Source organism: Diadema setosum, chromosome 9 (assembly GCF_964275005.1).
Source record: "Diadema setosum chromosome 9, eeDiaSeto1, whole genome shotgun sequence".
Lineage (NCBI taxonomy): Eukaryota > Metazoa > Echinodermata > Echinoidea > Diadematoida > Diadematidae > Diadema > Diadema setosum.
In genome coordinates, this window is record NC_092693.1 from 27,125,415 (window position 1) to 27,197,503 (window position 72,089).

Here is a 72,089-nt window from a genome sequence, read left to right on the forward strand (position 1 = left end):
AGTAAATACTACTCAAGTTATCGTGTAAACGAAAGCGGACGTACGTACGTACGTACGGACGTACGTACGGACAACCCGAAAACATAATGCCTCCGGCACCACTTCGTGGCGGAGGCATAATAAAAGCATATATATGCATCTCTGCACTACTATTTAAATTGGCTAAAATTTTGTATTTTTTTATAGCCTATCGACAAGTACCCTGACAAAGGCTTGTCAATAGCAACCAAAAATTTGCTAATTTACCAAAAGTTTATTCCAACCAAGAATCATCCACTACATGACATGAAGTATCAGTAGCCTATCCTGATCCTGACCATCAATTTAGTTTTGTGTGAAGGGGATTGTACAAGACACTTACAAAGAGTACTCATCAATCTTTGACACATTCATGAACAAACACATGAAGTGGCACACAACACATTTTTTTTTTTCCAAACACTCACACACATACTACATGTACAGACACAGTTCCAATACATGTATACACACACACGGTAGATCATCTAGAAACTGATGTAATAAACCTACGGAATCCACAAGCTTAATCTCATGAATCGTCTTCATACAGAAATCCTTAATTGTAAAACTGTATCCCAAACATATTTACGCACACATACACACACACACACACACACACACATACATACACACACACACAAAAACAAAACAACAGGGACACACATACACACAAAATGATGAATATATTTGCTCTATATCATTTGTTTATTCAAAAAACATATTCTTCAGGGTGAATGGACTTAAAAAGCGTGATGCATCTGTTAAGTTTTGTTCTAAAGACCTGCCAATTTCCTTTGCAAATAATGAACTAAAGTGCAGCAAGTGAACAAGAACCAAAACATTGGAACTCACAATTAATTATATATATCTGGAGAAATTTCTACATTGTACTGTATAGCAATGTTCTTGGGTTACTGCTTTTTTAAGAAGTTCTTTGTGTTGATCTATACACAAGATTTAATCCATTAAATTGCCCTCATTTTTACAGTACATTGTACTGCTATTAAATTGTATCAAAATGTATGTCACATTCTCTCTTGAAAGACCTGGATTTGCCAGCAACATGCATACTGTACCATGAAATGTAGATTACTAGTAGTCAATGGGAGGAGAGTTACTCTAAATCAAGGAACAGTTGAACTAGCATAGTACACTTTTCAAATCAAGTTGAATTGCCAAGAATCTTAAAGCCAAAAGACAGTTCTCAGAAGGGCTCAAAATTCATCTTTTACCATTTGGAATTTGCTTGCAATACATCAAAAAGGTCTACACACCATGAAACTTACCTGGCTGACATGATTTGCCAGGACGATAAGTTGTTTTGCAGTATTTTGATAAAAAAAATGTAGAAATTTGATTGTAGTAGAAACTTTTATTCCGGAAGAACCCTTACCGTTCAGCATTGTGTACAGGTACAGTGTTACGTGATGACCGATTGTGTCTTATTTTCTAACAAGCTGCATGCAAGTCATTCTAGCATAGAAGATGGATGGATATTGCTGTGGTCCGACTGTACATTATTGATAATCGATTATGAAAAATTATGTAGAAAAATAGCAACCACAATCAGGTAAGCTCTGAGATTGTGGACTACAGGTGAACCTTTTTGGTTTATATTTTGCATTTTCATTGTTACCAAACTGAAATTGTGTATTACAGCATTATTCCACACATTTCTTATGTACAGGTACATTTTAAAGCAATGATCGACAGTCCTGCAGGCATCTGAGAACTTTTGGCTTTAAGTTTAAACATCAATGACAAAAATGTCTGTTACGATGAGAAATATCAGAGGTTATAATATTAGTTTGCAGAATTTTACTAAATAATTCTTTCATAATGTGATTTCTAACTGGCACTCACTGCACCTCAACCGAACAGTCTGGCAAAGTGGGAAGGTTGATAAAATGACTCTCAATACTGTGCACATCCAGATTGAGATAAACATTAGTCAGTAAGTCTACTATTCCACACCTCCCCTCAAATTACACGATGTTCAGCTAATTTGAACAGTTTACATTTACTCACAGTCAATACAACATGTATAATGTAGTCCTGTCTCTGTGGTAACCCATGCTGTTAAGTTCAGGGACAGCATTGCTTCCAGTACTAATAAACCCCTTTAAATCAAACACTCATAAAACAGGATTACAATGTCGCACAATTTTTTTTTTCTTTTTTCTTTTCAGTACAGCTTCTTTTAATACAAGCTAATTTCGGAAACACCCAACCAGATTTCTTCTTTGTCCATTACAATGAAATAACAAAACAAACGAAAAAAACAAAACAAACGGGGGAGGGATGCTCAACTTCCAAATACACTCTTCGAGGATTCACAACCAGGTGCTTATCTAGTACAAACTAGAACTATCACTCATTGTGATTAATATACCCCCACCCACAACTGAGGGAATTAGCTCAACCAGGATTATTTTTTTTTTCTTCACATTACCATGGCAATGCACTGTTCAACAGTGAATAGATGTATTGCTCACTGTTAGTCAAATGTCCCACATTCCAAGTCAAGTACTCAAAAACTGAGTGAGCAAGATAAATAAACTGACAATTTCTTTCGTTAAGAATTATGTTACCATGGCAACACAATGTTGGACATTAAGAAAAAATGAAGTTTGCGTAACTATATATATATCATAGCCGTCACATGTGCCAAATTTCAAGCCAAATGCTAAAAGGCTGAGGGGCTTAGTTGAATTCACAATATAAGTGTATCATTTTCATTCAAAATATACTGTTACCATGGCAACACATTTTCAACACTGACAAAAGATTTTTTGCACATCTAGGTAATGTACAAAGAGGCAACACGTGCCAAATTTGAAGCCAAAATGCTCTAAAACAGAGTTAGGAGAATCGAAATGTTTGTATGATTTTTATTCGAAATGCACTGTTACCATGCCAACACATTGTTCAACAATGATGAAATATGAAGTTTGCATATCTCTGTACTACAGTGGCTGCATGTGCCAAATTTCAAGCTAAATGCTCAAAGACTGAGGGAGTTACTTGAATCCACAACATTTGTGTATGATTTTCATTCAAAATATGCTGTTACCATGGAAACGCATTGATCAACAAAAACAAAAGGTTAAGTTTGCACATCTGCGTACCACAGTGGTCAGGAGTGCCAAATTTCAAGCTAATTGCTCAAAGACTGAGGGAGCTAGCTGAATCCACAATATCTCTACATGCTTTTTGGTGAAAAAATGCTGTTACCATGGCAACGAATTGTTCAACACTAATGACAGATTAAGTTTGCACATCTATAAGCTATAGTGGTCACATGTGCCAAATTTCAAGCCAAATGCTCAAAGGCTGAGTGAGTTAACTGAATCCACAATATTTTTGCATGATTTTCATTCAAAATATGCTGTTACCATGGCAACACATTGATCAACAATGGAGAAAGATTACGTATGCACATCTACGTACTATAGAGGTCACATGTGCCAAATTTCAAGCTAAATGCTCAAAAACTGAGGTAGTTACCTGAATTCACAATATTTTTGTATGCATTTTAGTGAAAAGATGCTGTTACCATCTTTACGCTATAGTGGTCACATGTGCCAAATTTCAAGCCAAATGCTCAAAGGCTGAGGGAGTTAACTGAATCCACAATATTTTTGTATGATTTTCATTTAAAATATGCCATTACCATGGCAACACATTGATCACCACTATTGAAAGATTACGTTTACACATCTACATACCATAGTGGTCATGTGTGCCAAATTTCAAGTCAAATGCTCTAAGACTGAGGGAGTTAACTGAATCCGCAATATTTCCGTATGATTTTCATTCAAACTATGCTGTTACCATGGCAACGCATTGATCAACAATGAGTAAGTATGTACATCTATGTACCAAAGTGGTCACATGTGCCAATTTTCAAGTCAAATGCTTAAAAACTGAAGGAGTTAGGTTAATCCACACATTTTTGTATGATTGGTAAAAAAAAAAACTGCTGTTGCCATGGCAACAGATTTATTAACACACACATCAAATGTATTTTGCACAACTATACATTACATTGACGCATATCCCAAATTCAGATTGAATTGCTACAAAACTGAGAGTAGTTTGATCCACAACAATTTGTAGGAATTTTATGAAAATCTGCCATTGCCATGGCAACTCATTATGAAATACTCGTGAAAAAGGTGTCTTGCACATCTACCTTTGATAGCGGTCACACATGCTAAATTTGGGGTTAATTGCTCAAAAAATGAAAGAGCAGCTAGATCCACAAGTTTTTATGAAAATATGTCGTTGCCATGGCAACGCATTACGGCGATACTAACGAAAAAGGTGTCTTGCACATCTACCTTTGATAGCGGTCACACATGCCAAATTTGGGGTCAATTGCTCAAAAAATGAGAGAGGAGTTCAATCCACAAGATTTTGCAACAGACCGACCGCCCGACCGCCCACTCGACGGACCGGCCACCCGACCTCAGAGTGATTCCTATATACCCCCCCCCCCCCACTATGTGTGGGTGGGGGTATAAATACATGGCAGACACAAACATGCATGTTGCACACATGAAGCAGTGAGGCAACAATCACTTTCCAGTGAATGAAAGTTACACATCTGCAGCATCCAGACCAGTCAAGCGTACTACCAACCAATTTATGCATGTTGTTGTAAGAAAGGTGCAACTGATTCTTTGGCTGATATTGACTGGCACTTTGATTCCCATATGTATGGTAGGAATCAATAGGAATTTTATTATTGTAATCTAGTGGAATGTTCTTCTATTCCCCCCTCCCCCTTTTCTATTTCTACACAAAATGTGTACATTTGCACACCCACAGAAAAACTGAATATTATATAGATGATGACTGGCGGGGAAGGGAACATACCGAATGTTCCACCCGAAGGGTTTGAAATGCTATTGAGGGAGGTTATAAGTCCCTCGACTTCGTCTCGGGACTTATAGCCTCCCGAAATAGCATTTCAAACCCTGAGGGTCCAACGTTTGGTATGTTCCCGACAACAAAAGTCATCATCTATTATATTATATGGGTTAGTCAAATACTACAGTACCATCATTATCAATTGATTTCACGCTCTGAAAGTGGCGCATCAAACCATACACTGTACCTTATTGATGATATCATGGTACGCTTAGCGTAAAGGTCCAACACGCGCACAACACACTTGATCGCGCTAGCTCGCGCAGAGCCAAATTCACTGTGTGTGCGGGTATTTGTTACGTGAAAATGTTTTCCCATGGGAGAACATAACGAATGTACCTCCATCACGTGACTGTGTTTAGCCAATCACTAACCGGTATTTGACTAACCCATTTAATATAATGTTATGTACTACAGTTGTAAATAGTTTGATCGGTTCATTACTAGCTTAGAAATACATATTTTGTTCACTTTAACTGAATTTCGTTGAGTCAAGAAAATTCTTGCATTCCTGACTACCTCGCCTTTAATGGGCCTAAAAGTACAGGATGATACTCGGGAATTGGTCTTATGCTTCAATATTATTGCCTCTACCTATCACATAGGCGCGTGGAAACTGAGGGATGCATGTACATGTATACAATTTCCAAAGTCGGCAATATGACCATGCAACAGCACAGTTCAAGTTCATCCTGGCAATGAGGCTACAATTCTTTGATATGCTTTATAACAAGCTTCTGGGCACATAAAAGCTGCACAGAGTACAAGACTTACTGCCAGGAAAATCAAAGTCTGTGTGTCTCACAGGTAATAACCATGTAGGAAATGCACAAGCAGAAGTTTTTTACTCTTTCCCTTTGAAAGCATTTCACTCCTTGGGAAGGAATTTGTTGAGGTATTGCAGTGGTTTTTTGTGCGGCCATTTCACCTGCGGTGCCTTATACTGCTTTGGGTGATCATATTCAAAGACTGGTTCCCTCATATCTGTACAGAACAGAAACATAAAATCGGTGATTACATTTCAGGTCAATGAAAGCATTTTGCAATTCAGGTAACAAAATAATAAACAAAATGACATCACACAAAGTTAAATGAAGAAAAAATACTGAGGGAAAATAGCACTTATCTACAATATAAGAATAAGAAAAAAAAACAAATATTGTTATGGCAATTAATATAAAAAACCTTGAATGTGCACTCACTAATCTATCTACTCTTGAGTATTTCCAGTTTTTAACAATTAATTTTTATTATCATTTAATTTTTTGTTTTAATTAAAAGGTTCTGGGATCCTTGTATTCATTATATAAATTGTCACCCTTGTGACAACCTGCTGGGTTTGGTGACAATCTTGACCATGTGTTTTCAAGAAGGAGAAGAATATAATGTGTTGCTCCCAATCCCTCCCTACTTTGTCATAGTATTAACGTAGCTCTATCACTTCTGGTTCTAGAAGAAGATTTTTAAAGATTCTTAATGTGGAGGGGTTTGGGCCCCTCTTGGGGACCCAAGGGAAGGTATGGTGCCCATTTGAATAATTTGAAATCCTATCCTCTGGGAATGCCACCCACCAAGTTTGGTGAAAATCCGTCCTGGGGTTTTCAAGAATAAGATGAAAATGTACAATTTACGTCCAAGGGGTGGGTACCCCTGGATTTGCCATGAACAAACTTGAAACTACAGTCATCACTGTACCAAATCATGGTATTAACTTAACTATATCACTCCTGATTCTAGAGAAAAAGATTTTTAAAGATTCCATAGATTTGGGGGTTGAGGCTCCCCTAGGGCCCCCAGGACAGCATGGTGCAACAAATTGAAATCCTATCCTCATCGGGATGCTAACTGCCAAGTTTGGTGAAAATCCGTCATGAGGTTTTCAAGAAGAAGATAAAAATGCAAAAAGTTTACGGACGACAGACAACACATGACAGATGAAGAGTGATGAGTGATCGCAATAGCTCACTTGAGCTTTCGGTTTAGGTAAGCTAAAAATTTGACAAGGTCTTACAGCCACCCTACCCAGAGTCTGATGGAAGGTCTGTTGAACAGATGGATCCCATCGGCTCTGAAAGAAGCCCAGACCGGTTGGGGTGATGCGATCCTGATGCAAGCGGTAGAACTCCAGTGTGCTGAACGTTCTTTCTTGTAGATTGTGACTGTACAATGACATCAAAAAATAGTTTGAATCAAGCAAAAGGTCACAGAGATCTGATGTGCACTGAATGGACTCCTTCAACTGTCCAGCAAACATATCCAATAATAATAGTAGTAGTAATAATAATAACAATAATAATAATAATAATAATAATAATAATAACAATAATGAGGTGTACCCCTCAGCTGGTTCAGGGATTATCTTACAGATCGTAAACAGTTCACATGTATTAATGGCACAAACTCTAGTACTTTCCCTTTAACGTGTGGGGTGCCTCAAGGCAGTATTTTGGGCCCTCTTCTTTCCTTGGTATACGTTAATGATATTATAAATGCATCAAAATTTTTATGATTCATTCTGTATACATGCATTATATATTGTTTTAACATAGAGATGTAAATACTTTGTATAGTACTGTTAACACTGAAATGATATACGTTTGTGACTGGCTCAGAGCCAATAAGCTACAGATAAATGTTGATAAGACAAAATATATGATATACAGCTCTAACAGAGGTTTTCGACAAGATGTTTCATTGATTTCGTATTCAGAAATTAAGATAGATGATCAAATTATTGATCAAGTCAATAGTATTAATTACTTAGGAGTTATTATTGATGATAAATTGACTTGGACTAAACATGTGAATAGTATTTATGGAAGATTAATATCTCTATCAGTATAATGCATAAGCTCCGTTCAATACTGCCGTTATATACTCTTTTTATGTTGTATAATGCCTTTATCTTGCCTCATTTTGATTATTGTAGTCTTGTATGGTCTGGAACCAGCTTAACTAATTTGTGTCGTTTATTTGTTCTAAAGAAAAAAGCAATTCGAATCTGTTCAAATGCCAACCCTCTTGACCACACCGCTTCACTTTTAAAAAAATTGAATACTCTCACACTGTCTGACAGTGTTTCAGTCAAACTTGGTCTTTTTATGTATAAATATTCGAATGGAATTTTACCTGATATTTTTGATGGTTGTTTTACACTGAATTGTACATTACACAACATGTCGCTTGAGCATAAAACAAAAAAATTCTATTTATATAAAGGTGCTAAGTTCTGGAATGATTTAGATTCAAATTTTAAGAATGTATCCACTTAAAGTGCTTTTAAGTCTAGATATAAAAAATATCTTTTAAATGCCTATTGAATTGTATCAGTCGCATCTTTGTTAGTTTTGTTCTGTCTGTTTGTTTTATTTGTGTAATGTAGTAGCATATGTCTTTTATTTCATTTTATTTGTCTATGTAACCTGTAGCTGTCATTAAGTACTCTGAATGTAACTCTGAATCTGCATTTGTATGTATATTCTTATGTATCCAACTCTGCTACAAAGGGGATCACTTGTCTCAAGCCTTTGGCTTTCTTTGTGAACTCTCCGATACATTTTACACTGTATATATGTCTATTTTTATGATTATCAATAAAGTGAATTAAATTGAATTGAATAATAATAATAATAATAATAATAATAATAATAATAATCTTATTCAGGGTAGCCTCTTTACTGTTGCCACTGTTCTACCAGAGGGCCCTGCCATTATTATTACCCTAGCATTATACACCTGGGTCGAGAGGGACATTGTGGGTAAAAGTTTCTTGTCCAAGGACCTTAACACACTGGGAGGGAATCGAATTCAGGTTCTCTGTTTGGGATCTGGGAGTCTTATCCACTTTGCCATAGCGCTCCCCCATCCCTCACCCTCCACTCATTGGCATTAAATGAAATGCAATCATTTAAACTTTACCATCTTCATACTTTAGTGTTTCCATTCTTTTCTCTGTCTCTCCATCTTAGCTACATATGCCATGTGAAACACATGGACACTAAGACCCCATTTACACATACGACTGACGCCGTTGTGAGGCCGGCCCCACGCCGCCTCGAACGTAAGTGCAAACACACAAGTGGACTGATGGTGGCTTAAGGCCGCCAAAGTTTCGGTCCACCTCTGGAGGTGGTTTGAGGTCGGCTTCAAGGGGGTCTCACGCCGCCTTCATGTATGTGTAAACACAAAGCGGACTGACGCTGGTTTTCCAGAGTCACATGATCATCATACCACGGGGTTGTGCAATAGTGCGGATACGTCATCGTTCGTGAATTTGTTGACCTTGGTATTGCTCGTCAGAAACCTGAACGCCGAATGACCAACTGCTCGTACAAATAATCAAATAAGTGTTTTTGTTTTGTGATTAATTTTGCTTCACTGGAGTCCTGAACTACGCTGTTGAGTTTTCTGCTTATTCAGTCATTCTGTATCTTTTTTTTTTTTTGCGTTTGTGTAGAGTCTAACTTGTAAGGTTTGTATTGTTTACTTTGTATGAACTTCATAGCTATGAAGACAACGCGTCCGTAAAAGGAGAACAGATAAGTGAAAAGCGCTGAAGTACTATATTAGTGGCAAAATCGCATAATGAAAATCACAGGATTTGAGATCGTACATGATGTCTGCGCGAAAAGAAATAAGATAAAGAGACTCATGAAAGCCTTGCCACGCAGACCGGCCAAGCCGCTGTATGTGTAAACAGGGGGTAGTCAAGCCGACTTCAAGGCGGCGTCCAGCCGACCTTTCTGCTATGTGTAAACACACCTTCGACATTTTTTGGAGGCGGCTAGACGCCGGCGTGAGGCCGACTCGATAAAGCCGGCCCATGTGTAAATGGGGTCTAAGTGTAACAAAAATGATGCTTGTTTCTGAACAAGAGTCACGCTCAGAATCTAAGAATATTTGCTAGTCTTAAAATGAACCAGCCAAATCACAGTACCCTACTTGTTCAGATTACAGTGCAGAACTGGGACTTTAAACAAATTATGTAATTTGCCAATGTGTATGACACAACATCACTTTAATACAACTACATGAGTTGACTACAATCTATCTGACACACTAAACTCCCGGAATAGGTTCCAGAAACTGTTGAAAGTTAGCATGATACACAAAAACACAAGTTACATTACTTTGATTTGCTTAGTACACATCCTGAAGTATAACTACTTTTTTCTATCTACTTTTCAAATAGATTTTGTTCTTGTTTGCATGTGTGTGTGTGTGTGTCTGTCTGTCTGTTAAGCCCTGAGAGTATTTTCAGAAGGCATACTTCCTGCTAAAGAGTCACTACATACCCCATCCCAAACCACAGCATCCCAAGCATGGTGACAATGTGGCAAAAATCACCTTTAGATCACACTCTAGTATGTCTCAGACAAAGTTAAGACCCGACCTTTCCCTTAATTTTGTCTTGAAACAGTCTGTGGAAAATCTGCCACATACAATGTTTGTCAAGTCTCATGGACAGCTTTCATTGAGATAGAAGCATCAGTTAATGTGAGTCTCTCACCATGGCAACCGTCTCCTCTCACTGCTGTAATCTATCCTGTCCTCCTGCTTGAAGAGGATGAAGACATAGCGGTGATAGCCTGTGCCCCTGGCTGGGAAGGGAGGAAGGTAGTCCACCAGTGTGTCCCCCTCTGCTATCTCATTGCCAGGTATGTTACCTCTGATCATATAGAAAGGGGAAGGAGTGTGACTGGACCGTTCCATTACACAAGTTAGCATGGGAGAACTGCACATCTCTTTTCAGGTAAGTTACCTTAGATTTAAAAAAAAGAAGAAGAAATGTCGCCATGGCAACTGGTATGCCTCCACCACAATGCATGCTTTTCCTAATAAGTTTACAGTAAATCTTGACAATGTGTAATGACAATTTCACATAACTGGCAAAATACCAAAATGACATGTTTGTCACAAATGTGTTGAGCATTCACTTTCCTGGCAACACAAAGTTTGACATTAAAGGGTGGGTACAGTTCTGGTTGAGGTGAGAATTTAGCTTTTAACGTTTTGCAAGATATTCAGACACCACTCTATGAGATGTCAAAGAGCATGCAATTCTAATGGGTATCAAAAGTTTATTTGATGAAAATCGGTTTTAAAGTGGCCGAGATATCCAAAAACAAGGTGAAACAGAAAGATCCCAATAAAGTTGTGGCCTGTAGTCTTTTATCATTATCACTTTTTTGGATATCTCAGCCATTTGAAAACCAATTTTCATCAAATAAAAGTTGAATCCTTCTTAAAATTACATGCTCTTTCATATTTCATAAGAGATTTCTCATTATCTCACTTGGGAATGTAAAAAACATGAATCCCCACCTCAACCAGTACTGTACAGCCCCTTTAATGGCTATATCGTCTAAAAAACAGCAGGCATTTGAGGATATAAGGATTTAAAAACCTTCCCAGAGAATCTCTACATGTAATACATGTATACACTATGGTTCAAGAAAAATCCTTCAGGCATTGAGAGATGTGAAGGAAATAGTGAAATTTTGAGAAGTTGACCTCGACCCTTGACCTTTGACCCCATGGCCCCCTAAATTCCCAAGATAATCACTGCTAGTCAGTACATGCATATGTACTTAGTTTCATGACTAAACCTTGAACCATTACAGAGATTTGGAGGAGAAAAGTGAAATTTTAACATTTTCACCTGACCTTTGACCTCATGGATTTAAACTTTATACAGAGAATACACCAAGTTTCAAGAAAATACCTTTGGGCATTGCATAGATATTGGGGAAATAGGGAAATTTTGAGAATTGACCTTGACCTTTGACCTTGAGCAGGTGCACCCAAAAGTTGATAGGCACAACTTTGCCCACTCATATATATATACATGCCAAGTTTCATTGGGATACCTCAAATGGTTTTCAGTTACGCTGTCCACAAAATTGAATACGGACGGACAGAAGGACAGACAGCCCGAAAACAATGCCTCCAGCTCCACTTCATGGCAGAGGCATAAAAAAAAAAAAAAAAAATAGAGTGTTTGCACGCCATGCCAAAGTCATGTTACCACAATAAAATCTGCAGCATGTGAACTGCATATCACATCACACATGATGCATGTATGCTGGCACAGGTAAATTCCTGGACAAACACCTGGATTTTTAAAAAAATAACTGAGACAGTCTAGGACCCCGTTTACAGTGTGAGGCTCGGCTGTCATCTCTATTAAAAGAAAAACTAGAAATGTCGCTTTGGCGACTGGTATGCCTCCGCCATAATGCATGATTTTCCCAATAGGTCTAGATAGTACATGTGGACACTGTGTGATTACATTTTCACAAAATTGGTAAAATATTGGAATGACAAGTTTGTCACAAATGTGTTGAATGTTCACCTTCCTTGATGTAGGTTTAATTGGATGAATAGGAGAGCATGTATCTAGGGATTTAAGGACTTTAACTTGACTTTGACCCATTCATACATTTAGGCATTGAGTAATTTTCAAGGTACAGGTGTGGAGAAAAAGTGCAATTTCTGAATTGAATAGTAAATTGTTACCATTTTCATCTGGCCCTTGACCCTAAAATTCATAAGATAATTACTTTCAGGTAGAACATGCATAATATGTACTAAGTTTCAAGGTAACTTGAGCCACTTCCGAGATATGGAGGAAAAAGTTAGTTCAGCACTTTCACTTGATCTTTGACCTTTTGACCTTTGAGGCAAAAAGAGAAAAAAAAAAACTTTCCAGAGAATTTCTATTAGGTTACACACGCATACACCAAGTGTAAAAAAATAACCCTGCTGGCATTGCATAAATATGAGGGTAATAGTAAAATTTTGAAGTCTTGCACTTGACCTTTGACCCCTGACCTTTGACCCCATGAACCCTACATTCTCTAGATAATCACTTCCAGTCAGTACATGTATATACTATGTTCCATGAAGATACCTTGAACAATTTTCCAAGGTACGGAGAAAAAAAAAGAAGTTTTAATATTTTTACTTTACCTTTTGACCTTTGACCTCATGACTCAAACTTTCACCTGAGAATCTTAATTGGGTAATACATGTATACACTAAGTTTCAAGAAAATCTCTTCAGGCATTCAATAGATAAATGGTGGAAACAGTGACATTTTACGTATTTGACCCTGACCTTTTGACCTTTGACCTCATGACCCAAACTTTCACCAGAGAATCTTAATTGGGTAATACATGTATACACTAAGTTTCAAGAAAATCTCTTCAGGCATTCAATAGATATGGTGGAAATAGTAAAATTTTATGTATTTAACCCTGACCTTTTGACCTTTGACCTTTGACCTCATGACCCAAACTTTCACCAGAGAATCTTAATTGGGTAATACATGTATACACTAAGTTTCAAGAAAATGTCTTCAGGCATTCACTAGATATGGTGGAAATAGTGAAATTTTATATATTTGACCTTGACTTTTTGACCTTTGACCTTGAGCATGTGCACCCAAAAGTTGATAGGCACAACTTCACCCCCTAATACACATACATGCCAAGTTTCATTAGGATACCTCAACAGGTTTCGATAGTTACCTTGTCCACAAAATTCATTACGGACGGACGGACGGACGGACAACCCGAAAACATAATGCCTCCGGCACCACTTCGTGGCGGAGGCATAAAAAAACACCTAGAAATGTTGTTATAGTGACTGGCATGCCTCCGCCATATCACATAGTTCTCCCAATAGGTATACAGTATGTCTTGATGATGTGAGAAGACAGTTTCACATTTAAGCCAGTTTGGAGTTAGCTCATGTGCACATGGGTACAAATGACCTTTTCTCAGTTGGTTAGGCACTTCACTTGGTTACAAAGTGACATGATGCATAGGTTTGCCTGACGTAACAGTTGATGGAATTCATCAATCAAGTTCAACCACACATCCACAATATTTTGTATGATTTTCATTAACCTGTTAAGGACGGGCTGATTTTGCTACAACACGCATTTCCCATAGACCCCTGCCCTAGTATACTCCGGGCTCGTCATCAACAGGTTAAAAACACGTAGACCCGGAAGTTGCGGGGGTGCTGTTGGCTGATAGTGCCAATCATGTTAGCTTTGATATGAAGATTGCTGAAGTTGAGCTGTCATCAAGAGTAAAGCGCGTAGGTGTTGCTAGGTAACGTTGCCTTCTGGGCATCACGCAGTCTGTAGTGATGCCAGGGTGTGTGCTTCATAGTAAGATGTCACAGAAGAAGTTTGCTAAAGCTGTCACAATCAGCCGAATCATGATCCGAACTGTGATCGGACCACTGACTACAGTGGATCAGACTTCTTCGGACTCATGGAAATGGGTCTAAGTGGAAGCGCTAGAGGAGTCGATAGCATAGGTCTCTGTAGGAAACTTGCGCCATCTGCGCGCGTATGCATACGACTAAACCACTATGGGTCTATGTGTCTTTAACCCTAAGACCGACATTTTTTCGCCACTTTTCCGCTGCGCGATTTTGACCGCACCATTCGCTGACTTTTTCCTTTCAAGTCTCGTGCAACTATTGACACAATTTTTGCGAAAATCGCGCATACCTTTACGACGCTGCACGTCCTTTTATACATACCTGTCATACCGAAAATGGCTCAAAAACGTGATTTTGTGTATAAAGTCTATGCAAATGGAGTTTTCTCATCTTATTTGTATTCGTAAAGATATTATTTTCACTTTCATAGGCTGAAATCAATTAATTTCAGCTTGATTATGCTTGAAATAGGTTGTCATAAATTTTGCACAAAAAATATAACAAAGGTTGAAAAACAAAGAAATACATAAGAAATTCATAATACAATAAAATACATAAGAAATTGATTTTGATACCAGATTGTTAGGAATGCTACAAACAATGTAGCCAAAAATTAGAATTCTAGGAGCTTTACTTTCTGATTTAGAGCAAAATGTATGATTTTATGCATATATTAGCATAATTAATTAATATAATGAAAATGTCCATTTCTTTTTATATAGTTTGGTAGATTATGCCACAGGTAATGCATGTGCCAATTTTCATGGCGATTGCGTGATCGACAGCCGAGATGTCGGGGGGGGGGGGGGGGTTGAATCAACCCTCCCCCAGCCACAGAACACCCCAAAAAGCCTGGCCTGGTTAGGGTTAAGAAATGCTGCTACCATGGCAACTAATTGTTCAACAATGATGAAAGATAAAGTTCACACATCTACATATTATTCCAGTTACATGTGCCAAATTTCAAGTCAAATGCTCAAAAACTGAGGGAGTTTGCTCAATTCGAAATATTTATGCATGCTTTATACTGAAAAAATGCTGTTACCACGGCAACACATTATTAAGCATTGTTGAAAGTCGTATTATGCTCAGCTGGAATCTACATCGGTCAAATATGCCAAAACCTCAAATCAAATGCTATATCCACTGGTAATTTGCATAATGGCAGATGGTGCCAAATTCTCAATATCTTTGCATGATTTACCTTAACCCTAAAAGGGCCGGGGGGGGGGGGGGGGGCGGAATCCGCCCCCCCTCGACGTTTCGCGCTATAATTCTGTAACGCGAGAAGGCCTCATCGCGAGGCTTCTTGACTTTCTTCGTTCAAGTCTCGCGCAACTTTTGAGACCAAATTTGCAACGTTCGCGCATACTTTTGCGAAGCCACGCCCATTTTTGTAACGGAATGTCGCTCCAAAACGGGCACAATTTTGTGATTTTGTGTACATTTCCTATGGAAAACAGTGCTCTGTCATGAAAGGCATAAAAACCTGATTATTTTTACAATTAATCACTTTCATTGATTAATTTTGTGCTAATTATGGTAGAAAAGTGGTCAGTGACAATTTCCAATGAAAAAACAAAGAAAAAACAAAAGTTGAAAAACAAAGAAATACATAAGAAATTCTGAAAACAATAAAATACATAAGAATTGAAATGAGTTTTGGAAGTTTTTGTGATGTACAATTGTTGAATATGCTAAAACAGATTTACAGATCAAAAATTAGACTCTCAATGCTTTTAATTAAGCTAAAATATCACCTTGAGCTTAATTTGCATAATTAATTAATTAAAATTGATTGTTTCAAAAAATCTTATAACACAATCTTGTAGATTATGACGCGGGTCTCACGCATGCAAAATTTCATCGCGATCGCACCACCGATGGCTGAGATCTCGGGGGGGGGGGGGGGGGGGGGGGGGGGGCGGAATCCGCCCCCCCCCCCCCCCTGGTCTGAGCATAACCAAAAAAAGCCCGGCCCCTTTAGGGTTAAAGGGACTGTACAGTACTGGTTGAGGTGGGGATTCATGTTTTGAACATTCCTAAGTGAGATAATGAAAAGCCTCTTATGGATTAGAAGTTGGGGATGTACATACAGTACCACTCGTATCTACAATCTATATTTTTTTTACAAAAGAAATTAGTGCGCGCAATCTGTTTCAAAGGACCTAGGGAGCATACTGGCCCTTTATTTCATTGTTTACAAATGCTAGATGTTTACAGACTATACCAATTTGTAATTGGAACTGTAATGTTTGACCTAATCCATCATACTTTACCACACGATATCTCCGATTATTGTTTTGAAATTGACCATAATCATGATACAAGGTTTAAAAATAATACGAATTATAAATCAATAAGAATCAGATCTGAAACAGGTAAACGCGCCTTGTCATATGCAGGCAGTATAATTTGGAGAGGATTTCCTCATTATGTCAAAAAGATAAACACCTGTAATGCTTTTCGGATATCATTGCGAAAGTATCTGTTATCAATATACGTAATAATGATCCCTTATGAAAACATGTAAATACTTATGTACATATAACAATTCCTCAGTAAATATTGTAAATACGTTATATTATAATCTATATCATTGAAAGGACTGGCCTCGACTAGCCTGCATGCTATTGCCAGTTTTTTTTGGCCAAACTATATCTTAACTATTCATTGTTGTGACTTCGTTGACAATGTTTGTTTGTTTGTTTGGTAAATAAATCTCATTTCAAATCTCATTTCAAATATGAAATGTGAAAGAGCATGTAATTTGAAGAAGGATTCAACGTTTATTTGATGAAAATTGGTTTTCAAATGGCCGAGATATCCAAAAAAGTGCTAATAATAAAAGGCGACATGCCACAACTTTATAAGGATCTCTTTGTTTCACCTTGTTTTTGGATATCTCAGCCATTTCAAAACGAATTTTCATCGAATAAACTTTTGATACCCCTAAGAACTGCATGCTCTTTGACATCTCATTGAGTGGTTTCTGAATATCTTGCAAAACGTTAAAAGCTAAATCCTCACCTCGACCAGAACTGTACACACCCTTTAAAAATTGTTGTTACCATGGCAACACATCATTTAACAATGACAAAAGATGAAGTATGCACATACATACAACATAGCAGTCACATGTGCCAAATTTCAGGTCAGAGTTAGGTTAAGCCAAATATTTTGTATGATTTGTATAAAAACTGCTGTTGCCATGGCAAGTGATGAAAGAGTCTTGCACAACTACACATTACATTGATGGCATATCAATGTGCAAAATTTCAGCTGAATTGCTGTAAAACTGAGAGTAGTTCGATCCACAACATTTTGTGTGACTTTTATTTAAAAATTTGCCATTGCCATGGCAACGCATCACAGGATACTAACATAACGAGATATGAAACTCGTCACACTGACGACGAGTTAGGTGATCTGGGGGTCATCAGATGTCGGTCATCCGTGATCGACAAAGAAAAGAAAGTGAGAATAGTGCCTTGAAGTTATATTGAGATACGAAGTTGATTTTTTTTGTACCTAAGTACATAATTCAGATCACATTTTTTTTTTCTGTCTCACAAATTTATTGGAAATTCCGTGCGTGTGCAACTAAGTCAATTTACAGGCTTTTTGAGTACGTACAGTGCATTTACCTAGTGGCCTCAACACGAATAAATTGAAATATGACAATGAAGTGTTTTAATTATCATCTTGACTTTAACATTGGCCTTTTAAAATATGACCTTTGACCCTTATTTGCATAACCAATATGAATATTTCTAATCTTTTTGTCATTATATAATATGATCAGTTTGGAGAGCTCTTACAGCTACAAGCCTGTGAGATTTCTTCTTCTTCTTCTTCTGATTAAGTCTGCCTCCTTCAATAGACTGAAGATTCTTGCAGACTGGTGCTATTTACATTATAATACAATTTATTTACAGATATTTACAAGCACATAGAAAATTTGACGAAAAAACTAGCCAATGTGATCAACCGTTAGACGGTTTCGAAATGATCCCACAGATGGCGCTGAAACAATTTCTGACGACAGGGAATTCCAGTTCCTTACAGTTCTTGGGAAGAACGAATGGCGATGCGATTCAGTTCTCGAATATGGTACCTGATAGGAGTGTGGTTGCGAGGCTCTCGTTAACTGAGTAGCCTGTTTGATAATATAGTCCTGTGCTGAAAGAGGAGTGAGATTATTGTGTATTTTGTACATTTACGAGCAGTAAAAGCAATGAAGCCTCCAATACAAAACAAAGGGATATAGAGCGAGTGTGTCTGTTTACATGAGAATGTGATTTATACCTGGACGAAAGTACCTCAACTAAAGAAAAACTATTTTTGCTTTGCATCCTATGAGGTTATTATTTGCAACTTCATGGGCCCAAACGTACGGCTCCGGCGAAAGAGACAGCACCTTTAACCACGTAACTATAAGCCTCTTCGAACCAAGAGTATGGAACGTAAGCTTATACGTGAATGATAATTTATGACAATCACCCATGATCGACACATAATCAAAGGGAACAGTTAGAAGTCGAAGGAGTAAAGTATATTCTCTCATTAATTCTAAATCAATGATGCCCATACATATAGGCATACATGTACCATAATTTTGCCTCTGAAATCAATGGTAGGACTCAAGCACCATTACTTGTATATAGTGCATAAACTTTGCTTTATAAGTGAATCGTGTCATAACATAATTCTGTAATTCTATCATCAGTGATTGACATATGATAAAGAAGAAAGATATATCAAATTGAACGCTTAGCACTTAACTCGGGGGGATTATAGCATGATACAGTATTCATCGCATAATCGGGACAGGTTGGGAGTAGCAAACACGGCCCCTTTACGCGGGGTGCCCGATTTCGCGATGAGCACTTACCATACACTAACGGCATACGACATGTACATGTAGTGCACACACACACACAGACACACACACACAACTACGCTACCCCTCGGCGCGACCCTCTAGCTCTCACTGCATTCTCGCAATGATGTACTGTAGAGTAATCGCAACCGGGTTCTTCTTCTGTCAACTCTCTGAGTAGAAATTGCAAGCGAGCACATGGTTTTGCTTATGTAGGGGAGAAGAATGTTCGCGAAAGCATGTTTCGCAATGGCATGGATACTTATACACGGCGCTTTCATGGCTATGTACAATGTATGTACGTGTACTGGATGGACGGAGGTCAAAACACACCAGTCCGAAGCTTGCTTTGTAAGTTCGATGAAAACGACAACTGATAGGGAATCTTTGAAATATTGTTGTGGTATTTTGGTAGATTTTTTGTGTAAAATATCAACAAAATCAAAGATTGCTTGAAGCAAAATTGTCCCGTTTATCAGAGGTCCCCGCCCGATTATCCAGTGAAAATAACATGCATTGGAAATGTTTCTGGGAAGCATATGTCATTTAAGCGAGGTTCCCGATTATCAGATGCCCGATTATGCGATGAATACTGTACTTGGTTCTTTACTGCCCAGATGCCAACAACACCCATCACCCATGGCTACGCATAGAGAAACAGCCATGGCGAAAATAAAATGTTTGCTTTTTCATAGGCAGAATGACACAGAACCCCTTCAAACACACTATACTTGGCAGGGTGTGGCATGAATGAGCTCTTTACTAATACTAAACAGTGTATACCTTCCACTCATGTGGCACGAGATACCTCTATAGCAACTTAGACCCCGTTTACAGTGCAGGGCTGGGCCGCGCTTTTAATTCAAACCTTTCAATATTTTGTCGTAGTGGCGCTCTGCTTGTAAACAAATGCAATTTGGTATAGTCTGGTTTTCAGACCCTTTGCCAACTGGATTCCGTGGCGAGGTTATAAATTGCAGTTCGGGCAACAGTCTTTGCCGAAGGATAAATCCTTTGCATGACAAAACCACCTTAAACTATACTAGTTTCCAACGTTGAGGGGGTTAATATCATGAATAGCAAAATAGTACGGCCAGAGGGTCTGGAAGCTAGACTAAAATTGGCTGCGCATTTGGCCCAGTTTGCGTTTACACTGAGAAAAGGCCGCGCTCGGCCGTGGCCGAGACCACCTCCAGAGTGTGGCCAAATGCGCGGCCAATTTTGGCCCCGCATTTGGCCTTTTGCGCGTTTACACTGAAATGAAGGCGGGCTCGGCCGTGGCCGAGCTGCGGCCCAGCCCTGCACTGTAAATGGGGTCATAAAGCCTGTCTACAGCTCTGATGGTCGAACAATAACAACCTGAAATTTCAAAGAGATGAGCGAGACGCTATACACCTGGCCTAGAGTTAATTAATTCAGTTCTCATTCCAAATACTCAAGTTGGGTTATGTTAATGGAAACATTCACATCTCCAGTATAACAAAAAGAAACGTAGCGAAAAGGGAAGAGAAAACAAGAGGTGGCAAGAGGAAAACTGCACAACTGCAATTTATAACCTTGCGTGTTACAAGTGAAGGAAATGTATTAGATGTTACAGCAGTGTTTTAGCATAAACTGACAAATAGACAATGTCAAATTTAAAAACCATAAACTCAATATCAGAGAAGAAACTAACTTACAAAATGTAGTAAAACCGTAGCGTAAATCGCTGCTCTACTACTCGGCCTAGGAACATCCAGACACACACACACACACACACACACACAATTAAACACACACAAATGTTAAGGGAAAGAACTTTAAATATAACCAGTCTTGAAAAAAAGGAAAAGAAAAAGAAAAATGTCTACGTCAGGATAACCAACGTGCCTGCATGAACATGCATTGTATTGCTAGATGGGAATACGTTCTTGATGCAAATGATTGTCTCATTAATTCAAAAGCAATGATTCCTTTACCACCACCACCATTACCACACAACAATGACACCTCTGAAATCAATGTTAGCACTCATGCACATGTGGTTTCATCATGCATTAACTTCCCTTTTCCTAGACTACCAGTGGAATGTGCCATATTATATTGTGTAATGCGATCAGTAGTGATTGACTTTAAAGAAGAAATATGATGTATCAAATTGAATGCTTACCACATTACTTAGCGTGATTCCAGTTTGATACTGATCTGTTCTACTGCCCCAGATGCCAACAACACATATCACCTACGGCTACTAATGAAACAGCCATGACGAAAATAAAAGATACAGAACCCCATCATAAGCACTACATGTACACTTGGTATGTTGTGGCACTAAATACCGAATATAACATAAAGCAATATAAAGCCCATTCATTTCCTACCAGTCTACAACTCCGTTAATGGGTCAAACAATAACCTGGAATTTCAAAGAGATGAGCGAGACACCACACACCTGGCCTAGAGTTAATTAATTCAGTTCCCATTCCTGCTAATTATGTAAACATACACATTCCCACCTATCCTGTAACAGTATAACAAGAATAAATGTCGAGAAAAGGAAAGAGAAAAGGAAAGGTGGCAAGCAGGGCACCGTTCCAAGGGGCAATTTACAACATTACGTGTGACAAATGAGCAAATCCAACCTCCAAACTCCGATACACAACAAGGGAAATAGAGTAGCTGTGTTCAGGGGGTTGCGTATACTTGATTAAATAATACGATAAATGACATCGGAGTGAAGCTGAACTGCCAAAAAATAAAGAAAAAGAAAGAAAAAGAGAGAGAGAAAAAAATAAAACAGCGTCCTGCCGGACTCTTAACTTCTCTTCCTCCGGTATGGCATTATGAACATACAGTGTGCTAAGCGATGGAGCCACACGGCTCTCCCAAAGATTGGGAGCGAAACTTAAATCTATATACTATTTACAACACATATTTACTATGATATTGAAATTTGTGCCCTGATTAGGGTGTCTGATCGATATTTCCATGCCAAATTAAGAAAATTTGTCGTCTCAGGTAAAACATATTTGACTTTAAAATGAAATAGAGCAAAAATCAAAAGTGCCCACATACGTGAACATGCACTGAGCAATGTATTGCCAGCTGAGAATACGTCTCCAAGTGACTGTGATTGACTGTGATGGTGCTATTCAACCTCCCACAACTGGCCGGATGGGTTGCAAATTAGATAAATCGGGAATCGTTTTGTCCAGATTGCATTCTCATTTACAAAATTGTCAACATGATGTGGATATTTGAAAAAATAAAATGCATTATTACTACAGCTTATTGTGTCAGGCACAATAAGTTTTAGAAGACATAGAGCAAAATCAACTGAGATTCAGGTGCTGGAACATTGTGAAGTCAACGCATGGTTGTGAAAAAAATCACCTCCCATAGACAAAACACGTAAATTTGGCTGATTTTGAGTCTTTGTCTTTGATCACAATTTCCACTATGATGACGTCATCAAATCGCAAAATGACATGGACTTGAAAGGCAAAATATTGAGCTAAATCAACAGAGATATCAGCAAATGAATGTCAGAAACAGTACCTCGTAAAAAAATGAATTCCACTTTTTTGAGTTCAGATAACGATATGACGTCATCAAGTTTTCCTCGAAATATTGATACTTGAAATGTTATTTACAATTCATATGCTTTTGTAATATGCAATAAAAATATAGGGTTGCCGGACATTTTCAGCAGTTATGGCGAAATAAACAAAGACATGTTTTTTCACTATATTTGCACATAGACGTGCCGCGGATTTTTCACTTTGACGCCAGTGCATTCCTTTGTTATAGGTCAAAATCGATCGGAAATCAATGGATATTGTTACTTAATGTATCAGGAATCCAAATCAGTCGAAAAAAAGTGCATTTTCATGTTGCTTACGCCCTGTGCGCACGAAAACACGCGGACAGGTGCGTACGCACGGAATGTTTTGAAACGCTTAAAATTGTCTGAAACTTCAAGAAAACCTGTCGGGAAGACATTTTGAGCATTCTAAATTTTTGACGTGCGCGACATGATGACCTTGGTAATTAGCATAGTACAGTATTCATCGCATAATCGGGACAGGTTGGGAGTAGCAAACACGGCCCCTTTAAGCGGGGTACCCGATTTCGCGATGAGCACTCACCATACACTAACGGCATACGACATGTACATGTAGTGCACACACACACACACACATGCATACTGACGTACTGTACATGTACATGAATACACAACCACGCTACCCCTCGGCGCGACCCTCTAGCTCTCCTTGCATTCTCGCAAGGATGTAGAGTAATCGCAACCGGGTTCTTCTTCCGTCACCTCTCTTATGGATACTTAAACACGGCGCTTTCGTGGCTATGCATGTATGTGTACTGGATGGACGGAGGTCAAAACACACCAGTCCGAAGCTTGCTTTGTAAGTTCGATGTAAACGACAACTGATAGGGAATCTTTGAAATATTGTTGTGGTATTTTGGTAGATTTTTTGTGTAAAATATCAACAAAATCAAAGATTGCTTGAAGAAAAATTGTCCTGTTTATCAGAGGTCCTCGCCCGATTATCCAGTGAAAATATCATGCATTGGAAATGTTTCTGGGAAGCGTATATCATTCAAGTGAGGTTCCCGATTATTAGATGCCCGATTATGCGATGAATACTGTACAGGATGATTAGTCCCGACTTGAACTTTATGTCTACCGAAATTGATGAAGAAATGACATTTAGTTATGAAGTTATGGTTGATCATGTGACATTGTCTGAAAATCACAAAATGGCACCAAGATGACGTCAGAGATATGTTCACTGATAATTTCATGTTATTCCGTACTGTCATTGTTGAGATATACACGGCACAAAATTGTCCAGAAAGAAAGAAGAATAAAAAAAAAAGAAGATTTTGATAATCACAATAGGTGATACGCTATAAGTATCACCTAAAAAGCATCTTGCAGATCTTCCTAAGATAGTGATCAAACATGTCAAATTTAGGGTCAATTACTCAAAAACCTAGGGAGTTAGGTCAATCCACATATTTTTGAAGAACTTGTATTAAAACTGCTCTTGCCATGCCACCAACAGATTTCTCAACACTCACGAAGAAGGCGTCTTGCACAAGTACACATTACATTGATGGTGTGTGCCAAATTTCAGCTGAATTGCTTTAAAACTGTGAGTTGTTCGATTAGTTTACAAAAAAAAAAATTGTTACCATGGCAACTCATTACAGGATACTGACAAAAAGGACGTTTTGCTTATCTGCCTATGATAGCAGTCCCACATGCCAAATTTTAGGTCAATTGCTCGAACAAGAGACCCGGGGGTCTTGCGCTCACCTGAGTATTGCAAGTTCACCTTCCATGCAGTGACTAATCTAAATCACATGAGCATTACATGAGCATTGTGCTCCAGTCCCCCTCCCCCCCCCCCCCCCCCGAAAGATTCCTTAATTTGGGTTTTTTGTTTTTTGTTTTTTGTTTGTCGGGGGGGGGGGGGGGGACAAAAAACCCAAATTAAGGAATCTTTTTCGATCTTCTTTTCTGAAATTGTAAGTTATAAGCTTCGATAGCGCCATGTGTAATTTAAGTCACTGCATGGAAGGTGAACTTGCAATACTCGGGAAAACGCAAGTTTGGTGAAAATTTGACCATGCATTCTCAAGAAGAAGATGAAATGTAAAATAAAGGTCCTAATTTGAACCACCCAAATGGGGGGGGGGGGGGGGAGCACCCTTAGATCTGCCATGAACAAACTTTTAACTATGGTCATCAATGTGCTTACTCATAGTAATAATCACTTCTGGTTCTAAAGAAGATTTTTTACGAATTCCTTCAGTTTGGGGATGGCACCTGCCACATTTGGTGGAAATCCATCATGGGGTTTTCATGAAGAAGATGAAAATATACAATTTAACAACTCAACTCTATCACTTCTGGTTCTAGAGAAGATTTTTGAATATTCTTTAATTTGGGGGGTTTGGGTCCCCGGGGCCCCAAGGATCCCCCAGGGGAAGCATGGTGCCCATTTGAATAAACAACATCATAGAATTTTAAGGAGAAAGATGCATCGAGCTTTACAGTATTTTTACCAGACATGTTTGCGAGCATTTAAATTTTGCAAATTTCACGAGAACCAAGACTTGCAAAAATAAAATGCATATGAAAGTTCTTGTCTACACTATATGAATTGAGTGCCAGTGGCAATTTGTGAATATTTCAGGCTGCGAGAAAGGCTGTCTGCTCCAATTCACAAAAAATTTCATGCTGCAAACATTTCTTGCTATACAGCTTTTACATAATTTTCAATAAAAAAAAGTAGGAAAATTAATTCTTCAGGGAAAAAAGGACTGGCTAATTCATGGTACAATTGTATCTGTTTCCGCATGTGTCTTCACTGTGCACTAAAGATATGGAGGTGGATAACACTCACCAGCAATGACAAAATAAATGGCAGTGAATGGAGTGGTGACAGATATCACAGTAATGCTGCATGTATTCTCACTCTAGGATGAGACATGTAATTAGCAAACACACACATGAAAATAATTTTTGTGTGATGTTCTCATTTGCTGATCAAATTATTTGAAAATCTAATACCAGGTATCTGTGTCTCAAGAACTTGAGAGTTGACTTTTTTTTTTTGGGGGGGGGGGGGTGGGGCGGATTCCCCCCCCCCCCCCCCACCATCATCTGGAATGCCCATATACTCACATGAACCAGTGCACGTATTCAGCTTCATTATCGACAAGATGTCCATCTGTGGAAAAGAGACAAAATTCTTTCTAGTCAGTCAAAACCATGACAGCATTTGTTGTGTCTGAATGACTGTATTATTGTATGAGCTGAGCATTTCTCCAACATATAATTTTGCGAACTGCTACTACAAGATATTTTAGTGTATTTTTTATTTGTGGTTGCAAGGGTCTAGTAATCATTACTTTATCTTTCAGGAAATGAATAAAAATGAATAACAAGTGATAATGCTAGTACCGACTGTTTTTACTTGGCTATTCCTACACAAATATCTAGTGTGCTTTGCATTTGAAGTACTATACTAGTGTGTTGTTATATGCCCATGCTATCACTGCGTCATGGCCCATGCAGCATGCTAACCTACAGTAGTTACTAATTCTGCATGAATCCAGCACTGGGCATGGCTTGATTTTCTTTTTCTTTTTTCGTTTTTTATATGATATTTTGGCACATTTTTATTTTGGCAGTCCAAAGGCAATTCTCAAAATTCATGAAATATAACCATTGTAAAAATTTAAGCTGTACAGTACAGTACACACCGTCCTCACCAGGCGTTTTACGCATGGCGGGCACGCCACGCGTAAATTGTGGCAGCCCATTTTGCGCCACGCGTAATTTTCAGAGTTGCCATGCGCCATGCCTAAGTTTCTTTGTTATCTTTCTTCCCCTTTTTGTCATTTTTCCCTTTTAAAAATATTTTTTGCAGTTGCCTTCGACCGCATTCTCGACAGTAACTTGCTCGGCGCTCGTTTTTTGAGGCAAGATCGTCGATCATGTGCATGCAACGTACCCGCATCGCACACGGTCCATTACCAATTCCACTTTGCTTGCCAGGCAGCATAGGCAGGTGCACAGTGAGCGCAGTATTATACCACGTTCATCGAGATTCCGCTGCGCAAAATTTACGGGCGCTTCTCTACGGTCACTGAGAGTTGCCACTGTTACTATTGACCGATTCTGTGACGCGCTATGTGTATTTTGGCATGGGCAGCGCCATTACGCGGTGTCTCAGCCGACCCCCCCTTCCCACTCCCCACCCCTCTCCCTACATTAGCACGCGCGCAGAATGAAAAACTGATGCATGGTTGCTTTAGCCAATGGGCGTCGTACTGAGTGCGCGAATGCTTGCTTAGTGCGCGAACCTTTGTTGCAAGTGCGCGATAAACATGTTGCCCGGGGGTGGGGGAGAGCAGGGGGGGTCGGCTGAGACACCGCAATTTGAGCTCATGGCTGCGCCCAGTGCCATAAAATGTCTGCTGCCCTCAACGAACCCGAATCGGTCATTACGCGTGCAATCCTGGGGGAGTAGCTCGCAGAGCGAGACATGTGTGCGAGTTATCCAGTAAGCAAAGCTGCCAATCTTTGGAAGCACAAATTGGTACTGTACTCAGCAGCTGTAAAATTTGTATTTTTTTTTTTCTATTTTGTACTTTTCAACCTCCTTTTTTTTTTGATGTTTGCTTTTACTTTTGGAAATGAACAGCAGTAACAATCGGCTCCGTAAGATGCTTAAATAAATGTCGGATGATCCCTTTGACGTTTGGAAATGAATAACAATAATATTCAACTCCTTATGATGATAAAACAAATGTCTGTTTGCTTTCATGTTTGAAAGTAAATAGCAATAACATTCAGCTCCGGAAGATGCTAAAATAAATGTCGAATGTTTGCTTTGACGTTTGGAAATGAATCAAAATAATATTCAACTCCGTACGATGATAAAATAAATGCCGGATGTTTGCTTTTACGTTCGAAAGTAAATAGCAATAATATTCAGCTCCGGAAGATGCTAAAATAAATGTCGAATGATCCCTTTGACGTTCGGAAATGAATAACAATAATATTTAACTCCGTACGATGATTAAATAAATTTCGTATGTTTGCTTTAAAGGGGATGGCTAGTAACCGATCAGTGGGAATCAGTGGGAATGCGGAGGGATGATTGTTCCAATCCTTGCGGGATTCATTTAAGAGTACATTATATATCTACTGTTGTGTGAAAAATTATTTGCTTCAGAATGGTCTCATATTCAAGTAATGTGCAGATTAATGCCCAGTCACTGACCAGGCACACTAACCTGGAAACATGAAACTGCACATTACTTGAATATGAGACCATTCTGAAGCAAATAATTTTCACACAACAATAGATATATAATGTACTCTTAAATGAATCCCACAAGGATTGGAACAATCATCCTCCAGCATTCCCACTGATTCCCACTGATCAGTTACTAGCCATCCCCTTTAACTCTCGAAAATAAATAGCAATAACATTCGGCTCCGGAAGATGCCAAAATAGATGTCAGGTGATTCATTTCACTTTCGGAAGTGGACAGCAGTAACATTCGGCTCCATACAATAATAAATAAATTAGCCGTGACCCTTTCGGCTGAATGAAACTAATGTGTGTGTGTGTGTGTGTGTGTGTGTGTGTGTGTGTATGTGTGTGTAGGGGGGCACTTTGGGGCTACTGTCTGGGGCCCCGTACAGGATAAAATAACTGGCTTCAGTGTTTTGGATATCTCTGATGAGTACTACTTCCGATTGCAAAAGAAAGTAGCCATGACCCTTTTCAGCTGAATAAAATCAATGTGTGTGTGTGGGGGGGGGGGGGGGGGGGAAGGAAGCAATTTGGGGCTACTGTCTGGGGCCCCGTACAGGATAAAATAGCTGGCTTTGGTGTTTTGGATGTCTCTGATGGGTACTACTTCCATTGCAAAAGAAATTATCCGTGACCCTTTTTAGCTGAATGAAACTAATGTGTGTGTGTGTGGGGGGGGGGGGGGGCACTTTGGGGCTATTGTCTGGGGCCCTGTACAGGATAGAATAGCTGGCTTTGGTGTTTTGGATATCTCTGATGGGTACTCCTTCCATTGCAAAAGAAATTAGCCATGATTCTTTTCAGCTGAATAAAATCAATGATTGTGTGTGTTTGTACGTAGGGCCTATAGGGGGGGGGGGCACTTTGGGGCTACTGTCTGGGGCCCCGTACAGGATAAAATAGCTGGCGCTGGTGTTTTTGGATATCTCTGATGGGAACTATTTCCATTGCAAAAGAAATTAGCCGTGACCCTTTTCAGCTGAATAACACCATATTTGTGGGGCCCTTTGGGGCTACTGTCTGGGGCCCCGTACAGGATAAAATAGCTGGCATTGCTGTTTTCATGATAAGTACACCCAAAGGAACAATATCCACCAACTTTTGTCCGTGACCCCCTTCTGCTGAATAAATCCATTTTTCGGGGCCCCTTTTTGTGGCCCCTAGGCTTACGGTACAGGATGTGACTTGCCAGCAATTCATTTTATTGACCCTTGGCCACATCCTTATATGATGAGACCATCAAAAAGTGTGACCCTTTTCAGCTGAATAAATCTTCTGGGCCCCCGGTCTATATAGATGCATCAATATTTTCTTCTTTTTCTTTTCTTTTTCAAAACTTCTTCCTTTGCCTATTTTTTCTTCTTAATCGTGTGAGACTTGAAATAGAAAAAGAAAGGCACAAAAATAAAGGATGAAAGCGATGCAAACTTGCACTTTATTACGTGACAAGTATAAAAAATATTACATTAAAGAAAAGATAATTATGAAGACTTTTAGTCACATTTTCAGCAACGGAAAGTTAACGTAAGCGCAACTTTTTTGGCGGGTTGACGCTTCGTTATAGTTGCACCAATATTTTCCTTTTTTTTCTTCTTCTTCAAATCAGTGCAATCCTTGTAATAAAAAAAAAAAGAAATGCAAAAGAAAGTGTAAAAAGTGATGCAAATGAGTGATAGGTATCCATTATTGTCATAAAAGAAAAGATGATTTCGCAGAATAAAATAAGTCACATTTTCAGCGACGCAGAGCTAAGCTAAATGCAGCGTTGATAGTGCGATGTCGCTGCCATTAGTTCTATCGGTATTTTCTTTTCTCAATCTTTTTCTTGCTGTTTTCTCTTCTAAATTGCGTGATTCTTGAAATTAAAACAAAAACGCAAAGAAAGGATTAAATAGATAAAGGATAAAACGGCAAACTTACACTTTAGTAACGTGATTAATATCGATAATTTTGTCGAAAAAAAGAAAAGATAATTCCTGACTCCCAAAGTCATTTCACAAATGCAGCGTTGATAGTGCAATGCTCCTTTGCGAGTTTCATTATTTTTCTTCTTTCTCATCATTTACTCCCCTGTGTACGTCTTCAAAATGGCGTGATCTTGAAAAAAAGAGAGAAATAAATGAAAGGATAAAATGCGATGCAACCATACACTTTAGTTACGTGATAAGTATCAACACTGCATGATCTGTTACAAACGGAGGGATGATTTCGGACACTTTTAGTGAACATTTTTTAGCTTCAAAGTTGTAACGTTGTAACGCAGTGTCGACAGCGCGATGTTGCAACAATTTTTTCCCTCCCCCCCTATTTTTTGGCATGCTTCTCGAGCACGCGCATGTCGGTGTGTAAGCGCCGTTTCTTCCCCCCCGATGACCCGACCATGTGTTCAGTTTGAGCCACCACGCGTAAATATTTCAAACTACCTGAAGGCACTTTTCCGCCACGCGTAATTTATTTTTTGGCGAGGACGCTGACAGTACATCCAATCAAGGTTTGCTTAATGTTGTATGATGCACTCCTTACCCATAATTCTCTTTATCTATGAGAACATGACCAGACTAACTACAACTATCATTAGAGGTGATTAATACCCCCGCTCCAGCAGCCCAGCCTCCTATGAAAAAGACTTTGTCTAAGGGTTTGTCGGGTACAAACACAAAGGGCATTTTACACAAATGCACCTATAGATCTTCATACAGAACAAATTTGACCTTAATAGCATAAATACTTTAGTTTGATTCAAAAATGTGTGGTTACCAAGGCAATGCTATTTTCTGATACTACAAAATGGTGTCTTGCATATCTACACCTATAGATCAGACATACTAAATTTGATCTTAACTGCTTGAATGCTGTGGAAGTAATACAATTCACGAGGTTTTGGTAAAGTTGTGGTTACCATGGTAATACTTTGGCTGGCAAACACAAAAATCATGTCTCCACTTCTATACCTCAATGCCATAATGTCCATTAAAATTTGATGTAAATTGCTTCATAATTATGGAAGTAGTTCACTCCACAAAATTTCCAAGGAAAAATGCAGTTACTATGGCAATGCCTTGTTAGGTACAAACATGAGCGTCTTGCATAACCACACGTTAGATCCATTAAACATACCAAATTTGAAATGTTAATTTGCCCCACAAGGTTTTGGTGACATAGTGGTTACCACGACAACACATTCTCCGACAAACACAAAAAAAAAACGTTTTCCACAACTATACCTAAATGCCATAATGTCCACCAAATTTGATTTCAATTGCTTCAATCGTGGAAGTAATTCACTTCATAAGTTTTTTCAAGAAAATATGCAGTTACCATGGCAACACCTTATCAGGTAATTCATCAGGTACAAACACAAAGAGTGTCTTGCATAACTACAACTACACATACCAAATCTGAAATAACTCAAATACTGTGGAAGTAGTTCGCTCCACACAGTTCTGAGAAATTTGTGGCTACAATGGCACGATGCTTTCTCCGACGAACACAAAAAACATGTCTAGCACATCTTCACTTCAATGTCATCATGTACCCCTAAAAGTTCAATTTACATTGCTTCAAAACTGTAGGAGGAGTTCGTGATGCAAGATTTGCAACAGACTGCCTGACCACCCAACCACGCGCTGATTCCTATATACCCCTTATACACTTTGTGTATGCGGAGGTATACAAATAGTTTGCAATGCCTCTAATCTTATTTAACCATGGTATTTGTTATTCTCTATTTTCAGAATGACATTGGGCATTGTCACTTAAAAAACAATAATTTCTGATCAATAACAATACTGCCTATAGATGCTTTGTTGTTTTATTATTCTTTTTGCTCCATATGTTGCTATATTTGCCATTTCTGTTCCTAACCTTTTCCTTTCCTCTTGAGAATAATGTTGTCTGCCCCACAACCAGCCCTATTCTCTGCGTGACCTACACTACAACCACATTTTAATGCACTTGTTCATGCACTGCATTACATTCAGACACTGTCAATAACCAAAGAGCCAGTTTGCAATTAGCTCATGTGTACATTGGTCCAGATGACCTTTTTTCTTTCCTCTCTCTCTCTCAGTTGGCTAGGTACGTCACTTGTTCCAAGGAGGTTCAAGAGAATGGAGTCACAACTGTTGTATTTCCTTTGAAGTCACGTTTGATGCCGCCACTCGAAAGTATTTGAAGCATGTGGCAAACTGGATCTGCCGCGTAGATAGGAAGACAATTGACTCATGCCTCATTGCATAATCATCAGCCACTTTCTAACGAAAATATGTCTTTGTGATGGTAATTACTTTTCGCCATCCCTACTTATAAAAGATAGGTGGTATAAAATGGTAAAGACACGGGGATGCGCGAATAGAAATTGCACAAAAAATGATGAAATGAAAATGAAAATTACTCGACTGGCCGTGCCCGGCCACTAATCTGATATATCTATTAATATAGAATTATACTCGAAGATTATTCCATATCAGTTTTATCGGGAGGAATTAAGTGGAAAAGTGATAAAACCGGCTTTCCGGGAGGGTACAGTTTTAAACACTTTCACATGATACAGCTCTGATTTACACTTTTGCACATATTTCATGAAGGGATTGACCTTTGTTTAATGAGCTTTATCATAAAGTGAGATTTCGTTTCATTTAATAGATAAACATGCAAAATATATCCAACATTAAGTTAACGTTCAAAATGAATCTTCAGATTGCTCAGCAAGACGGCGGCATCAAACCCCGTCACCAAAGGCACAGATGCACCTGTGGAATTCTTTTGTACATCAATAGAAAAGTGACAACTGTTTGAATAATTACAGCCAGTTGGAACTCCATCTCTTAGACCCCGTTTATAGTGCGGGGCCGGGCTCGGCCGTGGCCGAGTCCGGCCTCAATTGCGCGGCCGAGCCTCGCAATTTTGTCCGTTTACACTGCTGGGCTCGGCCGCGCTTTTGATTCAAACCTTTCAATATTTTGTCGTAGTGGTGCTCTGCTTGTAAACAAACGCAATTTGATATCGTCTGGTTTTCAGACCCTTTGCCAAATGAATTCCGTGGCGACAAAGTCGCCGTTCGGGCAAAGGCCTTTGCCGAAGGAAAAAAATCCTTTGCAGCACAAAACCACCTTAAACTATACTAGTTTTCGACGTTGAGGGGGTTAATATCCTGAATAGCGAAAGATACAGGCAGAGGGTTTGGAAGCCGGACTAAAATTGGCCGCGCAATTGGCCGCGCATTTGGCCCAGTTTGCGTTTACACCAAGAAGAGGCCGGGCTCGAGCCGCGGCCGAGACCACCTCCAGAGTGAGGCCAAATGCGAGGCCAATTTTGGCCTCGCATTTGGCCTTTTGCGCGTTTACACTGAAGTGGGGCTGGGCTCGGCCGCGGCTCGGCCGCGGCTGAGCCTCGCACTGTAAACGGGGTCTTAAACCTCCTTGCTTGTTCTGAAAGCAGCATAATACATCAGCTTGCCCGACGTAACAATCTACGGAATTCATGTTCAAACAAAGAATAAACTTCCCCAGAGCAGGTGACCAGAAAGAGCTGTCTATTAACAACTGGGGAAGCATATATTTCAGTATTTTCCCCTGAATGTATTAAGATTTCTTTTCTAGTAATTTACAATGAGTTTTGGCAGTATTGATACTGCCAAATACCAGGTTTTGTGTCGTTGGATATGCTGGAAAGCACTACTAGTATATGTACCCATCACATGAATAATCATCACACAACAGATGCTTGTCTCAGTGGATTTACAAACAAACATGCCTGTTGGTATGAATGACCTTCATCTGCTCATGAAATGCACAAAGTGGAATTACAAACTGGCCTATTCTCAGGTGTAGTCTATTTGATATCCAAAAACAACAGTTACACTTGGCTGATTACAAAATCAGGCAATCAGGGGTGAGTAGAAAGAAACAAAGTGGATGGTTTGCTTGACATACTCAAGTTGATCATATTTGAACTGTGCTGGTGAAGAGAGTAAATTTGCTAAGACACAAATAAACAAACAGTAAGCTTTTATTCTGCATTGTGAAGCCAGGGAAAGCTGTGAGACCTTGGCTTTACGATCTAAGGGTCATACCTCATGTTACATTACAGTCTACAGTATATCTTACCTGGATTCGTCATCAAAAGAGTCCATAGGCTACTCTCTTTGTCTTCAAATTCGACTGTTGGAGGCTCTGCTGACTGTGTGACAGAAAACAAAATAGCAAATATCTTGATTTGATCTTATTCTTGCTTGTTTTGTCATCACGCAAAAAATACGTTAATATTCATATATAGAGCGAATTATAAATTTCTGGAAAGCTTAAGTCTATAGGAACATGAATAATTAAGTTTCAGAACGTGAAAACGTCTCGAAAACAATGGAGAGATGGTGTTTTGAGACCCTTTCAAGACCGCCAGAACCCGATATGATGGCGAAATTTTGAAACTGAAATTATGACGTCACGCAAGGAAAGAATCAGCCCTGCACTGATGCGCTGTTGCTACGCAGCACTGTGGTTCAAAGCGTGAATTCCGCAAAATGTTACTCTTATGTCAAAATCAAGGGCAACAACATCATAAGTTGAATATTTTTTTTCCACAAAATTATTAGGGAAGGAAGCAGGAAAGTCGTATTGTAATAAAACCAGACATGGTTCCTTTTGGTGCACCATACCAAAACACATCAACACAGATGCACTACAGACAGGCAGTGGGCTCCGCCCATTTGGGGCAAAGTATTTCAGAATCTTCCATCAGACACTTGGGGGCACATTTGGTGCGAGTTGAAGGGGGTCGGGTTACAAATTGTCTGAAAATTGGTTGATTTGACGTGGATTAACCCATATGATTTTCATAATTTAAATCTCGTGTTCTTTGTCCTATAATTGCGTGCAATCATGATTACACAGAAGTTGTTTTCATCTCAAAAACAGTTACAAGTACACCCATAATCTATTGCTCAATCTTATTCCACGATACCTATTGAGTGTTTCGTGATACAGGACTAAGCATTTTCCTTTTTTTTTAAATCTTGCTACATAGTACACCGTAAAATCACATTTCCTCTTTGTGTCATCATCACTGTTATCTTTTGCATCGCTAAACCCTTGTATGAAGATGCAATATATCTTTAAATTGAACCCCTATTTCAAAAATAGAATACATGCAATAACAGAGGTTAATGTGTATTGGTAGCCTGCTACCCAAGATTTTTCCAAGATTTACTGCAATAATTTGATGTCACGATGGAAGTAGTTCAATCTGCAAGGGTTTTTCCAGATTTATTGCTATTAAACTGTTGTCACCATTGCAACACAGTTTCTGACACGTCGAAAAATATGCGTTGCACTTCTTCGCTCCAAGACCAATGTGTGTGCCACATTTCATGAGCTTCAGTTGAATACAGAGGAAGTAGTTCAATCCGCAAGATCTTTTCTTGATCTTCTGCCATTTAAATGCCGTTACCATGGCAACGCAGCTTCCGACACGTCCGAAAAATATGTCTTGCACATCTTCCCACCAAGACTATTGTGTGTGCCACATTTCATAAGCTTTTGTCAAAAACTGAGGAAGTAGTTCAATCCACAAGATCTTTCCTTGATCTTCCGCCATTAATATGCCGTTACCATGGCAACGCAGCTTCCGACACGTCCAAAAAATATGTCTTGCACATCTTCCCACCAAGACCAATGTGTGTGCCACATTTCACGAGCTTCAGTCGAATACAGAGGAAGTAGTTCAATCCACAAGATCTTTCCTTGATCTTCTGCCATTTATATGCCGTTACCATGGCAACGCAGCTTCCGACACGTCCGAAAAATATGTCTTCCACATCTTCCCACCAAGATCAAGGTGTGTGCCACATTTCATAAGCTTTGGTCAAAAAACTGAGGAAGTAGTTAAATCCGTAAGATCTTTCCTTGATCTTCTGCCATTAATATGCCGTTACCATGGCAACGTACTTTCGGGTACTGTCGAAAAATGTGTCTTGCACATCTACAACCAAAGGCACACATCTGTACCACGTTTCATGGAAATTGGGCAAAAACTGAGGAAGTAGTTTGCAACACAAAATTTTCCATCATTTTGGCTCATAATATGTGAGCTGTTACCATGGCAACATACTTTTTGTCACTGTCAAGAAATGTGTCATGCTGACCTATATCCTAAGACAAACATTCAATATGAATTCCATGAGAATTGGAAGAACACTGATGAAGCAGTTTTGCCATGAAGCATTTTGCCCTATATTTTACCAATAACATGCCGTTACCATGGCAACGCACTTTTTGCCACTGCGGAAATATGTGTCTTGCACATTAACATATTCAGATGAACATCTGTACCTAATTTCATAAAAATTGATCAAAAACTGTGGGAGGAGTTCACGACGCAAGATTTGTACCCATTTTTGCCCATAATATGCCGTTATAGTCAAGGCGCTAATTCCTGTAAGAGGCTTAATTAAGGAGTTCGTTCAACCCGCAGAAAAGGTCTGACCAGACGAGGTGGTAGATGGGACCTCTATGAACATCCCCAGGTAGTATGTGGTTCCAAATTGTGGTGTCAGTAGAATTTTACTGGCCACTTTTCATCATGATTTGTTGGAATAAACGTAAAAGAGTCTGCGCACGCCAAGACTATTACACGCACCACTAGCGCTGCTACAGGCGCCAGTGCCAGTGCTGCGTGTAGTAGTCTTAGCGCGCATATACTTTTTCTTCGATAAACAAGGGTTTTGCCTGCAAACTAACTTTTCACGCCAAGCTGGGTTCGGTGTAGTGTAGTTTCTAGCCGTTTTTATTTCGTCTTTATTTCAAGAGTTCAAGTAAGCCGAGTGAGAGCGCATACCCGGTGATTGTGACGACCGAATCGCAATCACTGGGTGTGTGCTCTCACTCCACTTAGCGCAATATATACAGCGGGCTTCTGCATAATGCACAAGCTGCAACTCAGAGAAATAAAGACAAAAAAACGGCTGGAAATTAAGACTAGGGTCGGTAAACGCTTGTCGCTATTTGGGGCACTGAAAACGACAAACTCACACAGTTTTTGCATTTATTTCATGAAGAATTCATCAAAACTGCATAAAACTACATATGTACATGTTGCTAGAGATGTCATCCATACAGTGGGATTCATTGTAAGTTATAATATTGTGCATGGTCACCATGGTAACCGGATGCCTAAAGGTGACTGGTAACCCCAAAAATGCCTCCTGCTGCTGCAAACATTGCTTTTTTTTTTAATCTTATAGATGCAATAAAAAACACACACACTTTTTTTTATTGATTTTCATTAAAAAAGTTTTCCCTGTTGCCATGGCAACCAGTATTACCCAATCAGAATTTAGTTGTCAATAACTCAAAAACTAAAGCCCATAATTTCAAAAAGCTCAATATGCATGTCCTTCCTTCTGCATAAAGTGTACGACATATATGTGAAGAATATTTTGAAGCATTCTCAAGTTACAGCAAAATTTGTAAGCAAAGGCATAATAAACGGCCATTGAAAGAAAAATATCAGTTTCGAATAGTAAAATTCATGAAAAAGTTGCACCCGTCGTCCTTTCAACACAAATTTGACTTCAAAGCATCAGAGGCAAATGTATATAGTTTTTAATAATGTATGGACACAAATTTCCCTTAAAAATAAGATGAATACAGAAAGCAAAGCCAACATTCTATAGTAGCTCTTTCGAGTATTTACAGAGCGATGGTTATTCAAAACAATCCTGGAAAAGAGCAGAGGAAAGCAATTAATTGTTTATGTTCTTAAAGGAAGTTTATTCAAGAATACCCGGCGATAAATTCCTTTCTGAAGAAGGAATATACACGTGCGCTGGATTATCCATCAAAGAATTAAGCGTACTTTTGTGTTCGTTAGCTATTGTTAAATATATATATATATATATATATACATATACATATATATATATATACATATATATATATATATACATATATATATATATAATAATAATAAAATGAAATATGATATGTAAATTTTATTCAAAACGTGCAGTAATGAATTAATGCTGAGGAGAGAATGAGGGAAAAATCTTGGGCATCTTTTCCCTTTTTATCCAGACTAATTTTACAGTGTAGAGCTCATCTTCAATGAGTGATGTGCACGAAAGGCAAAAGAAACAAACCTGTCTAAATTCCAGATATTTTTGGGAGTTACCAATCACCTGTAGGCATCCGGTTACCATGGTAACCATGCACAATATTATACCTTACAATGTATCCCATTGTATTGCTGACATCTCTAGCACATGCCCATATATAGTTTTAAGGCGTTTCCATGAATCCTTCGTGAAATAAATGCAAAAACTGTGATAATTTTGTCATTTTCAGTGCCCCAATAGCGACAAGAGTTACCGACCCTAGTCTTAATTTCTAGCTGTTTTTATTTCCCCTTTATTTCTCTGAGTTACAGCTTGTGTATTGTGCAGAAGCCCGCTGTATTGCGCTAAGCCGAGTGAGGGTGCATGCTCAATGATTGCCACAAAAAAACGGTTCGGGCGTCACAATCGCTGGGTATGCACTCTCACTTGGCTTGCTTCAACTCGGAGAAATAAAGACGAAATAAAAACGTCTGGAAACTACACTACACCGACCCCAGCGGCGTGAAAAGTTAGTTTGCAGGCAAAAACCGATGTTTGTCGCGGAAAAAGTCTTTGTACGCTAAGACTATAACACGCACCACTGGCATTGGCGCCTGTAGCAGCGCTAGCGGTACGTGTAGTAGTCTTAGTTTGCGCAGACGCTTTCTCGAAGAATATGGTCATGTCGCAACTAAAATGGCCTGTAAAATTTCATTGATACCACAATTTCATATCACATACTACCTAGGGGTGTTCCAGAGGGTCCAACCGACCACCCCATGCAGTCAAACCTTTTCTGCGGGGTGGGTTGAACGAAGTCATTTTTTCTGGGTCGCTGCGCCTGGACTATTACCATGGCACCGTACTTTTGGGTACTGTCAAAAAATACGTCTTGCACATCTACAACCCAAGGCACACATCTGTGCCAAGTTTTATGGGAATCGGTTGAAAACTGAGGAAGTAGTTCGCGACGCAAGATTTGCAATGGAACGCCCGCCCGCCCGCCCGTCCGCTGATTCCTATATACCCCCTTCAAACTTCGTTTGGCGGGGATATAATTACTGTCAGACCAGTTACTTTTTTAGGAATGGACCAGTAAAAAGTGAACAAACTGGGTACCTATATTATTTATCAAAATGAATGGTGGCAATTTATTACTGCTCAAATCCTCAATGTGAAGAAACTCATTTGATGATGCTGTCATTTTCTTACAGGTTATCCCCATGAAATAATACACCTTAGATACAATGTGTACATACCTCTGACGGAGTGATGACATTTCCCCGGTACACAGATGAAAATTCCGACAGACCAAGCTGATAGGCAATCTTTATGGGGACAAAGGGCACAAAGTCTGCCCCATCAAACATATCTTTGAAGATGTTGTAGTGATGGGCGACAGCCCTGATGTGGTAAGGGCCACTTGTCTTCTCCCAATCCTCTGTCACCTTGTCTAGGGGTATCCTCACTAGTTTAAAAAAAAAAAAAAAAAAAAAATCTGTATAAGGTTTCCACACAAAAATTCTACCATGTACATGTTCTTCCATGTTCATCCATCAAAATCTAGTTCGTCAGGATGGTGTAATCTCCATGGGCTATTTTTTTAAATATTTTTTTAATCAAGGTCCTAACATAAATAACAGTGCAAAATTTGACGAACAATTGAAAATAGTCAAATTAACAAAATCATGATCTAAGAACAACTACAGGCATAATGATGTATGTGATATTGGACTATCAATCAAGACTGAAATCTATGTCATTGTCACAAATATATGCTACCTATGCATGTGGTGCATGATCAGTGCAGTACACTGCTAATGGAGCTAAGTATTTCAAAGGTAAACTGGTACATTTCAGAGATGTTGGGTTATTATCTTTATTCAGTGTCTTGCCCCAAATTGTTTCAAACAAGCAGTATATAGTAGCATTTATGCCAAAATGAAAATTTTGTGAATCTATGTTCAGGGCTGCACACTGGTGCCGGTCCGACGGTCAAAGACCGGTAAAAGTCACTGTCGGACCGGTAACTTTTCAGGAAATCCACAAGTTACCGGTCCGACATGACCAGTAAAAAAAAAAAAGCATTGGTGGGGTCAGTAGAAAGAAAAAGAGCAGCCCCGATCAGGGAGAAACAAAATGCAAGATATCGCACTGTTCAACAAGTTTTACACAAGTTTTCGTTTATGTCTACCGGTGCACTTTGTACAGTAAACATACATTAGTTTTGAGCACTAGCAGTCGACCAGTTATTCGCCCTCGCTTGCGCATTTGGCGCTGCTCACGCACTGCCATGCAATGCAATATAATATGCAGAGCATGTACAGTGTAACTGCTTTTCGTTTGCTTGCGATCGGCGGTCATGCCAGACAAGAAGCATTGATAGAAGCGCACGCATTTCTGGGTCATTTTACTCATGATTTTTTTAACGTAAGATCGATCCGATCCCGGCTTCGCAGCAGCGTGGCAGTTATGTTACAACTAATTTACTTGTGTCGATTTTTAGAAAAAGTAAAAACACATTCGATATTCAGCGATACAGTAAATGGATCTGATTGCGTTCATTTTCATTTTACACAGTCATTTCACAAATGAATATTTTCATTCGCTCAGAATGGTCTCATAATAAAGATAGGCACAAAAAGGATCACGAAATCGGCTCTTCCGTGTACTTTTTAAGAACGCATGCACAAAATGTGAATAGATGATACTACGGAGGAAAAAAATCATGAAATCACGGCAGTCCCGCTTACATATTTGAGGTAGAAATCGTCCCAAAAAGGATCATGAATTCGACCGGCCGCGTCGTATCTTTCAAAAGCTTATGTACGAAACGCGAAGAGATTATAGAGGAGAAAAAAAAATAAAGGACACATTTTGGTGAGTGCATCATAAAACATTACAGCCGAATAACAATTCATGAAGTCAACGCAATCCCGTTGAAATTTGAGGAAATAATAGGCGCAAAAAGGATCTTGAATTCAGTCCTGCATGCCGTGTTGCTTATCAAAAACGCATGCACAAATGCGACGAGATTATCGGGAGAAAAATAAAAACCACATTTTACCCTTCTGGTGCGTGCATCATAAAAAATTACATCTGAAGTAATTCATGAAATCGCCACAATCCCACTGATATTTGAGGTAGAAATAGGCGCAAAAAGGATCGTGAATTCGGCCGTGTCGTATAGCGGGAGAAAAATAAAGGACACATTTTCACCCCTTTTGGCGCTTGCATCATATAGATTACAGCCGAATAGTAATTCATGAAAATTTTGCAATCCCGTTGGAATTTGAGTAAACAATAATAGGCGCAAAAAGAATATCGAATTCGGCCCTGCATGCAATGTATAATTTTGAAAACGCATGCACAAATGCGAAGAAATTATCGGGAGAAAAATAAAGAACGCATTTTCAACCCTTCTGGTGAATGTATCACAAAAGATTTCAGCCGAAATAATTAATGACATATCGCAATCCCGCTGATATTTGATGTAGAAATAGGCGCTAAAAGGATCGTGAATTCGGCCGTGACGTATAGGCATGTACGCAATGCGAAGTGATTATCGGGTGAAAAATACAGGACACATTTTCAAACCCTTTTGGCCCGTGCATCATAAAGATTAGAGCTGAATAATTCTTCATAAAATCATCGCAATCCCGTTGAAGTTTGAGGAAACGATTGGCGCAAAAGAATCATGATTTTTGGCCGTGTCGTGTATCTTTTAAGAACGCATTTACGAAATGCGAAGAGTTTATCGGGGAAAAATAAAGGACACATTTTCAACCCCTTTTGGCGCGTGTATCATAAAAGATTGCATCCGAAGTCATACATGAAATCATCGCAATCCCGCTGATATTTCAGGTAGAAATAGACGCAAAAAGGATCGTGAATTCGGCCGTGTCGTATACCTTTCAAGAACGCATGTACGGAATGCGAAGAAATTATGGGGAGAAAAATAAAGAACGCATTTTCAACCATTCTAGCTGGTGCGTGCATCACAAAAGATTACATCAGAAGTATTTCATGAAATTGCCACAATTCGGCTGATATTTAATGTAGAAATAGGCGACAAAAGGATCATGAATTCAGCCGTGTCGTATACGCATGTACGAAATGCGAAGAGATTATTGGGAGAAAAATACAGGACACATTTTCAACCCCTTTTGGCCCGTGCATCATAAAGATTACAGCCAAATAATAATTCATGAAATCATCGCAATCCCGTTGAAGTTTGAGGAAACAATAGGCGCAAAAAGAATCATGATTTTTGGCCGTGTCGTATATCTTTTAAGCACGCATTTACGAAATGCGAAGAGTTTATCCGGGAAAAATAAAGGACACATTTTCAACCCATTTTGGCGCGTTATCATAAAAGATTACAGCCGAAGTTATTCATAAAATCATCGCAATCCCGCTGATATTTTAGGTAGAAATAGGCGCAAAAAGGATCGTGAAATCATTTTCAACCATTCTCGCCGGTGCGTGCATCACAAAAAGTTACATCCGAAGTAATTCATGAAATCGCTACAATTCCGCTGATATTTGAGGTAGAAATAGGTGCAAAAAGTATCATGAATTCGGCCGTGTGGTGCATCTTTTTTTAAGAACGCACTTACGAAATTCGAAGAGTTTATCAGGAAAAATAAAGGACACATTTTCAACCTCTTTTGGCGCTTGCATCTGAAAATATTACAGCCGAAGTAATTTATGAAATCGTCACAATCCCGCTAATATTTGAGGTGGAAATGGGCGCAAAAAGGATTGCGAATTCGGCCCTGCATGTCGTGAACCTTTCAAGAACGCATGCACAATGCGAATAGATTATCGGGAGAAAAATAAAGAACCCCATGAAGCGCGTGCATCAGAAAATATCACAGCTAAAACAATTCATTAAATCGTCGCAATCCAACTGACCACCAAGAGCAGGTTACGCAGCAAGTTCGTGCGCCGATGTTTAGAAAAAGTCACAAACGCATTTGATACAATCTGATTTTGTTCATTATCATTTTACACTGTAATTCACAAACAAACATTCTATTTTTTCCTATCTTTTTTAAAATTTCTTGTGCAATAAATAATGCAAGTTTAAAAAAACTATTAATCTGTAAAATGTACATGGGTAAGGGGGTACGTCCATAAGAAACAAGAAAATAAGTTTGCAAGTCATTTAATGTTTTTTTAGGTTGTCGTTGTTGACCGGTAAATTTCCTGTTCGGACCGGTAAAAAATGGTAAAACGGGGCATTTACCGGTCCGACAGAGACAGGTTGGACCGGCAGAAAAAATGGGTTAGTGTGCAGCCCTGTATGTTACACTGGACTGACATCTACGTACAAACATATGAAGGTCATATAATCAATGCTCATTGAAATTTTTTTTTGAAACTGAATAGCTTAAAATTCTATCAGAAAAGATAAGAGCCCTTAAATTCTATTGAACACTGTGTTTTTTTTTACCATTTTTAGCCTTAGTGGTGAATGTACGTTAAGTGAACTGTGCGCACGATCACGATGAAGTTGTTTTGCTTTTTCAACATCAGCCACAAATAGACTTCCAACAGCCATTGCATTCTGACTTGCGTGACAATTTTATTATTCAAAATCTGACTTTCTTGGTTCTTTGACATTCATTTTCAGTTCTTATTTGGACTACAGCAATAGATACATGTATACGGTTGGATAGAAAAGTTGGGCTCAGACTACCGGTACATCTTCAATTTTTTTTTGCATGACTCGTGTGACAGGCAACAACTGTTTTTTGAAATATAATACTTCAATCAGATTGGTTTTCATATAAATCTCTATATATCAGATGTTAAAGCCCAAACAAAGTTCTGGTATGCCTGCAAAAGTTGTCAAATTTTGCTCCAAAATGTGAATGTATGCCTAGGAAATGTGCGGAATAACGCTGTAATAACAAGATATTCGATGGGTAAGGACGAAAATGGGATATATTAACCAAAAACATTCAGTCTCGGAACTTACCCGAACGGGGTCAGGCTAGACTCGGACTCGGGGATAACTCGGCCTCGCTTTGCTTGACGGCGGGATGAGTTGTACTGGTTTTCCCTCTGGATTGTACAGTACTATGCATACGGGAGCGGCCTGTATAAACTACATTGTAGCGTTCTGGCTACTCGCAGTAATGGTCCGAGTTGTTACAACACGCGCATCAAAAACCTCTTTGGCGCGCATGCAAAATTAGTGTGCGCCTCTTAAGCACCTCTAAAAACAATCAAAGACAATTGATAAACAACAACAAAAACTTCAAAGACCGCGCGTCTCAGCAACTGAGGTGATGAGGACCGCGCGCTGTCCATTTGTTTTGTACAGGATTAGCACGCACTTTCCTGTCTGCTCAGTAAGGCCTCGTTTGGTACCCGTATAGTAGTATTATAGAGTACTCATGAACATGGCGATCACGAACTGTGTGTAAATTGTCTGAAATAGGGTCGAGTTTTCCCTGAGACCGAGTTAGTCTGGAGCCTTCTGGAATAAAAGTCGGTCTACCGACTTTTATTATTTTTCTCAAAATACTCCAAAACGACTCATCATTCCGGCAAACCGCGTCAGCCAGGTAAGTTTCTTTGTAGACTCTTTCGATATATTGCAAGCAAATATGAAATGGTGCCAGACGGGTTCTCAAGCCCTTACCAGAACTTAGTTTTCACTTTAAACCTGTTAATGTCCACTATGTGGAATATAAATGAATTTCAATTTCAATTTGAATATATAGGCCACGAGCTAGACAATAAGTATAATGGGCCCACAAGCTAAATACTATCGGGCTTCATATGCCTAGCGTTGGTTAGGGATAGGGTGGATCACCCCAAACAGGCTATTATACTATACACATTCATCACACTTGCAGCAACTGCTCAAGTATTGAGTAAAACCCTTTACAAAATGTCACTCAATGCTTACAAGTCCTGTGGCGAGCCTGAGCCTCTAAATCCTCTTTCTTTCTCTGTTCCTGAATGACAGCAGCTCTCTCTCTGAGTACTCTCCGTCTGCGTATGCTAGGGGGTGGGAAACCAATGTCTACTCCAACTGATGCTAAAAGGCAAAGAAAAAGAAAATGGAACAGAAACTAGATATATCGCTACGGCGACTGATATGCCTCCGCCATAATGCATGGTTCTCCTAAGAGGTCTATAGTACAATGTCTTGACAATGTGTGTTGACAGTTTCACACAATTGGCAAAATATTAAAATGACAGGTTTGCCACAAATGTGCTGAATGTTCACTTTCCTAGAACTAGGTTCAATTGGATGAATGATTAAAATGTCAGAGTGCAGGTATTTGGGGAACTGATGATTTTTACTTGACTTTTGACCCTTTTATAAGTTTATGAATTGAGTAATTATCAAAGTATTGAGAAAAAGTATAATTTCAGTATCAAATGGGAAAAAAGCATTATCTAAACCTGGCCTTTGACCTTTGACCTCACAATTCCAAAGAGAATCACTGTTAGGTTGAACATGCATAAATATGTAAGTTTCACGATGATACCTTGAGTTACTTTTGAGATATGGAGGAAAAAGTGTAATTCAGCACTTTCACTTGACCTTTGACCTTTCGACCTTTGACCTTTTGGCAAGAAAATTCCCACAGAATATATATTGGGTAATACATGCATACATCAAGTTAAAAAAAAAAAATAAAAACCTTCAGGCATTGCATAAATATAAGGAAAGCAGTGATATTTTGAGGAGTTGACCTTGACCTTTGACCCCCTGACCTTTGAACCATGACCCCCAACTTCCCTAGATAATCACTGCCCATTGGAACAAGCATATATACTAAGTTTGGGATACTGTCAAAAAATACGTCTTGCACATCTACAACCCAAGGCACACATCTGTGCCAAGTTTTATGGGAATCGGTTGAAAACTGAGGAAGTAGTTCGCGACGCAAGATTTGCAACGGACCGACCGCCCGACCGTCCGCTGATTCCTATATACCCCTTCAAACTTCGTTTGGCGGGGGTATAATACAAGGCACACTTACGATACCCCAAAGTCTCAGCTACAACATATTAAAATCTGGGAGAAATTCACCAAAGGATAAGTGAGCTAGTGCTCGATAAAGATAGTCATGTCAATTTTCACTTCCAGAAAAACTGCACTCCCATAGAGATAACACGTAAACTGGTCAAATTTGACAAGGTTACTTTCAATTCATTTTTACGAGGTGATGCCGTCATCCAATCAAAATTTTGATAGTACATTTGTGAAAGAGCATAACATACTGAAATCTGGGTGAAAATCAGTAAAGGATAAGTGAGATACGCTTGAGTAAACTTGAAATTTGATGACGTCATTTTGAAAATTTACTTTTTTTATTTTATTAAGAAATTTGATATCTTTTAATCATTTTTCCAGCATTGCCAACCCATGAAATGACATGTACAACTCATCAGCTTTCAGAATATGTAAAGAAAATGATGGGTCACCGTCCATTCGGATTGGATCTAAAATTGGCGGTTTTTTGGCATAGTTGCACTGTACATCGCCATTGACGCGTGTGCAGAATTTCAACTTTGACGGGCCCGTATGACGTCATATTGAGTCGGATTGACTTGAAACTTGGTAGAAATATTCCTTGACATTTCAGACATCCGATCTGTGTGAAAAAAAAAAAACGGGAAATTTCTATTGCATATGAGCTGTGCGTGCGTAAATGCGCGCGCGCGTACGCGTTCATCCAATTTTTTCAATTTTTCAAAAAATGCTCCAAATGATCTGAAACGTGTGCAAAAAAATTTTGAGCTCGATTGGAGCATAAATATTTCAACGCGCGCGTACCGGCACGTTTTAAGGGTAGAGATGAAATTTGAGAATATGAGTAGAAAGAACTTGACTTGAACTATATGAGACGTAAATTTCATTGAAAAATTCAATTCCATTAATGAGATATGAATGAAAATGTGTTTTCATATAATGACGTTATAGTGACGTCACGGTCGACTGATCACAATGATTTTATTAGGTCTGTCGTCTTTGAGACAAGATACATAAATGGTATAAGTTTGAAATTGATAGGCAAAGGACTTTCTGAGCTAACTGCTGCACAACTTTTGAGGAGAAATGAGAAAAAGAAGAAGAAGAAAGAATCCGTACAGAAACGGAAGGTGATCCGAGAGGATACTCGGATCTCAAAGAGGATACTCGGATCACCTAACGTACAACATGTACAAAACAAGGAAAAGTAGAAATTACACGGTGCGTAATATATGTCCCCGCCGGAAATAGCATTTTGTAGCAAAATGTGCAATACAGGTCAAAAATCAAGGTCAAAGGTCAAAGATGTCAAAGGTCAAAATTCTGTGTAAAGTTTTGAAGCCCTCACCTAGTGCCATCACATAAAGCAAACTGAATCGAAATCGGGTTAGAAATGGCGAAGGAGTAGCATTTTGTAGCCAATGTACAATACAGGTCAAAAATCAAGGTCAAAGGTCAAAGAAGGCAAAGGTCAAAATTCTGTCTAGAAGTTTTGAAGCCCTCACCTAGTGCCATCACATAAAGCAAACGGAATCGATATCGGGTTAGAAATGGCGAAGGAGTAGCATTTTGTAGCCAATGTACAATACAGGTCAAAAATCAAGGTCAAAGGTCAAAGAAGGCAAAGGTCAAAATTCTGTGTAGAAGTTTTGAAGCCCTCACCTAGTGCCATCACATAAAGCAAACGGAATCGAAATCGGGTTAGAAATGGCGAAGGAGTAGCATTTTGTAGCAAAATGTACAATATAGGTCAAAAATCAAGGTCAAAGGTCAAAGAAGTCAAAGGTCAAAATTCTGTGCAGAAGTTTTGAAGCCCTCACCTAGTGCCATCATATAAAGCAAACGGAATCGAAATCGGGTTAGAAATGGCGAAGGAGTAGCATTTTGTAGCAAAATGTACAATATAGGTCAAAGGTCAAGGTCAAAGGTCACGACTGAAATTCTGTGTAGAAGTTTCAAAGCTCCCTTGTAGTGCTATCATATAAAGCAAACAGAATTAAAATTGGCTCATAAATGACAGAGAAGTAGCAAATTGAAGATTTTGATCACACACGGACGCACACACGGACACACGGACGGACACACGGACGGACACACGGACGGACACACACACGTACGGAGCCCGTTTCATAGCCCCCTGCTCGAACTCGTTCGGCGGGGACAAAAAGGCCTTCAGCCCAACTTATGGTGCCACTTCCAGGTTTCTTCAGCTGACGAGCAAAAAAAAAAAAAAAGGTCTTCAGCACAAAAAACAAAGGCCTTACCGCACTCACACTTCAAGGTTTCATCCATCTCTAGTGCCACTTCCAGGGTAAAAAAAAAAGTGAGGGGGGGGGGGGGGGGAGACCCAAAGTGGTGACACCCTATGTATTTCTATGTATGGTGCAAAAAAAGCTTTCACACGAAATTACTTTTTTTTTTCTGTACGACAGACTCGAGTTTGGTTACTCACATTCCATAATGTATCAATGAATTAGTGTGGCTCTATATCCATGACATTTAATAATTTTCTATTCATAAGAAAAACGCTTCAACATAAATTCCATCCTGTCGCGCCACGGGATGGAATTTACATTGGTACGTGTGACGGGATAGAATTTTTATACCATAATGGGCTAGAAAAGTGTTCCTAATTTGAACAGAATAAAAAGACTAGTAGGGACACTTGTGAAAAGAGTTACTATGTGGTCAAGGGGTATCTTCCCCTACATTAGTATCTCTACCCCCCCCCCCCCCCCCCCCCCCCCCCCCCGGTCTGATTGACTATTAAGGTTGACCAATTGAAGTTAAAGGGGTGGTATAGTTTTGGTCGAGATGGAGCTTCAAGTTTTCATCTCTTTTTGTGAGATAATGAGAAACCTCCTATGAAATATAAAAGAACATGTACAAGTTCTAAGAGGGATTCAAAGTATATTTGATGAAAATTGGTTTTGAAATGGCTGAGATATCCAAAATAAAGTATTGGTAAAACAAATTGATCCTAAAAAAGGTGAGTTTCACCTTTTTCAGCAACAGGATTGTATATCAGTCACAGATTACTGTCATTATTGTTTTAATCACGTTTCACATATAAATGGGATACAATTGTATGATTACTTTGTCCACAACAAATGTATTATGAAAGTTTGTGCATTTTCTCACCAGACACATTTCATGATGATGATGTCTAATAAAAATACATTGGTATCTGTCAATGGGACATTTCTCACATTTATTCCTTTGGTAAGATTTCACAAGGGGTATGAATGCATTGTCCAAAACGCAAATATGAAAAATACCCATCTGCTCATTTTCTCACTATGGACATATTTTGTAAATTAGATGTCTCGCCAATCTAAAAAAAAAAACTAGAAATGTCGCTATGGCGACCGATGCCTCCGCCATAATGCATGATTCTCCCAATAGGTGTATAGTACAATGTCTTCACAATGTGTGATGACAGGTTTCACATAACTGGCAAAATATTGAAATGACAGGTTTGTCAGAAATATCTTGAATGTTCACTATCCTAGAACTGGGTTTGCTACAAATGTCTAAGAGTGCAGGTACACATATTTGGGGAATTGAGGATTTTTACTTGACTTCTGACCGACCCTTTAATAATTTAATGCAATGAGTAATTCTCAAGGTATGAAGAAAGAGTGTAATTACAGTACAAAATAGATTTTTTCTTTGCATTTTAACCTGGCCTTTGACCCTTAACCTTTGACCTTCTGGCTGGAAATTTCTCAGCGAATCTCCATTAGGTAATACATGTATATATTAAGTTTTAAAACTAATAATGCAAGCATTGCATATACTAGTAGATGAGGAAAATAGTAAAAATTTTGAGTTGACCCCCTGACTATTGACAAATGATCCCTAAGTTCCCTAGATAATCCCTGCCAGTCAGTACATGCGTATGTACCAAGTTCCATGAAAATACAATGAACCATTTGTGAGAAAAGTGAAATTGTAACATTTTCACCTAACCTTTGACCTTATGACATGAAACTCTCTCTGGATAATCTTTATGCAGTAGTACATGTCTACACAAAGTTTCAAGAAAATACCTTCGGGCATTGCATAGATATGGGGGAAATAGCAACATTTTTAGCATTTGACCTTGACTTTGTAGACCTTTGACCTCTTGCCAATGTCACTAAAATCTACTCAACTAATCGCCCCATTATACATCATCCTTGGACCAAGTTTGGTGAAAGCTGCTTCATCCAGTTTTGAGTTATCACGTAAAGAGATACATTTTAGGATTTGACCTTGATCCTTGACCTTTGACCTCTGTCCGATTTCTCTAAAAAAATTAATCAAGTAATTGTCCCATCATACATCATCCTCGGACAAAGTTTGGTGAAATTTGCTCTATTCAGTCTTGAGTTATCACGTAAACAAATACAATTTCATGATTTGACCTTGACCTTTGAATTTTTCAGGTAAGGTACCTGCTTTATGGATTTCTGATGTTTTGTAGTCGAGTAAATCTCATAGTGGTGTTCTTTACACCAAGGACTAATGTTAGATCTAACAGTTTGTTTCAGTAGGCCTACTAGGACCCATATCTCGAAAGAGTGGCCTGACCACGTAGATTCTAACACAGTGTCGCCGCTTCGCGATCCCAGCGCTGGTGTAGGTATAGTGCTAGCGTACTTCCGTATCCATGTAGATATCTCAAAATTCACCTTGCCAAATGGCACCAAACTCACAGGAAGTACTTTATGATTCATATCCAACAGCTCACATTAATTGGAAACAAATCGCATGTCGGGAAGCGTAAGTGTAGATGTCGACTTTCCTGTCGGCGTCGCTAAAAATAATCTGCTCTACGACTAACAGGAGTGATTGCGGCCAGGCCCTACCTAGAGGGTCTATCTGCTGCGCACGCACAGACTGAAGTTAGCCATTTAATATCATGAGACAAATCTTTCAAGTAATCGGGGGCAATAAATAAATTTACAAATTATTTGTGGTAAGTTGAATGAAAAATGTAGTTCCTATATCACACAAGTCGCAAAAATCATTACACTTTTGAGTTTAGTTCTCGCATAAATTCCCCGTTCGCACAGTACTAGTCGGCTAACTTCAGTTCTAGATTGTGCATCTTGTGTTCGCCAAGATCTCTCGCGAAGAGTGATTTTTTTTTTGAGTGACGACTTGAAAGTCGGTGTCAATATTGATACTTCTCGATTACTGATTTCGTTCAAATATAAGAGAATACTTTGAAATATGCTATGAAGTATATCCTGTAATTTTGGTGCGATTTGGTTTAGTGAAATTTGAGATATCTACATGGATAGAACAGTACACAAGCGCCGCCTGCTAGCTAAATTAGGCCTAAGCGTCGTCTGCTACTCGATACGAATTAACGCACGCGTATGCAAGCACTTGTAATCAGTAATAGTGAGAGCACCTGTGACATCATAACATCCGGGCTCGTCAGCTCATTAGCATAATACTCACCTAAAAAGTTCCATTTTTAGCATTAAATTACGGACTTAATCGTTATGAAATTTTGATTCTGTTTGCACCGCTGGGTCTTTTAGAATTAAAAGAACAACATATAAAAAAATTAAAAACCGGTAAAATGCCCTTTTAACTGGTCGTGTGGCCAATATCGAGCAATTTGGGATTTGGATTTCCGCATGCGCGGAAGTTTCACCTTGCGTACGTCTGTGCAGTCTTATGTATTATAAGTTGCCATTCGTTTGCATGTAATCCTGACTGAAAGGATAAATCGAATGGATGAGAAGTTGTTACATAGATTGTAATCCTATTTTGACAAAAGACATGTCTGTTTACAAACATATCTATGAAATTTGTCTGTCTGTGCACGAAATTAAAAAGGTTCGTGCTGCTGTTTTCTCAGCCCGTCTGCTCCGTCTGCGCTACCAAGCTTGTGTCTGGGGGTCGCTCGCTATGCTTCAATGCACATTGGCATGCATGCATGCTACAGTGCACTTGCAGCCGACACATTTTTCTGCACGCGTAACGGACGCAAATGATGACGTAATGGTGGTCGGTCTCCCTCTTTCAAGTTCATGGTTACAAACAAAGTGCGAGTGGCCCATGAAAGCATGCTAGAATCAAAATTAAAAAATAATTTTTTAAAAAATTCGACTAAGTTTGTGAAGTGACAGTGTCAGAGATGTATTTTGGAGTACTTAAGCTTCTTAAAGAATCTATGTGAAATTTCAGCATTAGTATGATTTAGTTTTTTTTTGTGATGGTACCTAGGTAACAATCTTAAGCGGGGTGACGGTATTCGGGCCCCCCGACGAGGTGCAGGCACCTCACTATATTGACCAACAAGTATGTCTAAGGCGAAAAACTTCTCATTTATGATAAGGCATAATGACATTTGCTGGGTCAGTTGAAGCGAAAAACTGACCCAGCAAATGTCATTACTATAATTGAGAAGTTTTTCGCGGAATTAGACATAGCCTAATTGTCCGTCAACTCACTATAAATTTACTAGGGCCTACTGATAATGGACCAAACCTAGCTAAATGCTTCGCTTTTTTAAGCTTTGTCACATCAAGTTTTGCCATCCGATCTTAAAGATAATATAAAGTTTTGGTATTACCTCAAAAGTTTCCCTGAATTTCCTTGTCTTAGTTTGTGTTTCAGGTTAAAGTACCATTCATATAACTAACACTGTGAGACTTATTCGCCCCAAAGTGCTCTCATGTCTTAGTAATCATGCAATAATGGTTTCATACCAGAGCCGCCGCCGTACGGCGGCGAGGTAGTACACGTATTGTGCGAATATCACTGCGACCAGCAGCGTGCAGCCCCATACGCATACTGTGTAGCTAACTGCGACCAGCAGCCCCATACGCATAGCTAAATGGGGCTTCGCATTGTAGCTTACAGGATCATGACAGATTTAGTATCGCGGGTAAATATCAACTTAAAATCCAAAAATTTCTTCAATTTAAAGACTTACCAGTTAAGTTGAAGTATTGAAAACAGGCTTTGGGCAACGTTTGGTTTTGCCAATAGTCCCTTTCTGTTCGAATTGATGACTGAATGTGACTCGGTCGAGAGGACCTTGGGAGAGCTACGTACACTGAATTGACGGCCAGCGCATGCGCACACAAACATCTTATCCGTTCATGGATTTGAAATTTGTTCGCATGTGATGTGTGCGTATGCGCTGGCCGTAGTAATCAGTGTATGTAGCTCTCCCACGGTCCTCTCGACAGAGTCATATTCAGTCATCAATTCGAACAGAAAGGGACTATTGGCAGAACCAAACGTTGCCCGAAGCCTGTTTTCAAGACTTCAACTTAATTGGTAAGTCTTCAAATTGAAGAATTTTGTGGATTTTAAGTTGATATTTGCCCGAGATACTAAATCTGTCATGATCCTGGATGCTACAATGCGAAGCCCCATTACGCTATGCGTATGGGGCTGCTGGTCGCAGTTAATTGCATGATTACTAAGAAATGAGAGCACTTTGGGGCGAGTAAGTCTCACAGTGTTAGTTATATGATAGATACTTTAACCTGAAACACGGAAATTCAGGGAAACTTTTGACATACCAAAACTTTTTATTACCTTTAATTCTTAGGTGTCTATTTAATTTCAATATTACCACTAATAGGACGGTTGTAGTACTGTATTAGCAGGCCCTAACCTAGCCCCGGAGACCCCGCCGCTGCGGCGGGGTCCTGGCGGCTACCCCGCAGTTTCGTTCAAGTGAGAATCACGAACAACTCCCTATTGCCACATATACGGCAACTTCACAAATAAACCATGGCTAAATGTCCATCATAAACACAGTTACAATATAAAATGAAATATACACTACCCCATTGCCCTGATCCTTCTCACCAATTTATCTGGAAACTGCATAATTTTCCACATTTTTTAGGAGTAGGCGGTCTGCCCTAGTAGAGAGCTTTGCTGCTATTTTGAACGTGTATATCCATCAGTACGCATCTACGCATGCGTAAATAATGACGTCAACGTTACGGACGCAAAAGGATATGAATAATGCATTATCGCACGGTGAATATGCATCATGTAGCGAGTAAATACAGCTGTCAACGCACTGCACTGAATGCATAGTGTGCGCATGTGCAAGTGATTGTGAGTTTAAGTGAGCATCGGTGAGCTGAAGATATTTGCCTTATAAGACAGCATTTTCTGCATCATAAGCAATGAAATGCATCAAACAGTCGCCGATGTGAATCATTTAGGTTTAGTCCACCCATGTAAGTATTCCCAGTAGTTTTTGTTGAAAAATTAAGGAAATACAGCGCCGGAACGGCACCCGTTTGGTACAACATTAAAATATCGAGGCCAAAACGGCGCAGCCCCAACACTGTACGTTGTACGTTGGGGCTGCTGGTCGCAGTTAGCCCTAACCTAACTATACACAGCCCAGTCGCATATTCGCACAACGTATTAACCCTATCTGTGTCACGGGCCGATTAAATCGGCCCAAAACCTGCCATGTAATTGCTTCGGCCGATCTCACAAGCCCTATTTTGATTGACAGATTACTTCAAAGGCTATGACACTACCACTCTATAAACTCATTTGTGATTGGCTGACAGTGTAAGGAAACGATATCCAGTGTGAAAAAAAGCTTTCCCATCTTCAACCAATCAGGAAAGCCTTCTCAAAGTCCAAGAAATTGTGGTGGCCCCGCCCATGTTTATTTGCATTCAGACTGCAATGTATTGTGTACAGTTTTGCTAAAGGTTTCTTGTGTGGAGAACCTACACAAATCTGTATATGTGGGACTGTAATAGAATTGCTGAGTGCGATGAAAAGATCGTACACATGGGTCAATTTTCATCCATTTTATCTAAGTCAAAAAAGTAAAATATGAAGTGAAAATATTCAGGATAGGGATTTCAACATCTTTGAATTCTGTGAAGGGGTATAGTTCCAGTGATATCGGCATCATAAATGAACTGTAGAATAAATGAACACTGCACATTCAGAGCAGCAGTTGCAGCTGTTTACTCAGCACTAACAGCGGTGCAATGGGTCTCTAGTTAGCTGGGGCTAGCTCGCTAGCGGGCCAAGCGGGGTAGGTTGCTAGGAGCAATAAGGTTACAGTAACCTCCTACCTGAAGCTGCACAGTCTTGGTCTCAAAGCCGAGGTATGTTTGACTGTCGATCATTTTTATCCAATAAACCAGGCCTCGAATTAACCGACGGCCACCGACGGCCATGGACGTCGGTGCCCCTCTCGTTGGCCGCAATGCCTTTTTTTAATTCCTTGATCAAAGTTACGGCCATAAAAAATGTGCCCTTTTTCTTGTGGCCGTGGTGCCCTTTTAGAATGAAAGTTATTATTTATGACGTGTAATATGCCCTTTCTCAAAGTCTACACTTTAATAAGCTTGAACAACTTTCCTGATCTCAAATATCATACCTTCAGTTCACTCGCGTCCCAATATATCTGATTCAAGCTCAAAGTATCTTTCCGAGATACGAGATGACGTGTACGTACATGTACGCTCAAGTGTACGCCCGACTGGCTTTTACCGTCCCGACTGCCTCCGCAGCGCAGCGGCGGGCCGGAGCAAGTGGTTGCAAGCCATGCTAAAAAATGCCAGGCCTGTCGGACGGCTGCGAGCATTGCCATCTCTCTCGCTCTGCATTCATGCCCGCCGCATGCTCAAAGCAAAATGGCGCCGGAAGTGCTCCAAAGCGAGCGCGGCGTATGCGTTGAGAACGTACAGAACCTACATCGTATTGCGTATGGCCTACTGCCTAACGTTGTCTGCTGCGGAGAGATCTTATGCGTGCGTGCGCCGCTGGAGTGCAGCAGCACGGTCGATAGCATACATCTCTATGGGGCATTCACATCACGTATAAACACCCAACATGCCCTTTCCAATGTGGCCTTGGTGCCCCTCTGACTGACCCAAGTGCCCTGGCCTCTTGGAAAAAGTGCCCTTTTCTAAATGGCCTTGCCCCTCCAAAATCCTATTTCGAGGCCTGAATAAACCGTTACTTTATGAAACTTGTGTTCAATGTAGGTTTATCAAAAAGCAAATGACTACAGTGATAGTTCAATTCTGTTTCTTCAATGAGGAGAGTGCAAATAGAAGTCCAGCATACTCGACAGGAATGGACATTCTGAAGACTGAATATTTTCAGTGACAAATTTTACCCTCAGATTATCTTCTCATTAATGGCAATATTATAGGACACGAATAATCTAAACTACAAGTAAAAGCTGGACTATATTCAATTAATATTTTCATCCTGACTAGATGTAGATCCTAAGCACGTTTTATCTACTTTCAGGCCAACATTTCATTCATAAAATCAGAAATTATGCAAAGTGTGTGAAATGTAGGTTGTACTTGCCACACACTTTTGTTCATAAAATGAAAAGTACTAATGCTTCTGGCGAAAAAATCACATCATCTGAAAGCTGAATAAATTCTCTACAACATTAGTGCAGACCTTTTTGGGATATAAGAGCATGTTGTGTGATTGACCGAAAGATCGGTCTGTATCTGTCCGTCGGGGAATGTTCCGCGGAGACTGCGTCTGGCTTCACGGATCCCCTCCGTATACAGACCGAAGTCAATGATTGCGGCTCCTGTGTGGAGCAGTCGCGCACAGATCAAACGTTACGATAAACCAAATTTCAGACAGCTTTTTTACATTCAAACAAGTTTGACATGACATGACACATTATGCAGCAATATTTGGGATAAATTTCTCAATTGTGCAATCGAAATACTCACATAAACTCGGTTATAACGCAGACATTTTCTCGATATCGCAACATCGCCGTTCGCAAGGTGTAAGTCGCCATCTTGAATCTGTAAGCCAATCACATGCGAGGTACATGTTTTAGTAAAACAAACACGTAGAAACTACCTCGCATGTGATTGGCTAATAGATTCATAGTGTATGTTTCTGCAGTTTTGAACGTAACGACGCAACAGGCTGTGTTTTACGTTGAAAATTCTACTAAAATTTTGGATTATTCATTAATCTGGCGAGTTTAATGTATTCTTAAAAAGCTAATTTCAATATACAAGCTTAAATTTGCCGACCTAGGGCCGTGAATTAGACGCAATCGAGAAGGGTGAGGTACCTCACCCAATTTTCCATATGGCATAGAGACAGTGGTTAAGAACATCCAAACAGCAATGGGTACTGTAACCTTCCGTCTGTCTACGGAGGACAGCGTTAATGACAAAATATAAAAAGAGTCCTCCGGACAGACGGATCTTTCTGTCTAGTTGTGTGAGAAAATGAGGTGGTAACATGTAACGTTAACGTTAGAGGTAAGTCTGCAAAGATAATTATGACATAAGAGGGCATCCTACTTAAAATTTGAGTGCGCCCTCACTCACATTATTATGCAATATGAAAGTATAGTCTATAGACCATAAGCTTTCAAATGATTGTACTGTAGATATCTCAAAAGGGCTATCCTGGGTTTTAGGGGTCTAAATTATTTTGGGCTTCTAACTTCAGCACAGGCATAGATACGGACTATGGAAAGCCACATAGGATTAGGGTTAGAGTTATAGGGTTAGGGTTAGGGTTATAGGGTTAGGGTTAGGGTTATAGGGTTAGGGTTAGGGTTTAGGTTAGGGTTAGGGTTTGGGTTATGCACTTGTCAATTGTAGTCCCGGCCCATGGGTACCCGGGGATGGCCGGGACTTGCATCCCACTTGCAATTTTGGGAGTTACACTACCCGGCCAAGTCCCGGCCAAGTCCCCAGCAGGCCGGGCAAAATTGAAGTTGAAATCCCCGGCCAATTCCCCGACAGTCCGGGCAATATTTGTGCAGAAATCCCCGGCCAAGTCCCCGACAAGTCGGGCATATTTGTATAGAAATCCCCGGCCAAGTCCCGACCCTCAAGGCCCGGTCACACTGCCCAAAAGTCGCGTAAGATTGCGTGAATCACGCAAGAAATTTGGTTTTGCGCGTGCTTGTCCGTTGAGAATTTTCGCTGATTTACGCGATGAAGATAATCACCGATGAATTGTGCAAGAACTACGGAAATATCACTCAAAAATCACTAATCAGCGCATAGGCACGCAAAGGCCCCAAATAGGGCGAATTCGTGATTGTGCGTGACGCCTGACGACAGAGGTCCACGGAAAATCACGCATAATCTGCGCTTTATCACAATTAACTGCGTATGAATCGCACATAAACGTGATAGCGGCAACATTTTCGCAAACGATCACTGATATTCCACGCATATTTCGCGCGTTGTTCGCGTAAGAACGCAAACTACGCAAAAATTACGTAAAAACTAAAACAGCGCAATACTGCCTAGAAGTGTGTAAACTTTTACGCGAAGCCGAGTTTTGAGCTGCTCAAAAACCTGGCTTTTGAGAACCTGTCACACTGCCCAAAAGTCACGTAAACGCATGAATCACGTAAGAAATTCGAGCCTTATTTTACGCGATACGATGCGCGATTTGCGCATTTCATGAGTTTGTCTACAATTTTGAACCTTCGTAGTTGTCAGCCGATGTGCGCCGGATCGGCACTTTACGCAATTCCATGTTTTGAGGAGCTCAAAACTCGGCTTCGCGTAAAAATTTACGCAGTATTGCGCTGTTTTACGTAATTTTTGCGTAGTTTGCGTGGTTCTTACGCGAACAATGCGCGAAATATGCGTGGAATATCAGCGATTGTTCGCAAAAATGTTGCCGCTATCGCGTTCACCGACTCTCCACTGACAAAAAAGCAGACTATAAATAATGTCGCCTGTTTCGCGCTTGAAACACCTATGTATCACTGAAAATCACTGAAAAAAAAATATTGGCGTAGGCCTATGTATCTCTAACAGAACACGGTAAATACTCACGAAATACTGATCGAGGAATCACTAATGTATCACTAACATTAGTAACAACTCACGTATGATTGTGGTGCTATATTTTTGCGTGATCTTTCCGTAGTTCTTGCCCAATTCACCGGTGATTTTTCATTGCGTAAATCAGCGAAAATGGTAAAATTCTCGACGGACAAGCACACAAAACCAAATTTCTTAGTTACCGGTACGTGATTTATGCGATTACGCAACTTTTGGGCAGTGTGACCGAGCCCGCCCGCGTGGAATCGCGTAAAGCGCCGATCCGGCGCACATCCGCGGACAATACGATCGAAGGTTCCACGTCAGAAAAATTCATGAAATGCGCAAATCGCGCATGTTTCGCGCTAGGCTCTTTACGTGATTCATGCGTTTACGCAACTTTTGGGCAACGTTACGGAGTCCTCAATAGCGGGGAATTGCTAGTCAAGCGAAATAATTTATGGTCACATCACCGTACTGGAAATGGTACAACTACAAGTCATAATCAACTCTCAAGCAAAATCTGGCTCAATCCCGGCCAAAATTCCCGCCCCAAATGCCTGCCATTTGGTTGGAGCGAATTTCCCCCGACAAACCCCGGTTTATTCCCCACCCACCGGGGCAAAATAAGTGAATCTCCCCCGACAAACCCTGGTCCATTCCAGACCCACCGGGGCAAAAATAATTGAATTTCCCCCGACAACACCCCGGTACATCCCCGGCCCACCGGGGCAAATTAAGTGAATTTCCCCCTACAAAGCCCGGTCTATTCCCGACCCACCTGGGCGAAAAAAATGCTGAAATCCCCGCCCAACTTGGTTGCAAGTCCCGGCCATCCCCGGGTACCCATAGGCCGGGACTTCAATTGACAAGTGCATAACCCTAACATAGTGTTAGATCTATTCTAACATGTTAACTGCTTACCGTTTCCTGAGCGCCCGCCTGAGGCTGAGCGGCATGTTGCTACACCGGAAAGTACAGACGTTGAACTGAATCTGTCTGGAACGTTATACGGAAGAAATAATCGTCGATAACATACCCTACAAGATGTTGTTATAAGTTTCCTAATATGAGCCATTATCTAGATAGAGAAAGAACCATTATCTAAATAGAAAAAGACGAGTAAAATGTACAGTAGGTGCCCCAGCGCGACCCGACCGTTTCATGACATGTGCTACGTATCAAATCAGAGCAGCGCTTCACAGCAAAAGCTTCACATAAGCGACCCTACCCCATCCCAACACGTAAACACGTACAGCGCTGCGCCTCGCATGCACCCGCACTGCACGTGTACCGGCGGGGACCCATGCGAATGCCCATGATCGATCCAGAGCGCGTCGCGTGGGTACGATACGGGTACCGTACCCGGGTAAGGGCGCCTTCTTCTCCTGATGATTCAGTCTGCCTCCTTCAATAGACTGAAGATTCTTGCAGACTGGTGCTATTTACATTATAATACAATTTATTTACAGATATTTACAAGCACATAGAAAAGTTGACGAAAAAACTAGCCACTGTGATCAACCGTTAGACGGTTTCGAAATGATCCCACAGATGGCGCTGAAACAATTTCTGACGACAGGGAATTCCAGTTCCTGACAGTTCTTGGGAAGAACGAATGGCGACCCAAGACATTACGACCCGAACCTTGGACAGCTCGAGTCCCCGGTCGGGTTTGCCATGAGATAGGTGTTCTACAATTAACATTCAAGTTTCTTTTTTATTTAAACATAATCCTGCAATTCCTTGTTGTTCCCTGTCTTGACTGCAATATGGCTGAGCTAGGCCTTCCAGGTGCAGTGCAGTGGGTCATACTTTACTAAATTTTCATTCTTGCCTCAACAATCCCAGGAATTCCAGTTAGGCCTACCAAGGAGCTATAAATAGCTCCTTGGGCCTACCCTATTCGTTTTTTATGTCACGTCATGATATATGATACATATGATAATTCAAGAATTTGTCTGGCTGCCGAAGGATTAGAATGAAATGATCAGGTGTATATCAGTGTATTATGTAGACCATGTCACTGTGTGACAACAAATATTGCCTTGTAATATGAATTGTACCAGTAATATATTAACACGTACTTGACAGGGATCGAAGTCCCTGAGGAGTTATAGCCTCCCCTCCAGACAATATTATTTCCCTCTGGGATGTCAAGAGTTATATTACACCTTTAAAAGGGTAATATGTGTGTTATGTGTGTATCTGTCTCATGGATTGATGAAATGCACACATTGCTGCAACGTTAAATGGCTGGTTGTGCAGCCAAACGAGATCGAGAGTGAAATCAAAGGATAGGCCTAAAAGTAGGAATGTATGTCATTTGGACAATTAAACATGACCCTTAGAAATACTTAAGTAAAAATAGAATAAAGTAAAACTCAAGTGGAAAGAAAATACCGGTATCACTTCTAGGTTCAGCATTCACCTGTACCTGTACTAGCATGTCTCATTACACATAAATTTTTGCAGCCACTTTTGCATCACACATTACCGTACGGTACTAGGTACTGCAAGTTTGGATGGCAAACAGCCAATCAAGCCTAATTTCCAACATTCCCATGCTAATTATTGCATCATTGGTGTCGAAAGACAATGATAAAAGGGTGTAAATACTGTTTCTTTCCATTGTTTTTCAAGCTTTTTTTTTGTTGCCTGTCTCGATCCCCCCCCCCCCTTGAATATGACAAAATAAAAAAAGACCCTCATACTAGCTGTCACATTAGTGAGGTTGACTGACAGTTCTAGTCTTACAGCCAACATTCAATTAGGCTCGCAGACTCTGTCTTATGCACTTTTGTATGGCATACTAGATAGTAACATTCAAGTCTTGAAAGAGGCAACCACTAGCTCCCATAAAAAGGCATTGTGCAAAAGAAAAAGAAAAAAGTGACCTTTCACCATTAATCTAGATATACTCAGCATCTTAAATCACATCTCAGGAATAAAAGTTTTGTGCAAAATGTGGGGGCTTGAACAGCGGGCGCCATAGTCCTTTGAATATGACAGCTACATAACAGGTCATTTAATGGATGTCCAAAGAACACTTGTAAATACTTCTGCATAAACATAGTTTGAAACACTGACAAAATAAATAATACAAAATAGATGAAACATGCAGTCTCTGTCGTGTTGATATAAATTTGGTATGCAAAAAGTTTTTTGCAAACGGGCTTGAACAGCGAGCACAACGAATGTCCTTTGAATATGACAGCTACATAACAGGCCATTTAATGGATGTCCAAAGAACACTTGTAAATACTTCTGCATAAACATATTTTGAAACACTGACAAAATAAATAATACAAAATAGACGAAACATGCAGTGTCTGTCGTGTTGATATAAATTTGGCATGAAAATAGGTACCGGTAATTAGTTGTAGATTAACATATATGCACTCCAATCCTGAAATTATCAAAAGGGGTTTATCTGCTCAAACTCCTCTTATGGTTTTAATCACTCAATGATTTGCTGTATTGTGTATTGATCTACCAGGAAAAGAAATGTCTGCAGTTCACCTAAATCAGAGAAAGCACTTCGAGCCTCCAAATAAGGTATATTTTAAAGATGGATTCATCCTCATCAACCACACCTAATTAGTTTTTGACAGGCTTATCTTATATGCCTTATTTCATGTGATTTTAATATATTCATCTTTGGTGCGAAAAGTGATGGGGCTTAATTTGGGCTAGTCCATTTTATTTACAGTTGTGAGAACTCCCAAGGCTGATGAGCAGCAGGATTGGAGCTTCCTTGTGCAGTCAAACTCTGCAGATAATTTGATGATGAGCTCATAATTAACGTACAGGCAGGTTTCCACACATAGCCTCTTTATAGCAGCCCAGTTTTTGTGAGATTTCAAGAGACAGCAAGATTTACTTGTTGACAACAAAGAGATCTATCTTCGGCCAAATTTGACGGAAGGTGACTGTTTAGGTAGCGAATTTACTTATAAAAATGTGTAATTATACGCTATTATAGAGTATATTGTATTTTATTGATATTTTATATTGATTTTAAGACAGGATTTCAACATTTTTCTTTCCATTGTTCACCTGTATGACCCTATGAAAGCACACAGGTTAAAATGATTCATCTAATGACATTTAGCATTTTAGAAATTGTTGCCATTGTATAAGAGTAAACATTAAATTACTTCTTCAGTTAGAAAGGTAAAGTATAATCTATGACTGTGACAGATATGAGTGAGCTGGTGCATATATTACACATCCATGAATCATACAGCCCAGCAGTCTTGAAGCCACATGTCATATAGCCAGTGAGTCATACAGCCCATGAGCTCAACACTAGGTAAACAAGGCTCATTAGACTGGCTTAAGCCCTGTGATGTAATGTTGAATTTTTAGGCTCTATTGTCGAACACATGGGTCTCATCATTTGCCTAGTGTTGAACTCATGGGCCATATGACTCGTGGGTGTCGGTCTCATGTAATAAATTCAGAGCTACCAAGTCTCACGCATTGTGAGTGAGACTCAAGCATTTCGGGTCTATCTCACGGTCTAACACACTAGTGACACCCATTTTTCTCACGCATTGAGAGCATACAGTAGCTTAAAGGATTAAAGTGAGAGTTGCAATTGAAGGCATATTTATCTTTTGTATTTCAAAATAAGTAAAAAAATAGTCACTTAAGTATGGACCAGCTAAAAATTGAAAAAGCTCCCTACCGTGGGAGGGCAGACACTCCCTTTCAACACCCTCCCCTTGCTCAGTCGCTTCGCTCCCTCGCTCACGCACATGCACGCGCGCCAAGATGCTGAGTCATGAAAATCTCACTCATAAAAATTTTTTGAACTTGGCATCTATGTAAATTATAGGGGCCATGGAATGCATAATACATTGCAGGGGCTGCAGGGGGTGGACTGAAATCAGTTGGTGTAATAGCAGGTTGACCTCAAAATTTTGCATGTGTAGTTCCACTAGCTGGTGTTGGGCCCAGTGAAGAATGTCATAATAAGTGCTAGCACAAGCACCTTACTTGAAATCAGCCAATGTACTAGACCATGTGCTGCTTCTTCTTCTTTGGTTAGTAGTTTTTATACAACACCTAATCAGAATGTAGGTAGCTATCCGATTGGTCGATTGCCCATCACGTGACATTTAGTTTAAAGTTCCATCGAACGCTGTGGCTGTCGGCTGTGCAATTTTGTTTGAGCAGAAATGGATAGCGCATGCCTGACATCACCCATTTCCATTGATTCCCGTGTTAAACTCATGATTGACTCAAAGTTTTCGTTCCATCGCACGGCTCTGATGTCACCATAAACAAACATTTGCCGCATACATTCAACAATTACAAGCATGCTTACAAGCGCATACTTTTGTCGCTCATTCTTGTTAACAACTTCAACCGATAGGCTTCACGTACATACATATGTACGTACGTACACAGTGACTGTGAATGTGTGGCTCCTCATTCGTCTTTCACTGAAAATGGTTCCATTTCTGTGCTAAATTTAAGAATCTCGGTGGGACCACATCTGTTGACGTTCAAGGTGTTGTATAAAACAAATAGTGTATGGTCTTCACTCGTGCAATGGACCAAGATTTCACACTCTGAAAGATGAGGCGCACTATTCAACTCGGCTTCGCCTCGTTAAATAGAGCGCCTCTATCTTTCACCTCATGCGAAATCTTGTACCATCGCACTTGTGACTCGTGACTATTTGTATAATAGCAGCTAGTAAGATTTCCTTATTGTCACCAGTTTCTGTTCTCCAGTTTTTTCTTCTACTGAACGTGCATTTAAATGGCATGAATTCAGTACGGTAATGTCAAGACAGCCACTAAGCTAGACACTGCTGAAATGAAGAACATATGACTATTTGAACACAGTACATACTGGTATTTGAATGAGGTAGTACTGCTTCTGAACTAATACTATTTCAGTACACGATAAGTATTGACTTTTTGCAGACATGTATTTACTAGACTTCAATTGCCATCAAAGGACAAAGACACAAACACATATTTAAAATATATTTCAGTCTTCTTCACAGCCATCTTTTTTTTTTTTTTTTATTCAAGTCTGATAATTTGAAATGTACAAAATTTCTTACATGATTAAGTGCAATAAATATAATCTTTACAAACGGCAGATGAAGCATAAATGATGACTGACATGAATGCTCAATCTAAAAAAGATCACATTATTGTACCAAATAAATCTAAATAAATCATGTATTATGTACATTACTGCAGTATACATATACAAGCTGCAAAGAAATTAAATGTGTGTCCTTTCTTTTATCCTCTTAATGAAAGCTTCTGCTTTCCTTTTGTTTTTCTTCTGTAACATTCATGACAAACATGGAAATATCATTTCTTCACTTTAAATGAGGTCGGTTGTCATCAGTGTGTGAGAGAATGGTACCCACCTAGTTATAATGCAGTCATCATGTTGTTAGAACATTCAGAAGTTCACAGGCGAGATTCTACAGATGTGTGGCATAAACTGGGCATAACATGCTAAGTACTCATGTTTGTGTGTTTCCTTTCTAATTCTGTAATTGGTATCTCCATTTTGCCAAAAAGCTACCGAGAGCATATCGCACACAGAGTACCAATGAGGTTTGGACATATTTTTGAGTACTGCAGAACAAACATGTAGGCAAAACAACAAAGTTGAGCTGCCTTTACAGTTCACTCCTCATTTCCACTCCAAGTCATTGTCAAAGTGACTCGGATGTTACAACCTATAGAAATCACAAGTTCAGCCAGTTTTTCAGTGTGTACAAAATTAATGAAACTGTAATTTTGCATCATGACTTCCAAGTGTTCTCACAAAAAGAGTGTTGTCTATTAAATTTGGCATTACTTTGTAAAGACAACCAAACAGAGTGAATTGAGGAATAATGCTATCAGGGTATCTATACTGTTACAGCAGTATATGTGCTACATGTAATACTGGCTGTGAAATTATCATTCTACCTTCAAATTCTCAATGAGTCATTACTGAAAATAGACAAAAGTCATTAAAATCTTTCAACTGAAAAACAAATCAAAACATTGCTTACTGAACTAACATTAGATATTTTGACAGTAGAACCTGAAGTTTCATTTCACAGATTAAAGGGAAATTCCGGACCAGTTAAAAGTAAGACTCAAAAGAAAGAGTTTACATGCACAACAGTGAGTATTTGATCAAAATCATATCAAAGGAAAATTTAAAGTCACACAGTATCACATTTTTTTTTTTTTCGAAACAGTTCTCAGGTTACATTAAAATGCAATTGAGTAGGCAGATGTCATCACCTCAAAATTTTCCGCTGATTATATAAAAAATAAAGAAAATGTAATTCTTCTGCCATGAAGTGTGAAACATATTGTAATTGTTCACTTGATAACATCAAAATAATGCTCAATTAGGTATATTAAGATTTTAAGCCTGAGGCATACTTGCAATCAACCCCCCCCCCCCCTGGAATTTTTTTTTTTTTTTTTTTTTGTGCAAACTATATGGTAAGTTGTGAGGCGATGACATCAACAACTACATGCATTTGCATATTTGTATTGACTGTTCAAAAACTGTTTTGTTAAAATGAGTGAAAGTTCAAAGTTTCTAATTTCATTAATTTTTATCTGATTTTGATCAAATTTTCACTGTTGCCCTTGTGAAATTTGACTCTTTCTTTTCGGACTAACTTTGACTGATCAGGAGTTCCCAAATAACTACCTTAACTACCATAATGCAGAAATGAAATCAATTGATCTTCCATAGACTGAGAAATGGGGAAGGAGTAACCAAATGCACTTCTTACAACTTTGATTGCAATGTACTTGATAGTTGCAGATACATGTAATAAGAGAATAGGCATTTAGTTAGGCAAGACAGAATGTTTCCACGGTAAAAACTAGGGTTCCACAACCCTTTTTAAAATGAGAGGAAAACCAGCTTGCAAATTCTTCTCACAAAGGGTTCAATATTGACTTCTGACCTTCATGTCTATGACAACATTACTTTTTTAGTGTGTCTGTGTACTGTAAACACAGACATTTTCATGGTACATTAATTTTCGCATATTTAACGCTACTTCTGACTAGTGCAATTCTAAAACCAGAGAAATCATCTTCTCAATTTTCTCTGCACATTTTGAATGTGTTGACAATTGTGCAGCACAAATCTAAGAACCTGGGAAGATGTTTTTAAGTCACTCAGCGCGAAAAATTAATCATGGGAAAATATCAACATTTACAGTATTCCACAACTGCAAAAGATCTATTCAGACAGACAGACACACACACAAACACATGTATGGGAATGCAAATCTGTCCTTTTCTGTGCATAAATGCTGTTACCAGCCAATTAAATGACAAGAACTAAGATCTTGCAAACTGAATGGGGATTCTAGTGCCTCAGTATCACAGTAGCTTGGGTAGTATGTGTATACTGGTACACCTCACCAATATGTGAAACTTGTTGTCTCCATTGAACATCTTGGTACATGGCTAACAAAGAAAGAATGTGAGCCTTATTCATGCAACTCAACTTGTGCCCCGAAGTTAAAAGCTATAAATGCAACATAAATTTTGAAGACACAACAGAAAAATTGGAAACTGCGAGTTGACTGGCTGTAACTATACAAGTAAAACTGTATGGCATTACAATACTGTGCGTTCAAATGACATTGCGGTACTCCTTTTCCCTTCCTAGATATTTACAGAATTTTTTAAAGACTTTTTGTACTAGTTTGGCACAAAATAGGTAAGCATGTTTCAAGAAATGCTCCATTTTTCTGGTAAAACTGCATAACCAACCATGAGGAAAATAGAGCAGAATGGATTTTTTTTTTTTTTTTTTTTTTGACTTCACCACTTGTAAATTTTGGAAGCATTTGGCAATTACCCTATATCTTCACCACCATACCCAAAATATGAAAATGGATGAATGCTTGAAAGCTTTTTTTTTTTTTTTTTGAATTAGAAAGATTTTAACATTTCAAAATGAAGGGTATTATTTGTGTGTTTTGAATGACTAATTTTGATGAAAGACACTCTTGCTCTGTCATTAAAGACTGGATATGAGAGATGGATGCAAAGAAAATAGTTGCAACAAGATGTTTCATGTTCGATGGCCATGACTGAGGCTGAGGTGGATGATTCTAAATTAGATGCCTTTGATCATTGACCCTTCCATACAGACTGCAGTGGCTGAAGAGGGACACACACACAGAGCCTGGTTCCAGTACAAATCTGAGCATGCTACATCAAATGTACGGCTATGTCAACGTAAAAGCTGCTATTTTTGCGAGGGATTAATTTTTGCGAATTACTGTTGGGCTGCGAACTTAACAGCACACAAAAATATCATTAATCGACAGGCATTAGTGCACTTAAGATAAGCTTTGATGTCAATTAGGAAAACAACATCTGGCAAAAATGTCTAAGACCTCACACGTGAAAATATCTGTAATTCAAAATTAAAGCTTTTACAGTATCACGTCGTCATCTGAAAATCATAGTGCTTAGTCAAATTGGACCAGTTTGTACAGATGGTCATATCAACCACCATCTATGTGACCTGCTGCCTATTCTCATGAGCATGAAAGTTTCCTAAGAAAAGCACTAACTGATTTTGATGTCCTTCCTGGCTCAAATTACATGTTCTGTGTCTTTGCTTCAAACACTTCTGGGGAGAACAAAAACATGTATCAAATGCCCTTTGGTTTCATAATCATAAAAAAAAAACAAAAACAAAAAAAAAAACAGGGAAAGTAAATTCAGAATAATTGTAAATCAGAATGGGGATACGGCTACACAAGCTACTCAAAATACTGTGTTCAAGCTTTCATCATAGTGCACAATGATTACCAAGACACATGCATCAACTTCCAGACTTCATATGTTACTAACCCTATACAATAAGCTCCAGAGGTGACCTCATAAAGAAATCTGAACTACCTCACATCAACCTGATACAATACTAAATTTAAACACTTCATGTTATGCATGTATGAAATTAGGTTGCTAATGTAAGAAAATGCTTTTCCATGATTCCTGAGTTTACTGTGTCATTAACAAAATCTCTGGAAGCTGGAACCACATCCCTCTCCATTGCCTCACATGAAAATCTGACATTCTTTGTCAAGGTCCAGCAATGTTGTGAGTGCAGAGTTAAGAAAGATTATTGGCACAGTTTATATATCGTCTGTTGAGAATGAGAAGGGCTTTAAGTCTTCTCGAACACTATGGGTTTTGTGGTCACTTAACACCCTTATCATTCTCAACCGACGATATGTTCTCTACATACTGGTACTCAATATAATATTTCAGATCACAATTTTCTACAAGGTTGAAAATTTATAGGAAATCCAGAAAGTTTATTACCTTTAAGACTTACCCTTCTCTGGTGGCCTTTGTTACTGTAACATGAATTGGCATCCATTTAATGGTAAGGTACTGCACATCCTGATCAGTGGTATTCTAACTAATTTTCACAGAAAATGTGGGTATGTATACATCATTCTCTCAAAAATCCTGTTTCTAAACACCCCTTTGAGTATTTCTTCTTTTTTTTTTGTGGCTTTTGGACTGTGATGCTCAGACACAAGTGTTTTCTCCATGGACCTTACTTTTGAGATGAGACTGATGACTTTATGTCAAATCAATTCTCAATATCGCCAGTGCGCAAAGCCCCATTCTAGAGCCCTGTAACAGATGCACTGTGGGATAGCTTGGTGGCATTGTCACTTCTGGTTGCCTAGTGCACATCTTCAATCATTACAATGGAATATAAAAATGTGAGCATTTTGTTCATTACTACTCTTTTCTCCTGTGTGAATTTGGCATAAAATGAGCTTACAGTTTTTTAATTTGACTGATTTGTAGCCATTGAAGTCATTGTTCATCACTGTGGAGCTGCAATGCGCTGGTCAATCAATAAAGGCTGTGTCACACCTTTCCGGGCAAGCTACGCAGGCTTGTGGCGAGGAGGTATTTTCCTGTACACAGGAGATTTTCCGCAGGCGAACAAGAATGTTTGCAAGTTTCGCACTTGTTTCTTACCTACTAGACGCATGCTACTTAGCTTCTACTTGCGTGCATTCCATGTGACTTGCGTGAGAGCTTTGAAACCGATCCGTTTTCTGTTACGAGCGACTTATGGGTACTGAGAAGTACCTGCGTTGGAGTTGCCTGCGAGGTGCTGCCGGTAAGGGTCTCCTCCTCCTCGAGCGCTCTCCTAAAGCGAACTGTACCGTACCTGCGCCAGAGGAGCACTCGAACACTCCAAAAGTGTACCGTACCGTACTGTACCGAGCCAAAAGTGGACCACTTCCCGATGTGCTCCAAAAGCGTACCAAAAGCATACCAAAAGTTTGCTGTAAAGCATGCGCGTATCATGCGCATACGTCACAATGCAAAGACATCTTTCTCTTTGTTCGGGACAGGTGCAAGTAGTTCAAGCACCAGGTGGATGACATTCTTGCTACAAAATTCGTGACCTTTTCAAAAAATAACTCGTGAGAAATGCTTTCTCAACAGAGCGCTCAAACGCTTCAAATCGGATACACTTCGGTACGGTACGCGTTGGTTCAGTTCCCTTTGGTTTCGCTTTAGAGCACTCGAATGCACCCTTAGTTCATATAGTTTTTAGCTACAGTGTACGCATGCTGGCCTGGCATGTGACATGCAGCCGAGACTGGATCAAACTATGCCATCGAGCTATCCCATAACACATCTGAAACAAGGTTGGCCATGAGGGTCGGGGGGGGGGGCATGGTGACCATTTGAATAGATTGAGATTCTATTCCTTTAGGATGCAACTTGCCAATTTGGTGAAAATCTGTCACTGAGTTTTCAAGGTGAAAATGTAACAAATTTATGCACAACGGACGCCAACGATGAGTCATCACAACAGGTCAATTGAGCTTTTAGCTCAGCTGAGCTATCAAAAAAAAAAAAATCCTGTGGAACATAACATTTACATTTTCCTTGCATTATACACCTGTCATTAAATGTTTCTCCACATGAGATTTATCATGCAGAACCTATTCTATGTAAGTCTGGCTATTGATGTCATTCAGCATCAGATTTCCATTTTGAAAATGTAAATGAAGACATAAAGGAAAGTTAAAAATTGAATGCTAATTTCAGAAATCGCATGCAACTTTGCGGTTTTAATTCACGTGTTGTTGAAAAGACCCGAGTTTGATTTCATATGATTTTGTCGACATGAGAATCAGTGCAGACTGAGTTAAAATATGTGTAAATGTTGTCTCCTAAGTCACCATAATTCTATTTTCTCCAATTCTTATCGCCATACTCTGAAAAAGAATTCTTTTCGCGTTCCGATTCGCAGCATTACCACTCTATACGGCACGGTCCTGTCTGAAAATGAAAAAAGAAAGAAAAGTTTGTTAACCCTATTCTAACTGGGGGGGGGTCAAATTGACCCCCCCATCGACGTTTCGCGCCACGATTTCGCAACGCGCCAAGCTTTTGCCGCGTCGTTTCACGACTTTTTTCACTGAAGTCTCCCGCATATTTTGAGACCAAATTTGCGACGTCCGGGTACACCGTTTTGAAGTTACATAATGTTTTGCATATGCATGTCAACCAAAAAACAGCTCAAATTCATGATATCGTGTGCAAATCCAATGCAAATTGTGTTTTTTGGTTAAATTGATATAAATTAGATTATTTCAACTTTTAACCATTGAAATTAATCAATTCTAGTGTAGATAAGCCTGAAAAAGTGCCTGCAACAAGTTTTGGCAAAAAAACAATGGAAAACAAAAGGTTGAAAAAACAATAAAATACATAAGAAATTAACAAAACAATAAAAAACAAAAGAAATTAATTTCAATTGAGCTATTTTTTTACACAAAAATTGTTTGATGTGTCTTGAGGAACTCTGACACAAAAATTTAGCAATCCTCCAGTCTTTTTAATGGAGTTATAGGTGAAAATATGATTTCATGCACAAATTTGCATAATTAATTTATTAAAAATAGAAAGGCAATATTTTTCTATTGTATGACGATGTAATCTTGTAGTTGACATCCAGCTCTATCTTCAGGCAAAATTTCGCGGCGATTGCGCGATCGGCGGCCGAGATCTGAAGGGGGGGTCAATTTGACCCCCCCTCAGTAAAAACTTGGTCTCAAATAGCCCAGTTAGAATAGGGTTAATCCAAAAACAACATCGGATTCGGATTTACTGTTTATTTTCGGATATACTAACCTTCGGAAAAAGAAACCTCATTCTATATTCGGACAAATGAAACTTTGGACTGATGTTCCAGCCTTCAG

General features: G+C 39.3%; 1 protein-coding gene across 1 annotated transcript; it reads right to left on the minus strand.

Moving 5' to 3' along the window:
- Window positions 1-5,701: 5,701 nt before the first annotated feature.
- LOC140232941 (large ribosomal subunit protein mL38-like) lies at window positions 5,702-59,891 on the minus strand. The gene is made up of 8 exons (XM_072313050.1): window positions 59,738-59,891; window positions 44,934-45,065; window positions 39,268-39,476; window positions 34,026-34,098; window positions 25,773-25,818; window positions 10,466-10,624; window positions 6,979-7,115; window positions 5,702-5,940 (listed from the first exon to the last, which is right to left on the minus strand). Exons 1-8 carry the CDS (start codon window positions 59,889-59,891, stop codon window positions 5,825-5,827), a joined length of 1,026 nt encoding a protein of 341 aa, XP_072169151.1. The 3' UTR covers window positions 5,702-5,824.
- Window positions 59,892-72,089: the final 12,198 nt, after the last annotated feature.

Excerpts from the sequence above, each read along its gene's own strand:
- LOC140232941 (XM_072313050.1), bottom strand. The coding sequence starts at position 59,891 with ATGGCTCATATTAGGAAACTTATAACAACATCTTGTAGGGTATGTTAT. Across the intron at positions 39,477-44,933 it reads TCAGGCTCGCCACAGGACTT|TGAGGATACCCCTAGACAAG; the intron begins GTAAGCATTGAG and ends TTTTTAAACTAG. Across the intron at positions 5,941-6,978 it reads GACCTTCCATCAGACTCTGG|ATATGAGGGAACCAGTCTTT; the intron begins GTAGGGTGGCTG and ends TGTTCTGTACAG.